The sequence below is a fragment of the Urtica dioica genome, chromosome 4 (assembly GCF_054948205.1).
Source record: "Urtica dioica subsp. dioica isolate 48M chromosome 4, U.dioica_male_clone48M_v1_H2, whole genome shotgun sequence".
Lineage (NCBI taxonomy): Eukaryota > Viridiplantae > Streptophyta > Magnoliopsida > Rosales > Urticaceae > Urtica > Urtica dioica.
Window position 1 is genome coordinate 17,564,337 of NC_142759.1, and position 60,948 is coordinate 17,625,284.

Here is a 60,948-nt window from a genome sequence, read left to right on the forward strand (position 1 = left end):
TTCAATTATGATTTGCTCTCTCTCTCTCTCTCTCTCTCTCTCTCTCTCTCTCTCTCTCTCTCTCTTGAAAACAATGCTGCAATTCCAGAAGATTACGAAGCCCATGCTCGCCGCCGTCGAACAAGATTTTAGTTCCTTTATCTTCACCGTCGGAGCCGCCCCAAGGAGCCGACCGGCGTCCTCCCTCCATGGCGACGTCCAGGCTGTCGCGCGTGCCGACTGGGACTCCAGCGGGCGTCGGATCTGGTGCGTGGGCACCGGAGTCGCGCGGGTCTGCAACGCCAGATGACGACCTCGCCGGACCGCGTCGGATCTGGTCCGCTGGCGTCGGGATTGCTCGGACCGACAGCGCCGGTGGGGGGCGAGGTCTTGGCGAGCGTTGAGGCGGGCTTGTGCGTGCTGGGACCGCTCGGATCTGGGGCGTCCGAACGTGCTAGCTGCGCGCCGGTGGGGGGCGAGGCCTTGGCGAGCGTCGAGGCTGGCTTGCGAGCACGGGGATTGGCCGGATCTGCAGCGTCGGGTGCCTCTCTCGCCCAAGAGGACCAGCTCGCCGCCGTTCATGGTGCTAGACGCTCCATTCTCCTTCGCGCGTCTAGTGGCTTTAATTTCTGTTTTATTTTGGTTTAATCTCTGTTTATTTATGTTAATTTTAGTAAATTTTTTAAATAGAAACGGAGCTGAATTGATCACAAGTCGAGCAACAAAAATGTCAAAGGTTGAGAGATTGATAATGGTGAAGCTTTCATGGCCGGATGCAGTTGATTTTGGATGAATATTAATTCTGTTGAATATCTCTGTTTATTTATGTTAATTTTAGTAAATTTTTTAAATAGAAACGGAGCTGAATTGATCACAAGTCGAGCAACAAAAATGTCAAAGGTTGAGAGATTGATAATGGTGAAGCTTTCATGGCCGGATGCAGTTGATTTTGGATGAATATTAATTCTGTTGAATATTTCTGTTTATTTCTGTTAATTATGGTAAATTTACATATGTGCAGGTAGAGCCGATTTCATTTCATTTCCTTTAATACGCATTTAAATAGATATCTTTTTAAATGCACAAAATTGGATCCGAGATTTACTACCACGGTTGACTTTTGAATTTGGTCTTCTACAAACGTTGGCTACTACTTTTAAAAAGAAAGCACTACAATTACTTAGGGGTATTTCAGTTATTTTGTACCCGTAAATTTCAAAAATTGGCTAGATTTAAAAATTAACCAAACGTTGGCTAGATCTCAAAAATCACGTTTCAATTTGGCTACGTTGCTAGTATGGAACAGTGACCTACCATCCCTTTGATTATTTTTCAGCTTTAGTATTTTCGTAGTAGTGAATATTTAATATAAGTAGCTGTTTAAGCTTTGAACTTATCATAATAAAGTAATAATCTTGTAAGTCATCGTCTTCATGCATGTTGATCATCCAACATCGAAAGATGAAAGAGATTTACTCTTTTCATCGTTCAGAAACATAAAATGAAAAAAAAAAATGTCAATGGTCAAGTTATATGATATAATTGTAGATTCTGCATTTATATAACATCATCCGTGATAATGGTGCCTAAAAAGCGTCTTAACAAATTTGTCATATTTACACTTTTTAATTGTTATTTAGATAATCTTTAATAAATATTTGGTAAATAGCCAACTTTTCTTATGGTACAACTTACAACTATTTATATTATTATTTACAATTATTTATACAAAAATTGACTATTTACTAAATATTTATTAAAAATTGACTAATAGCAAACCATACATGTACTGGATCCAGTGACGGATCTAGGTGGGGGCCAGGGTGGGCCAATGCCCCCCCTCAATTTTTGAAAATTATTTTTTTAACCCTAAATTTTTATATTTTTTATAATTTTACCCCTAAATTTTATTAATAATTATGTTTTTGACCCAAATTTGTAAGTTTTTTTTCAATAATGCCCCTCCTAAAAAATATTTCTCAAATTTGCCCCCCCTTGATTGAAATCATGGATCCGTCACTGACTGGACCCTAATTATAATCCAAGGCCAGTTAAAAGATATCTTGTAGTAGTGATTTGAATGTCATAATAATTAGAAAGAAGAAAAAAACAACACACACCAATATATATATATATATATATATATATCTATATCTATATATATATATATATATATCTATATATATATATATATATATATCTATATATATATATATATATATATATATATATATATAGACCATTACTGTATTGAAGATGCTATAATTAAGCCTTTATAACATCAATTACCTGTTAATATATCTTTAAAGTAATATTTTAAATTTCTTATCTTTTTTAGAGAATTACACAGGATCTATATTTTGAATAAGACTTTGTATAATTATTATTAAAATATATAATTTGATAACAAAAAAAAAACAATAAATGACGTGTATTTTTAACAACAGAGATTATGATGAAAATGATGACAAGAGATGGGTCGATAACTCTACATTAAGAAAGATCATTAATTTTCAGCGGACCTTTCGATAAAAGAGCAACAAATTACATATTGAATTACTTACCAAAATTTGAGGAGCTACTTACAAAACGAAAAAATATCGGAGCCAGCCGGATTGTTTTGTTTTCACTTGCCACGTTATTAAATTGATAAATTTGCAATTATTAACCATATATTGGCTAAAATTAAATTGACAAGTTTCATGTAATTTAATTAGTCATAATTTCTGTTTTTTGGTACTGCGTTATTTGTGTTTTGAGGCTTATTATTGCGACACCTTGAACGAGTATCAGAATTAAAGACTTTTGTGCCAACAAATCGTGTCTTCGATGCAATCTCAATGCCTGTTTGATTATTTTCCGATCGAATCGTGGGTACTATGGGGCTTGATCATTCGTGTTTTTATCAGCAATTTAACGCCACAATTGGTCTATTACATCTGAAAGATAAGCAAAATCTTAACTCGGCAAAATTGATATGAAAAGAGAGACCCATTTCTCAGTTTACAACTTACAAGACTTCACTATAATGTAAAGATCTAACCCTCAACGACGGAAAAGATAGAGGATATAAAAAAATAATAATTGTTAGAGTTAGAGCGAGAGAGTGTTTGGGATCAAATGAGTAACAAAGATCTCATTGATAATGAATACCGTACAAAGGGATCAGTATTTATAGCTACCGATCTAGAGAGTAAACAAGAGACAACAACTAGTACTAGAGCTAAAACGACACATAACATAAAATGAGTAAAGAAACTACAAGTCATTTCTGTACTTAACACTAACAGCCCCCCCGCAAGCCGGGCGTGGAGAGCGACTCAACGCGAAGCTTGGAGCGCAAGACAGGAAAATGAAGGCTGGAGATGGGCTTGGTGAGGACATCAGCCGTCTGATCGATGGCAAGAACATGGCGCACATCAACTTGGCGATGCAGGACCTTTTCCCTAACGAAATAGAGATCAATTTTGATATGTGTTTGTCCGGGCATGGAGGACTGGGTTTGCAGCGATCTGCTAAGGTTGTCACACCAGAGGATCGACCGGCGATGAGGTATGTGGCCCAGCTCGTGGAGAAGGGATTGAACCCATGTGACCTCTGAGACAAGGTAGCCAGGCTGCGAAACTCTGCTTCAGCCGTAGAGCGAGAGATGGTGTGTTGTTTGTGTGATGACCAAGCAACCAAATTTGCACCCAGAAATACGCAGAAACCTGATGTAGATTTACGATCATCACAATCAGAGGCCCAGTCGGCGTCACTAAACCCGGATAAGGACATGTCAGAGACCGATTGACGCCGAATCAGAAGACCGAAGTCAACAGTGCCAGCAATGTAACGAAGAATTCGCTTGACAGCCTTCCAGTGAGAGATGAGAGGCCTTTGCATAAATTGGCAAACTTTGTTGACATCGAATGAGATTTCGGGCCGCGAGATAGTCAAGTATTGGAGTGCACCTACAACACTACTATACAGAGAGGGAGAATCGAATTCATCATGACCATATGCAGTGAGATTGACCCCAGACGCCATAGGAGAGGCCATGCCTTTTGTTGTGTGCATGTTTACCCTGGTCAATAGATCTGTGGCATACTTCTTTTGGGAAAGAAGCAGGACAGTCGACACAGCGTGGTCTTGAATGCCAAAGAAGTAGTCCAATGCACCTAAGTCTTTGAGAGCAAATTGAGCATGTAGGTGATGGACTAGAGCCTCAAGAGCTGAGTTGCAGCTGCTCACGACCAGGATATCATCCACATACACAAGAACGTATTTGGTGAGGTGTGAAGAGACCTTGATGAAGAAGGACTGATCGCTTTTGGCTGACTTGAACCCAGCTCGGAGCAAGACGTGGTGCAGCTTCTCGAACCAGGCACGAGGTGCCTGTTTGAGGCCGTACAAGGATTTGTGAAGCCGACACACAAGATTAGGAGATGAAGTATCAGTGAAACCCTTTGGCTGTTTGAGATAGACATCCTCTTTCAGGTCACCATTTAAAAACGCGTTGTTAACGTCCAATTGGCGTATGGACCAACCTTTTGCCAAGGCCAGAGTGAGAACAACCCGTTAGTGGTCTATTTAACCACAGGACTAAAGGTTTCATGGAAGTCAAACCCGGCAACTTGTTTGAAGCCTTTTGCCACAAACTTGGCCTTGTGTTTGTTTAGTGTGCCATCAGAATTTTGTTTCAGCTTGAACGCCCACTTGCTGCCAATGGCCTTTCGAATCTCTGGGAGAGGGACAAGGCTCCATGTATGGTTTCTGAGTAACGCTAGGTACTCTTCAGTCATGGCTTGTTTCCATGCTTCAGACGATAAGGCTTCTGAAACCGACTCAGGCTCTTTAGTAGCGAGTAATGTCTTAGGTTTGAAAATACCATTCTTCCCATGAGTAAGCATAGGGTGAGTGGAGTGTGGGACTGAAGAGGGATTGGTAGACGGAGAGGGTAGTGGGGAAATAGGTGGGGATGGTGATGATGATGAGGTTGGAGGTGATGAGTCTGATGATGAAGATTCTGAGGCAGGTGAGTTTGAAGATGTATGAGGGGTAGTTGAGGAGTTGGATGTGGACGGTGTGGCTGGTGGGTTCTCAGTGGGTTCAGTAGAGTTTAGGACCAGGAGTGAGGGAATGGTTGTGGTTGGGAGTGGGGGAAGTGAGGGTGATGGTGTGGGAAATAGTGTGGAGTATGGGAATGATGTCTCATTAAAGATGACATCACGGGATATGAAGATTCTATTTGTGGAGTCAAGACACTTGTATCCCTTGTGATTGAGGCTATACCCCAGAGAAACACATGGTTTGGATCGAAAGTCTAATTTGTGGTTATTGTAGGTTCGAGTGTTTGGGAAGCATTCACAGCAAAAAAATTTCGGCTGAATATAGGTTGGTTTGATGTGAAACAAGGTCTCAAGAGGAGTGGACATTTAAAGTAGCGGTGTTGCCAGTCGGTTTATCAGAAAAACAGCAGTTCTAAAGGCTTCATCTCAGAACTTGATCGGCATTGCTGCTTGAGCCAAGAGTGTGAGCCCTATTTCCACAATCTACTGATGCTTCCTTTCAGCAAGTCCGTTCTGTTGGTGGGAATGTGGACATGAGTTCCTGTGAAATATACCTTGGGAGTGAAGAAAGCCAGTGAATGGCCTATACTCGCCACCCCAATCCGATTGAACAGCTAGGATCTTGTGTCCAAGTTGTAGTTCTACATGCTTTTGAAACATCTTGAACGTGGTGAGTGCTTCAGATTTCTGTCTCAGCAAGTACACCCGTGTATAGCTAGAGTAGGCGTCAATGAAGTGTATATAGTACTTGTAGCCACTTGCAGAATGGCATGGTGAGGGTCCCCATAGGTCTGTGTGAATGAGTTCAAGAGGTTTTGTGTATTTTGTTTCTGACGACAAATAAGGATTTTTGTGAATTTTCCCTAAGCAGCATGCTGAACAAAATGAATCTGTATTGACATAAGGCACTTTACATTGTTGTAAGACAGTTTGAACAATTTTCTTAGAAGGATGAGCTAGACGTTTATGCCAGATATTAAAAGAGTTATTACAAGTAGGTTTGAAGCTAGACACATTTATATTGAGTGGTCGTTCCTGAGCTGACGTAAGATGGCTTGAGGAAGTGTTAGGCATGACGGAGACACTTGACTCTTGCTTGGCTAGAGGACTTGACTTAACTTGACTTGACTTGACTTGGTGAGAGGTAATTGACTTTTATCAAACATATAGAGTCCATTGTGGAGATGACCTTGCATCAGTACACTTTTAGTAACCTGATCCTTCACAAGACAAAAGTTTGAATGGAATTCAAAAAATGCATTATTGTCTGCACAGAACTTAGACACGCTAAGAAGATTTTTAGTGATTTGAGGAACATGAAGGAGTTGATCTAGGATAAGAGATTTTCTGTGATCATGTGTGGAAAAGGATGAACAACCTATGTGAGAGATTTGGAGACCCATACCGTTGCCAAGAAGTACTTTCTCGAAGCCTGTGAATCTTGCTTCATTGTTAGGTTATCTTCAACGGAAGTTATGTGGTTGGTGGCACCAGAGTCGCGATACCAGTTGTAGTCATAGGACGTGGACGGTGTCGCGAGCATTGCTGCTGGTGAGAAGTCACTCTGAGGGAGTTCATAGCTGTCATCGGAGCCAAGGTTGTACTGAGGCTCTATGAAAACTTCTTCACCGAACTCAGCAAGGTGTCCTTGAGCATCATGACTATCTTGTAATTGGCCTGGACTAGAGAAGTTCTGATCGAACCTGTAGAAGCACGAGGTTACCAGATGTCCAGTTTTTCCACACATTGGCACTGAATTCGTCCACGACCAAACGACCCACGACCACGAGGAGCAAATGAGCGTCCAGTGGTGAATGATGCTTGAGCATTGTTGTAGCCACCACGATGAAGGTTCTGACCTCCACGCTGAGAGTAGTGACCTCCTCGATTAGGCTTACCTCCATTGTGGTATTGACCACGCCTAGATTCTGAACCACGACCTCTGTTCCATTTGGAATTGAGGTTGTATTGAGCTACATTTGCCATTGGAGAATCAGATTGGCCTACATTTTGTTATTTTTTCTCAATTCTACTTTCCTGAGTGAGTAGAAGAGATTCAACATCTACGACTGAGATCGGCTCAATTCTGGTGTCCATATTCATAACAAAATTCTCATATTCTTCAGGTAAACCATTGAAGATTGCTTCAATGTGATCCTTGGCTTTGAACTCTTCTCCAACCATGGCGAGTAAATCCACTAGATTGCGAATCTTGAGCAGATACTCATTGATGGATAGAGATCCTTTCTTCATACCGTTCAATTGAGACTTGAACTGTGAGATTTTCGCTCTCACTTGTGATGCGAAGTACGTCTTCAAGGTACTCCAGATTTGACCTGAGCTTTCACACGAGATCACGTGCGATAGAAGACTTTCACTCATCGACGCCATGAGCCACGAAATTATGAGCTGATCTTGCAGATCCCAAGCAACAAACGCTGGATTCACAATTCCGAGTTCTCGATTACGCTCAGTGGTGAATTCTGGTGGTGTAGTTACTTCAACAAGCAGAAATCTTTGCAAATTGTGGCCTCGCAAAGTAGCTAAGACCTGTTTTCTCCAGATAATGTAGTTGTTTGCGTCTAATTTAGATGCAACTGGATGCGCGAAGGTAACAAATTGCGTAGCGTTGTTTTCCATCTCGGAGACAAAAAGGAAGAAAATGAAGATGAAGATCAGAGGACGACGATCGAGGAAGATGAAGATTAGAGGACGACGATCGAGGAAGACGAAGATCAACGATCAGGCGTCAAATGAGGTTAGCTCTGATACCATGTTAGAGTTAGAGCGAGAGAGTGTTTGAGATCAAATGAGTAACAAAGATCTCATTGGTAATGAATACCATACAAAGGGATCAGTATTTATAGCTACCGATCTAGAGAGTAAACAAATGACAACAACTAGTACTAGAGCTAAAACGACACATAACAGAAGATGAGTAAAGAAACTACAAATCGTTTCTGTACTTAACACTAACAATAATAATAAATAAAAAAGAATGAACTAAATGTAAAAATTCATTTGGTAAATTTGTTCACCACTATACTTATTTTCTTTGAATATATGACAGAAAGAGAATGAACGTACACTAATCTTAAAAGTCATTAAAAAGATTTATTTAGTAAATTTGTTCACCACTATACTTATTTTCTTTGAATATTTGACGGAAAGAGAATGAACGTACACTAATCTTAAAAGCCGTTAATTTGTTGATAAAATAAATGGAATAAAATTTGGCAGAAAGAGAATGAACGTAAATGTTGATACGATTAGAAGTTGAGTAATAATTTGTTGATCAAATAAACTTTAGCGAGAATTTATGTTATTAATTCTATAAGATAATAAGATAAGATATGCTGATTAAAACATGATTATCCGCTAAACTACACCACGGAGATAAATATTTTCGTCCTTATTGTGTGTTTCGTTGCATGCTAAAGACTAAAGACACGTACATCGGATCTGTCTCAAAATCCATTCTTTAGAGAGAGAGAGAGAGAGAGAGAGAGAGAGAGAGAGAGAGAGACGCATCAATTTTCAACACAATAAATAAACTCACATATATCCAGAAATCAACGCCAAGACCCATCAATAAAATCGCTCCCATCATATCGGCTCTAACATCATCAAATTAACGCCGCGACCACCAAATTAAGTATCTAATCTCATAACTTAAGACTCACAATACATCAAAACATAATTATGGATAAAAAGACAAGCAGATAAGATAGTACTGATTAAGACACAAATCCGAACCATTTATTAGCTGATAATAATATTAATCTGGTGCAAAACGACCAAATAAATAGAAAGAATGAAGACACGTACATTGGATGTGTGTGTAATCCACTTCCATTGCATGCAAAGACTCAAGACACGTACATTGGATCTTTTTCAAACCCCATTCTTTATAAGTGGAGGAACACAATATAGTTATAATATTAAAACCCCGTATATTATATATCATGACAATCCAAACAATTATCTCTCCCAATATTGTCCATCTCGACTCCAACAACATCCCCGAGACGCTCCCGGATTCCCACGCCTGGGATGACGTCACCACCGCAGACCTCCGATCCGAGTCGTCGGGCATTCCGGTGATCGATCTCGCCGGCCCGAACGCCGCGGCCGAGATCCGGCGAGCGTGCGAGTGGTGGGGGTCGTTTCAGGTGATCAACCACGGCGTCTCCGGCGAGCTTTTGCAGAAGATGGAGGGGCAAATGAGGCGGCTTTTTGGGCTTCCGGCGGAGAGGAAGCTGAGGGTTGCGAGGCCGGCGGAGGGAGGGCTGGGCTACGGAGTTCCGGTGGTCTCCGGAAACTTCTCGAAGATGACGTGGGCGGAGGGGTTCCTCATGATGGACTCTCCGGCGGACCATGCTCGCTTGCTTTGGCCCGATGCCGTTGTCGATGATTTCACGTACGTCTCAAATTAACTCCCTTACATTTTTTGCATGCATAGTTTCGATTATATTATTATTATATATTTTTTTCTTGGCATCAATTTATATTATTATTTGAGAACTTCATTGATTTACAGAATCGTGGACGGTTCTAGCACCCGCTCCAATTTTTTTTTTTTATTACTATTTTTTTTTCTTCATTTTATTTGACTTCAATAGTTTACAAATTAGCCATCATATTAACCCCCTCTAATGTTAAAGTCTTGCTCCTATCTAGCACAAAATAAGAACATGTTCATGAGTAAAACTTTTTTCTTTTTGTTAATTTAGACATAGGGTGAACTAGGATGTGAATTTTAATCCCGTATTTAAATATCCGCGAAGACCTTACCTTATTATCAGTACGATGTTAATCAAATAGATAACGGATAGAGAATGAGTCTATTAAAAATTATATGGGTTCTTTTCATTTAATACATAGGAATAGTTGTTAAACATATATATATATATATATATATATATATATATCCAATGATACACCCTAATATATAAAAAAAAATAGAAAAAATCCCAAAACCATAGTCAATGATATAAATATAAGACAACTTTTATTGACCATCTAAAAATGCATCAAATATTTAGGCAATTAACCAGTTTAGACGTTTGCTCTTTTATTGAAATAAATTGGTGATGTATTTACGTAAATTTAAGCGTGTATATACGTGAATATGACTATTTATCAAACGTTGGCTAAATAGTAATTTCAAAATGTAAATATGGTTATATATACTTAATAGTAATTCGGTAACTACTCATATTTATACTTTCACATTGCTATATAGTCATCCTTTCGTAAAAACTAGATAAATGATCACAAACATGACGTGGTATTCTTGGTTTGCCATTTCATAGAAATAAAATGATAAAGTTTTTACATTAATTTACGCATGTAAATACATGGACGTGATCATTTACATAGTGTTTACGAAAAATTCGTTATATAGCAGTGTAAATGTGTGTGTGTGTGTGTTTTTTTTTTTTCTTTTTATTGTTAATATGGTATTTTTAACAAGTAGCATTACGTATATAAACTCTCATCTTGAGTAGTGTTGCAATATATATTTATATATACATACATACTCATATATAATAATTGTGTTACATTTTACTTGTTTATATATTGCAGCAATATAATGGTGACGTGCCAAAACGAGGTTAATCAAGTGTCAAAAAAGATAATAAGCATGATAATCGAGTCGCTTGATCTAGTCATAGAGGGCAAAAAATGGGGGAAACCAAAAGCCAATATATTAACAAATCCGAAGTCGTTCGTTCAATTGAACTCATACCCTGTTTCCCCGGATCCAACAAGGACAATGGGAATGGTTCCACACACAGACTCATCCATGATCACGCTGTTGTACCAATCCAACGATGCAGATGGACTCCAAATCCAATTCAAAGAGGAGGAAGGCAATAGGTGGGTGACAGTACACCCAATCGATGGTGCGCTCGTCGTCTTTGTCGCTGACTTGATGCAAATTTTATCCAACGGTCGATTCAAGAGCGCTTTACATCGAGTGGTTCCAAGTGCGACGCATCACCGATTTTCCGCTGCTTTCTTTCATGTCCCGCCAGATGATGCTGAGGTGTCACCGTTGACTCAGCTCACCGACGTCAACAACCCTCCGCTCTATCACTCCGTTATGGTGAGCACGTGGCGTAGCTTCAAGAAAAATCATATGTACCATGTATTTGAAGCGATCAAGATTAAACCTAGGAGGACAAGGAAATCGGGGGGAGAAATGAAAATGTATATGGGCTAAGTTGTGGAGAATTATTTAGAGATACATAAATAAAAGAGGAAATGGCGAAAAAAATACTCAAATTTTTACGGTGGATACATTTAACTACTCATTTTTTTTCCGACAAGTAAAATATATAATGTTAGTTTTTTGTTCCACCGTTACTACATACTTCGAATCAACAACTAAGATTTAACAGTCATTTTTTTAATTATCTGATGATAAAAAATAATTCAAAATTAAAATTAAAAACTCTCTTCTCTCGTTCCTTGCTTCACTACTACAAAAATAGGATTCTACAACGCTTAAAAACAGTTGTAGAATGATTCTACAACGCTTCTTAAGCGTTGTAGAATCCTGCGTTGTAGAAGCTTCTACAACGCTTAAAAATCCGTTGTAGAATCCAACAGCTTTCTACAACGCTTAATTATCCGTTGTAGAAACTAAGCTTCTACAACGGATTCTTAAGCGTTGTAGAAGCTTCTACAACGGTTTGAATCCATTGTGTAATTTTTAAACATTTTCAAACATCTCGCCGCGGCGACGTATAATTCGCGCCGCGGCGACATATTCTACAACGGATCTTCAATCCGTTGTAGAAGCACGTCGCCGTGGCGAGAAATATACGTCGCCGTAGCGAGTTATTTGCCGCGGCGAGGTACGTTCCACGCCGCGGCGAGAACATTCTACAACGGATAATAATCCGTTGTAGAATCAACTCGCCGCGGCGAATAATACACTTCGCCACGGCGAGAAATTCGCCGCGGCGACGTCAAATCTTAGCCGCGGCGAGATTATTCTACAACGGATTATTATGCGTTGTAGGAAGGTGATGAATTTTTTTTTAAAAACTCGCCGCGGTGAAGAAAAAATCTCGCCGCGGCGAGACTAAGATTTCTAATTTGCCTGCTCTCGGTATCTTGTCTCGCCGCGGCGAATAATATTTCCCGCCGCGGCTCGAATTACTTGCCGCGGCGAGAAAAAAAGTTCGCCGCGGCGAGAATCATTTATTTTCAATCCAGAATCTGTTTTTTACACGATACTAGCACCTGAAAATAATCTTCAATACAAAAAATATATAATATATACATTCATCTTCAAATATCCTCATCTTCAAAACATTCAAAATCTAATATATACATCTTCAAAAAAACTAGCTAATCATCACAGTTAATAAATGTTTGTACATAAGTTACCCATTCTTCTCTAACTCTCTCTAAATCCTCTTTCGTATAGGATTTCTTATTTTCTAATTTTCCTACACCTCCTACGACTATATCACGCATATAAGAAATGACAAAATACCCGCATTCCGTGTTTCCCGTTTGTCTCGGAGCGTCCCAAGCCTTGATGTACGTTGATTGCCCGTTACTATTGGTGTTTTGATGCTCGAGCTTGAAATCAACAAGAACCCTATATAACACGGAGATTATAAGAGAAAAAACATCTAGAACTGTTTATAATAAAAATTATTTAAGAAATCAAAATATTACCTTTTTATCAATCGATTTAAATCGGTTGGGATTTTATTTCTCAACGGGTCAAAGAACATAGCGCTATTTCTCCAAAGGTCGAGGACAACGAGCATCCAATGCGCACCTTTGTTATACGGCATCAAAACTAATTCACCAAATTTGCAATCTCGTACCACGTTTCCAACGTCCTTGACTCGTTTTGACAAATAAGCCTCCTCGTCGTCATTTTCGATATACGAACTTAAGCTCGGATTTATAAAACAAAAATTTCGAGTCTTCTTCGCCTTTTCTAGCCTCGAGCGTAGATAGCTATGACAAACAAATATTTAGTTGATCAAAACACTAAATATTGAATATTGATATTAAAAAACGCATATAAAGAAAACTTACTCCATATAAACCGTTATGCTCCCCGCGCCAATTTCCAAGTATTGCAAAAAATCGGAAATGTCTTCAAATGACACCGGAATCGGGATAGCCGCGAGACTTGGACTAACATTGACCATAATCACATCCCCTTCCGGTAACATTACTTTGTTGGCATGTTGAGCGAGCAATCGATACTTGGGATCAATCACCTTGTACGGAATCTTCTTAGCATCATCGATGCTAGCTTCACTCTCAAAACCGAGCTTTGAGAGTTGTTTGACAACCGGACCGCGACTCTCTATTCCCGAGTCCATTTCCATGAGTCTCTTCGGCCACGAGACAAACCCGCCTATAGCATCTTCAACGGTTTGAGCTTCTTCGGTGGGAATTGGCAATTTTGCTTTTTTAATCAAAACCCCCAAAACGGCCATGCGTAAATTTCCTTCCTCCAAAGGTGAGAAATGAACTACGCCTCCATTCATGTACGCTCTCCCATTTGCAACATGAATTGTGCCTCCGAACTCGGTGTCATCAATGAAAAGAAGACACTCGACGCTTTCATCCGAACTCGGTGTCACCGGCGTGGTTGGATTCAAAGAGCAACTAGCACGAACACTATTGGGTTTTTCCACAACAATAGGATCGATCTTCGGACGATCATCAACAATGATAGGATCGATCTTCGGACGATCATCAACATCGTCGTGTTCTAAGCGAATCAAGAATTTTATCAATAACTTAATACCAAAACATTTATCTTTAATAAATAGATAAAAAAAAAAATTAAACATACCTAAAGAGACCGCTTCATTGACGTGTTCTTCAACATTTGCCATCTCTTTATCATCAACAACATTCGCGTTGAGATTCTCTTTCACTTGCTCGACACTAGGCGACTCGACATTAATGCTACCATTTCCACCGAATGCCTTCATCACCAAAGACTTCAACTCGCTCATTTCCCGACGCATCTTCATTACTTCTTCGTTGGGCGTTGGAGGAACAAAGTACTTAAAACGCGACGTGTGTTTGGATTGACCGCAAACTCGCGACGTTCCCAAAGCTTCTTGCAAAACACTCTTTCCCGATTCCGGCAACCATGTCCCTTGCGATGCTTGTTGTGATAACGTTTTCTACACATAAAATTATTTGAAAATAAAATTACAAGGTTAATTGTTATAACAAAGGTAAAGAACTTACGATTTTTTCTCCCATCAATTTGTCTTTCTCATCCTTGTAGTTATCTACGTCTTTCATTCGCGAGTCAATCCAAAGTTCCTCTTTCGTAGGCCATTCCCCCGTTTCGTCATGCTAGTAAGAAGTAATTATATAATAAATTAAAAAATAATTGCAACATTTGAAATAACTAAAAGAAAAAAATGAATCTAACATTTTCTTGATCAAGCTTTCGATATCCATTTCGGCCCGTTCGAGATTTGTACACACTTTTTCCGATATTTGATTTCCCATGTTCCGATGTTTGTTTGAACATTTCGGTTCATCTATACTCAACAAATGCTATCCAATCTTCTTCGGTGATACTTGTATAGTATTTCAAAATACAAGCCGGTCTCTTTAAGGCGATTGGTTCGTTGATTATGTCTTTGAGTAGATCGTTGTATATCTCATGACGAAATAACCTTGCGGCTTCTCCGACTCTCATAAGGCAATCGTGTTTTTGTTCGATAGGAATCGTAAATCCTTCTTGCATTTCGTTCCAAATCCGTTCTTTAATTTGGGCGTTGTCTTTACATCTCCAATCACGCATCGAAAGTGGAACGTGTTCTCTTGCTAACACGCCAAAGTAACTCGACAACTCATCACCCTCTTTATCGATTGGTTGCCCTTTATCATCAAATTGTACCGGGATTTTTTTACCAAGTGTTTTAGCCTTATTAACCCGACCCATAAGAGTGTTTCTTCGTTTTCCTTGTTCATCGGAGTTAAGCGCTAGTTGTCTTCTAATTTTTCTTTTACCACTACCGCTAGAAGTAGTAGTAGTGGACGACATTGAATCTAATAAACAAAATTCAAATCATAATTTCAATTTTCAACTCAAATGTTATCAAAATTTCAACTCAAATGTAACAAAAATCAAATATAAACTCAACTCCAATCACAATATAAACTCAAATCCAATCCGATTCTAAACAAAAACACAATTTCAATCCCAATTCAATCTACTATCAAATATATTTCTCTAATCAAATCAATATCAAACTTCAATTCAATAAACTCAAATCCAATACAATATCTCCTAATTTCAAATCAATATCGAATTCACACTAAATAAGTTCATGTAAAAATGTTCAAAAACATTACCCGGAGTTGGACGAGCACAAGGGCGGAGAAGAGAAGGTGGTGAGGCGAGGTGAGGGCGCGCGGCGAGGGTGGGCACGAGCAAGGTGAGACCGGAGGGCGGCGTGGGCGCACGGCGAGGTGAGGGAGGGGGCTCAGCGAGAGGGCGGCGTGGGCGCGGCGCACGGCGAGGAGAGGGAGGTGAGGGTCGGAGAGAGGGAGAGAACGCGCGGGGCGAGGGCGCGGTAGTTCAGCGAAGTGAGGGACGGAGAGCGAGAGAGGGGCCGAGAGAGAGAGAGTGGCGGAGAGAGAGAGGGACGGGCGGCAAGAGAGTGGCGAAGAGAGAGAGGGACGGGCGGAGAGAGAGAGGGACGAGAGAGATGAGTAGTGGAGATGAGAAGAAAATGAGAATGAGAAATGAGGGAAAAAAACGCTAAGTATAGATATGAAAGGGCGGGTAGTTAAAAAAATTTGAAATTTTCAGATTTTAAGACGCTCCTACAACGCTTATAAGCGTTGTAGGAGCTCGCCGCGGCGAAGTGTATTTATCGCCGCGGCGAGATGATTCTACAACGCTTAGAATAAGCGTTGTAGGATACTCGCCGCGGCGAAACCAAATTCTCGCTGCGGCGAGAGTTACCCAGAAACTTCTCGCCGCGGCGAAAATGTGCCATTGCCGCGGCGAGGAAACCCTAGATGTCCTCGCCACGGCAGTATACAATTTCCGCCGCGGCGAGACCTTTCTACAACGCTTAAATAAGCATTGTAGAAGCCTCGCCGCGGCGAAGGCTAATTCCCGCCGCGGCGAGGAATACATTCGCCGTGGCGTAAAATGTATGATGCCGCGGCGAGAGTATATGTCTGGAACATGGTGCTCTCGGTAAGATTTTTGCCGCGGTGACGACGTGTTCCCGCCGCGGCGCAGGACCCCTGCCGCGGCGGGATTTGTACCTCGCCGCGGCGGGATTTGTCGCCGCGGCGAACGCATATTTTTGCCGCGGCGAGACATTCTACAACGCTTAACATAAGCGTTGTAGAATGTCTCGCCGCGGCGGAGTAGAAATCCCGCCGCGGCGAGTGACACGAGACTGGTGATATAAATTATCATTTCTGGTCTTTTTCAATTTGAACTCTCTCATAACCTCACTCGAAAAAATTAGGGTAACCTCATTCTAGAGCGTCCTCGTTTACTAGTCTCATCTACACATCGAAATCTTGTAAGTTCTTCTTTAACTTGTTCTAATTGTTTTTCTCTTGATAGTTTACTAATTAGAATTGGGAATTTTTTGTATAATTAGGGTGTTTCTATGAAAATGAGAAAGTGGATGTGGGAGAATAGATTGAATGAGATATATCGAAAAGGTGTAGATGAGTTTTTTGATTTTGCTAGAGAGAACATGGTAGATTTGAAATCTATTCGTTGTCCTTGTATTAAATGTGGAAATCATAGACATTTTTCGATTGATGTTGTTCGGGCCCATTTGTTTGCATATGGAATAATGACCTCGTATCAAAGATGGTTCTACCATGGTGAGGTTTTTCGTTCTACGGCAAATGAGGATGATGTTGAAGATGATATTGATGATATGTGCGGAATGATGAATGATTTGGAGGACGATTTTGTTGAGCGACCGGAATTGTTTGAGTCCATGATGAATGATGCGGAGACACCATTATATGAAGGGTGTACAAGCTATTCGAAGTTGTCATTTTTAGTTACATTATTTCATTTGAAGGCGTCGGGGGGTTGGACTAACACTAGTTTTACTCTATTGTTGGAAACACTGAAAGAAGCATTTCCGAAAGACAATAAAGTACCTTTAAGTATGTATGAAGCAAGGAAGACTTTGGGTACATTAGGCATGAAGTACGAGAAATTCCATGCGTGCCCAAATGATTGTGTTTTATATAGACACGAGTATGAAGATCTAGATGAATGTCCGACGTGCAAAGAGTCACGGTGGAAGAAGGGTAAAATTCCATGTAACGGGGTTAAATGAGTTCCAGTTAAGGTACGTACATTTTCATCACTTGATTAGGAAATACATGTAGCTCATATTCATTATTTATTACTGATTTTCGTTAAATATATTTCAATCGTTATGGTACATTCCTCCCATGCCGCGCTTTCGTCGAATGTTTAATAGTGTCAAACACGCGAAGAACATGGTTTGGCACTCCGAAAAGCGTATCGATGATGGTATGTTGAGACATCCTGCTGATGCTGCACAGTGGAAATCATTCGATTTAGAGTATAAGGATTTCAGTGTTGATACTCGAAATTTGCGCCTTGGTCTAGCTTCTGATGGAATGAACCCGTTCAGCATGATGAGCAGTAAATACAGTGTTTGGCCGGTTATACTTGTGAACTACAATCTCCCTCCAAAGCTATGTATGAAGAGAAAGTTCTTGATGTTAACGCTTTTGATTTCAGGACCGAATCAACCAGGAAATGATATTGATGTCTATTTGGCACCGTTGGTCGATGATTTGAAGATGTTATGGGAGAAAGGGATGGAAGTTAAAGACGCTTACCGTGGAGATTCGTTCAACTTAAGGGCAATGTTAATGTGGACTATTAACGATTTTCCGGCCTATGGAAACTTGTCAGGATACTCTGTGAAATGCTCGATTGGTTGTCCGATTTGCATGAAAGACACATCTTCCATCCGTTTGAAGCATGGTAAGAAAACTGTTTTTCTGGGTCATAGAAGATTCTTACCAAGAGATCACTCGTATAGAAGATTGAAACAAGCGTTTGATGGAAATTCAGAAGAACGACCCCCTCCTAGAATTTTGTCTGGTGAAGATGTCTATGAGATGGTTAAAAACGTCAATGAAGTGCTTGGGAAAAGAAAGCGGAGTGCTAGTACTAAAGAATCGTTCAAAGAGAATCCTTGGAAGAAGAAATCGATTTTCTACGACCTTCCTTATTGGAAGACACACTACGTCCGGCATTGTCTGGATGTTATGCACATCGAGAAAAATGTTTGCGAATCGCTTATTGGTACACTTCTTGATGATCCAAATAAATCGAAAGACGGAATACAATCTCGATTGGATCTCAAAGGGATGAATATTAGAAGCATTTTGCATCCCGAGGAGGGGGGTGGGAAAACAACAAAATTACCACCGGCAAAGTACACTCTAGATCGAAAGGAGAAAAAGAAATTGTGTAACTGGTTTGCTTCTATTAAAGTCCCCGAAGGTCATTCGTCAAACTATAAGAGGTTCGTGTCTTTGAAAGATTTGAGACTTACTGGAATGAAGACGCACGACTGTCATGTGCTGCTACAACAAATGTTGCCTCTTGCTTTGCAAGGAATTGTGCCAAAAGATGTGAGGTTTGCAATATCAAAGATATGTGTATTCTTTAACTCGATTTGCTCGAAGGTCATCGATCCAACTCGATTGGATTTAATGCAGTCAGAATTGGTGAAAACTCTGTGCTTGCTCGAAAAGATCTTTCCACCTTCGTTTTTCGACATAATGATCCACTTAACCGTCCACTTGGTACGTGAAGTGAAATTAGGAGGGCCCGTGTTTTTACGGTGGATGTATCCAATCGAACGTTATATGAAAGTGTTGAAAAGCTACGTGAAGAACTACAATAGGCCGGAAGGAAGCATAGTTGAAAATTACATAGCAGAAGAGTCGGTTGAGTTTTGTTCTGAGTATTTAGCTAAAACAGACGAAATTGGGTTACCCAAGAATACCAATTTTGATTCAAAAGCTCTATCTAAAGGTATTTTTTTAACACTTTATTTGTTTATTTAAATTATATATGAACATTATTTTTAAGTATTTGTTTCATTATAGGTACTTATTCGATCGTCAACCGAAAAGAATGGGAGCAAGCAAGTCTCCATGTGCTACACAACGTTTCCGAGGTCAAGCCATTTGTGGATATTCATTTGAATGAGTTGAGAGTGAATAATCCAAAGAAGGGTAGAAATGAAAAATGGTTGCAAGAAGAGCACAACCGTTTGTTTCAAAACTGGCTTGGAAAACGCATATTTATAGAGGCAGGACATTCATCTACGTTGAGTAAACTATCTGGCGGGCCGTCCTCAATGGTTACAAGGTACACTGCTTGGTCTGTTAATGGTTTTACATTTTACACAAGGGAACGAGACAACAAGTATCCCGTACAAAATAGCGGTGTTACATTGTTTGCTGAAGCTTTACATGTTTCGTCGGCAAAAGATAAGAATCCAAAACATGCTTTTATGAAGTATTACGGATACATTGAAGATATTTGGGAACTTGATTATTGCGGGTTGCGAGTCGCATTATTCAAGTGCAAATGGGCAGACAATAATCATGTTAAAGTTGATAATGAAGGAGTTACAATTGTCGACTTTAGACGGATTGGCTACGAGAATGATTCATTTATTTTGGCTTCGCAAGCAAGTCAAGTGTTTTATGTTTCGGATCCAGCAAATCCTGAGTTATCGTTAGTGGTTCATATGAAAGCGAGAAACGGTAACGAAGAAGAAGACGAAGACATGTCTAGCATTCCTCCGTTCACATCAGGATTACCGCCAATTGATCAAGAGGTGGATGATTTTAATGATGACGATGTGTCACATCTACTTCGTAAGGATATAGATCCTATTTTTGTTTGATATTGAACATTTAGATAATGTATTTTCATTTTGGATTTTATGTTATTTTCCTGTGGACAACGTTATTTTTCATTCAAAATTTCTCTATACAATGTCATTAATTTACATTTCTCCAACATCGCCGCGGCTGAGTACAACTCTCGCTGTGGCAGGATAATCTCGCCGCGACGAAATACAAATCCTGCCACGGCGAGGGACCTTCTACAACGCTTAAAAAAGCGTTGTAGAAACCTCGCCGCGGTAACGTATAGTCCATGCCGCGGCGAGGTCATTACGCTGCGGCGGGAATATCAACTCGCCGCGGCGAGATAAGTTCTTAAAAAACACAGACTGTCGGTATAAAAAAATCAAACTCTCGCCGCGGCGAAATACAAATCCTGCCGCGGCGAGGACTCTTCTACAACGCTTAAATAAAGCGTTGTAGAAACCTCGCCGCGGCAACGTATATTCCATGCCACGGCGAGGTCATTACGCCGCGGTGGGAATATCAACTCGCCGCGGCGAGACAAGTTCTTAAAAAACACTGACTCTCGGTATAAAAAAATCAATTTCTCGCCGCGGCGAAATACAAATCCTGCCGCGGCGAGGACACTTCTACAACGCTTAAAAAAAGCGTTGTAGAAACCTCGCCGCGGCAACGTATATTCCATGCCGCGGCGAGGTCATTACGCCGCGGCGGGAATATCAACTCGCCGCGGCGAGACAAGTTCTTAAAAAATACAGACTCTCGGTATAAAAAAATCAATTTCTCGCCGCGGCGAAATATAAATCCTGCCGCGGCGAGGACACTTATACAACGCTTAAAAAAAGCGTTGTAGAAACCTCGCCGCGGCAACGTATATTCCATGCCGCGGCGAGGTCATTACGCCGCGGCGGGAATATCAACTCGCCGCGGCGAGACAAGTTCTTAAAAAATACAGACTCTCGGTATAAAAAAAATCAAACTCTCGCCGCGGCGAGGTAATATTTTAGCCGCGGCGTAGATCACTCGCCGCGGCGGAAAATATACTGTGCCGCGGCGAGAATAGTCACGCCGCGGCGAGAAAGGTACCTAGCCGCGGCGAAGAAGCACTCTACCAGGTACTCATTCACTTTTTTGCAATATTTAACCAATTCTCCAACTAAAAATGATCATTCAATTAAAATTTCTACAATAAATAAAACAAACCAAACGAGTCTCAAACACACAAATAAAACACACCAAACGAGTCTCAAACAAAGACTGAAGTCTCAAACACACAAATAAAACACAGTAATCTAGTCATAAACATAAACAAACCAAGCGAGTCTTAAACTGAAACTTAAATTTAAAAAGAGTTTGAAATTTATATGGAAGAGTTGGTGTTGTTGGTTCTTGAAATTTACTCGTTATTCGGTGGTGGTGGTGGTGGGTTCGCCGGATATTGAGGAGGTGCCATATGCGGTGGCCACTGTGGTGGTGCGTACGGATAGTCGAAGTACTGAGGATATGGAGGGAATAACACCTGATTCTCTTGGTTGATGTCCCACCGAGAGTAGAGATCGTTCAACTGATTGATGTGAGAGGCGCCATACTCCGCTTGTTGGTGCATGTACTGTTGCGTGTGTTGGAACCCGCCGACGAGATAGTTGGAGCAATGAGCAATGTAGTCGATGGTGGCGGGGTCGATTACCGGAGGCGCTGGTAAGCGCAATAGGGGCTCCGCTTCCCCCTCTTCACCCTCTTCCTCCGCTTCTTCCTCTTCCTCCGCTTGTGGATCCTCCCTAATCTTGTACCGCTCGATAATGGAATCCGTAATAGGCCCCATTGAACTGTGTATCGTATCCCTTTTCGAGCGTGGTACCCCCGCATTTGTACAAAGGCCGGTAATGATCGCCGGATATGGCAAACCGTGTCGTTCATTAGTATAGTCGAGTTTCTTCATCCAATTATAGATGAATCGACCGACGTTAATGGAAAGGCCTTTAACAATGCAGAACAACACCTGGATACGATCCTCGTCGAGAGTGGTGAAGTGCTTGATTGGATAGAGACGAGCGCAAACAAAGTAAATCCACGCTTTAGCGATCCTGGTGAGTTGGTCACGCTTGAGTACCCTTTTTCCTTTTTCAGTGACCCAATCCTCTCCCGGAATGCACAACACCCGTGACATCTCCTCATGGCTGCAACTTCTTAGCCATTCTCGATAGCCCTCGTTCTCGAAAGGCACATCTGGGGTCCCAAGAAGATCGTTGATAGCTTCGATACTCATATCGACCCGTTTCCCACGGACCGTCACAACATCACCTTGGGAGTCCGGCAAGTTTGCGTAGAATTCGTACACGAAGTTGACGTTCGAATCGAACTCGGGTACATCACAATACCTCCCCCAATCATGACCAACTATGCTGTTGCGGATTTGCTTTCCTATATCCGACGTATTGCTTACATTGAATCCTCTCTCATGGATAATGTTACGCGGCAAGATTTTGTCGTAGCGTTCATCTGCGACCTTGCTAGTAAAGATACTCGAGTTGTATTCCTCTTCGGGAGACTGTTGACGAGGTCGCTTGCTTTTTACTTTACTCTGACCTCTGGAAGAGCTCGGAGCCTTGGAGGCCGTGTTTTTAGTTCGAGGCATTTTCAAGCTCCTACAAAACATAATCATAAACAATTCTACAATTAACATATAACAAATTATATATCAATTCCAAGAATATATATTTAAGTACATGACAAATTAAAACAATTCCAACAATCACAAATAATTCATAAACAATTCGACCAATCACAAATTCATGAACAATTCGATCAATCACAAATTCATAAACAATTCAATCTCAACATTAATATACATAACCATTTTAACCACTAACCTATGTAACAATATGTCAAACACAATCCGGACATTTCAATTTAACTCAAATTCTCATTCAAATTCACTCATTCAAATTCCACTAACCTAAATTCACTCATTCAAATTCCACTAACCCAAACCCTAATTTCTTGTTCTAATAAGAGAAAATCAAACAAAACCCTAAATTTGTGAATTCAAAAAATCAAACTATATGCAATTCGGGTAAACAACAAGAAATCCATATCAACAACACCAAATTAAATCAATATACACCTTAAAAAACTTTTAAAATCATACCTTACAATGATGCGGCAAGAGAGAGAGAGAGAGAGAGGCGCGATAGGAAGCACGGCGAGGACTCGGCGAGAGAAAAGTGACGGCGAGGACAAGGCGAGAGAGAGTTGGCGGCGAGGACAAGGCGACGGCGAGATTTTGGGGCGGCGAGGACGTGGCGAGGGATTTTGAAAGAAAAAAACTGGAGAGAAGCGGCCGAAAATGGTTGTCTCGTGTGTGGGTATTGGAAAAAATGAGAAAAAAACTGAAAACGGCCTTTTATAGTGAAAACCTAAAAAACCTCGCCGCGGCGAAAATATGTCTTCGCCGCGGCGAGACGTTCCTACAACGGTTATAATATCCGTTGTAGGAACGGGTCGCCGCGGCAAGATTCCTCACTCGCCGCGGCGAGACAGTTTCTTAAAAAACTGCTTGGCCACGGTATCCACCTCGCCGCGGCGGAGGATATTTCTAGCCGCGGCGAAATTATCTGGCCGCGGCGAGAAATAGTTATCGCCGCGGCGACATGAATCTACAACGCTTGTAACAAGCGTTGTAGAAAGAGTCGCCGCGGCGATGTTTAAATTGTGCCGCGGCGAGACCCATCCTTCTACAACGCTTTTACAAAGCGTTGTAGAAAGTTCTCACCGAGGCATAAATCACGTGGTGCCGCGGCGAGGATTCTACAACGGATAGTGTAAACGTTGTGGAAAATCTGAAATTTATGTACTTCTACAACGCTTAGCTTTAAGCGTTGTAGAAACTATCATATCCTACAACGCTTATCCCTAAGCGTTGTAGAAACACCGAGATTCTACAACGCTTAGCCATAAGCGTTGTAGAAACTATGTTTCTACAACGCTTATGTTAAGCGTTGTAGAATCCCTAGTTTCTACAACGCTTATGTTAAGCGTTGTAGAAAGTGGGTTGTATAATCCAACATTTGTAGTAGTGCTTCTTCTTCTTCTTCTACGAATTTGTTTCACGGAAGCAATGTTGGTCATATTGCACTCACTTCATGTATGCACATACGCACCCATACACACTGTGTGAAAGGTGCCGCTGTGGAGGCCGACCATGGACGCAGAAGTTTGACATCAGCGAGGCTGTCCAAGTTTAGCTCCGCCGTCCATGTGGCAAACTTCTTCGGCTTCTTCATGAGCTTCATCTCCACCAGCTCCCTTAAGTTCTCGCGCGCGCTCAGGCTAAACTCGCCTAGATTCTCGCCGGAGATGGCAATGGGACTCGCTCGCCAAGCATTGCGTTGGTATGGAGGTTCAGCGAGCGAGGGTTGGTTCGGAAGTGGTGGCAAGTGTTGGGGACTCCACAGGAGAAGCCCATGTGCCATTGAAGTTTTGGGTTGGTGGAGAAATTGTTTAAATATTATGGGTGTTTAGGAAAAATGTTTGGAAATTTGAAAGTTTGGATAAAAACAAGAGAGGTAGGAAAATATTTTGTAGAAATGAGAACTTTTTATTTGGCTTTATTCCAAAATGTAGGATTACATCTTTATTTATACTAGTATATGAAAATCTCTAGATACAATATTTTCTAAAGAATTCTCCTAATTAATTACTATCTTAGAAATTACAAGATTATTCTAAAATTTATTCTCTCTAAGCATCCTAGACATGTCATGAATATTCTAAATAATATGAGAACTAAAATAGGCCCAAACTACAACTAGAAATTATTAGGCCCAAATACTATAACTCAAATCAAGTTTAATTATTCAACACCATCTTCAGTTGGATAAAACTGGAAAAAAAAATGTTAGAACCTTCGACTTCCATTTTTTTTTTCTTTTTCTTTCTATTTTTTTTTCGTTTTGATTGTTATTACTTAATTTTTTAATGGTTTTTTTGTATGCTTAATTATTTTATTTGATATTTATTTTAAAATTATAAAATCACAGGATTAAGTTTTAACCGTCAACGTAGTAACAGTGGAACCAAAAACTGACATTAGATATTTTACCCGCAAAAAAAAAAGAATGAATAGTTAATTGTATTCAGCGTAAAATTTTGGTTATTTTTGCCGTCATCTCCTCTAAACAAAATAAAAGAGAGAGAGAGAGAGAGAGAGAGAGAGAGAGAGAGAGAGAGAGAGAGAGCTACATAAGTACAAATAAAGAGAGTGAGAGATAGATCCTAGAAAATTCAAGTAGTTTCTTTCTATTTCGAGAAAATGACTAATATACTACTATTTCATAACTCAATTCTCAGTTTACACCAAAATCATAATTTGAACAAAAATACTAATAAAGGAGGAGAGAAAATATTTTTTTTTTATCCATTTTACCATTTTATTTATTTATTTTTTACTTTTTTTTGTCCACGAAATTTTTTTTTTTAAATCTGGGTTTGTTTGACGATTTGTTAACACATATATGTCAACAATTGACACAATTTGTTGACATATATATGTCAACAAATGACAACATTGGAAAATTTATTGATTTGTTGACAAAATTTGTTGATATGTGTGTGTGTGTGTGTGTGTGTGTGTGTGTGTCTGTGTGTGTGTCAACAATAATATGATTTGTTGACATATATATGTCAACGAATGACATTTGTTGATTTGTTGACATAGATGTCAACAAATGACATAATCTGTTGACATAGATGTTAACAATCGACACAATTTGTTGGCATGTATGTCAACAATCGACATGAATTGTTGACATAATTGTCAACAATAAGCATGATTTGTTGACATAGAGAACACAATTTCTTCACTGTTTATGCACAAAAAAAAAAAAAAAAAAATCAAAGGTGAAAAATCAAATGGTTCAAGAATTTCATCAAACACCGAATATATAATATAAATTAATTTCATCATCCGCAATGCATTGATCATACAACTAATCCACAATTGTTTCTTTATCTTTCACATGAATAACATGAACACTTGTAAAGATCATATTCATAATTTATAAATATAATCAAATCAAACTAAATATTCACATGATTTTATTCACATGATTTTGAACTAAAAAAATGATATCACATGGTTTCGGAGCTTAACTCGTTTCGGTCGAAGTTAGTCTTTCTGATAAATTTTCCGCAAACAGCGCTAAATTATTGATCTCGTTTCCGAGCTTCCACGATCACGAAGAAAACTAAAGTATGATAAGTGTTTGATTCGATTTTGATTTAAATGTAAATAAAAAAAAAGACTTTGCATAGGAAACGAATATTAATTATATGATAATAAATATGAGAATAATACGAAGAAATAATTGACTTTATTTATGATTCGATCTTGAGTACACTGGTCGAGCTCGTTCAAATAAGACACAAATGACGAGCTCGAAAAATGCAAGTATAGAGAGATAGGGTATACAATAATAATAAACTAACGTGCAAATTTTCTCTGAAGGAAGGAATTTATATTGTGACGAGATGCGAAATCCTTGGAGATACGTGTTGGCGACCTCGTGCTTCATTGCCTCGCCTGTTGCCACGTCGCATTCTCGTTTGAATGAGCTTAGAAGAAATCGTCAACGCTCCGAGTTTATAGGCGAGATTACATCTCCCACGTTGACTCCGACTTCGTCATGATTCATTATGGAGGTGAGCTGAGCTCGTTAGATCATTTGGGCAGAGCCCAAATGATTTCTTTATTTTATTCAGTAGTAATTAAATACATTCGATAATTACGTATCTATAATTAATTATTTACTTTATTTTCTATTAAATGGGTCTTCTGATATTGGATTAGGTGGCTCAATATCCGATTTGTGGGCCCAATATCTGAAAAATTCATCCCTGCTTGTGGGTATACAAATTCACCACTATTTTGCTAACTTAAAAATATTGGAATATTCAAATTTGGAAGGACTGAGCAATTTATTTGAAACAAATAGTAGTTTTCTAATAGGTTTTTGTTTTTTGTTTTTTTTGTTTTGTTTTTTTTATATACATACACAAATTACTCTGCCTCCGTACATGGGTATATGGTTTGATGACGCCTAAAACACCCTTTCGGATCAACTTAGTCCTCGACCATGGGCCCTATATCATAACGACTAGATAGGCCCAAATATTTTGTCGAAGGATTTCCAAAACTTAATGGGAAATGGCCACAAGTACAACTTTGATACTTTGGATCAAAATAAATCAAGCAATATTTTTGAACACTTCTACTAGTAATTATAGACATGAAAGTATACAATTGTCATAAGTTATAGACTTATAAGTCTACAAATAACAACAATTGTAGATATATAGGTCTATAATTACTAGTAGAAGTGTCAAAAAACATAATTTAGCTTAGTTTGGTCCAAAGTATCAAATATGCTACTAGTTGATGCCATTTCTCAAACTTAATTGACCAAGCATGGAGTGGAAATTGCATGTCATTATTAACTAGAGAAAATGACTAATATACTATATTTTCATAACCCAATTCTCAATTTGCACCAAAATTGATTTGTTGACATATAGATGTCAACAAATGACATGATTTGTTGACATATAGATGTCAACAAATGACATGATTTGTTGACATATATATGTCAACAAATGACAACACTGAAAAATTTGTTGATTTGTTAACATAGATGTCGATAAATGATATGAATTGTTGACATAAATGTCAACAAATAATATGAATTGTTGACATAATTGTCAACAATCGATATGAGTCGTTGACATAGAAGACATTATATCTTCACTATTTATGCTTATTCTTAAATTGACCCATTTTATTCAGAGTATCGTAGCTATTTTGTTGGAAATCACTTCACATTAATAGAGAAATCCGGTGGAGAATCGCCGGAGATGTTGCCAGACCGATTGGGGATGGAAAGCGAGAAAAGCATTTGTGCCGTCTTTTCCGGTGAGGCTGAGAAGAGGAAGCTCGCAGCCGGGATGGTCCAGCGACCAGGATGAGACATTGTAGATCTCGTTTTCGATGGAGATCCAAAGATTGCCGGGGATTTTGTGAAGCCTGAGGTCTTCGCCGGAAAAATTGCTGACGATCAAAGCAACGAAGACGACTTTGGCGACGAGGAATGAAAGGAAGAGCGCGAGAGAAGCCTTGAGGAAAAGCTACCGTTTTGGGTTGTTTGTGTGGCTGAAACAACACAAACGCGGGAATGAATGAATGAGTAAGGGAAGAAAGAGAGAAGAAATGAGAGAAAGAAAGAAAAATTAAAGAAGTGTAAAAACGTATTTACTTGTTGAGCTTATTAATATTTTTATCTAAATTATGATTTTGATGCAAAATAAGAATCGGGTTATGAAATGATAGTATATTAATCATTTTCTCTCGCATGGTTGTTTTGTTTGATGAGGCTCAAACAATCAGGGCGGACCCAGGTGCTAGTCTCAAGAGGCTGCCCCCCAAGCAAAAAAATTCAGGCTTAAAAAAAAAATCTGCCACTGCAAAAAACCCCTACGGATCAACTCAATCCTCGATCATGGGCCCTTATATCGACCAATCCTTAAGTAGAAACTGCATGCGATTACTCATAACTACTTTTGTCTTTGTAAAAAAAAATGATTATCTACTTTTGTACGAGTACCAGAAGTGAACAAAGACAAAAGAGAGAAGAAAAGAGACAGATCTCTGTTCTCCGTTTTTGAAGAAAGCTTGGCCGATCAAAGATGAGTGACGTTCCCCAGTTTTTCTCGGTTATCAAAAGAAAAGCTCTGCTGAGAAATAAAATTGTGAGCATTCTTCGTATTGTAGACTCTTTACATTTTGAAGTTTTAGCATTTATTTTATATTTAGAAACCCATTTATTTATGTCATGTTATGATGCAATTCTATACAGGCATACCATCTTAGGGAATCTTTCATCATTAATTCTTCCTATACAGTATATATATGGCAAAAAAAAAAAACCTATTATATATCGATGTTATAACTCATGGATTTATGATGTTTGTGCCCTCTTTTATTCTTGTCTTGAAATCCAGAAATGTTTGCTAGGAACTTTCGATGTTTAAGAAATGAGGGGTTAGTGAAGCGCTTCCAGATAACTTGAAGGAGAAGCTAACTCAGTGATAATGACAAAGTTCCATATCAAAATACATAATTTTATTTGGTAGCGGGGATTTGATAATATTTTTTTGTCTTTAGAAAGTCCTAAATCTTATATTTTTTTACGCACTTGGGAATAATTCAAGGATCTTATATATATATATATATATATATATATATATATATATATATATATTTAATTTTATTATGGTAAGGTATATTTCTACAATGGGCGACGAGAAGGGAGGGTGGTGATACAAAGACTCTCGGCCAGATGAATGATTTCAGAATAGCTTTAGAGAATTGTTGTTTATTTGATTAGGGATTCTCTGGATAACGCTTTACCTGAGTGAATAAACGCTTCAAAGGAGGTTTTATACAATAAAGACTTGATTGTTATCGCGGAAATTCAATATGGGTGGAGATGTTCCCGCAAGACTCGGTTAATAATCTGGATTGTTATTCTTCAGATCACAGGCCGGTACAGGTATGTCTAGACCAAATCAGTAAGGAAAACACACCCGAAGGATGTCGAGACCAATTCCCTACTCCATTCGAAGGTGGAACCATTCTACGATAGCCCTCGTCCCCCAAGTCAACTCGGCAAAAAAGGTCACTGATTGATTATAGACCGATTGCCCTCTGCAATGTGGTCTACAAAATCATTGCAAAGACATTGGCAAATCGGCTGAACCCGATTCTTGATGGGATCGTTGACGAAAATCGGAGTGCTTTTCATTGCCGGGAGACAAATCAACGACAACACGATACTCGGATTTGAATGCAACCACTGGTTAAGGTCAAGGAGAAGAGGCATGAAAGGTAATTGTGCTTGAAAACTCTACATGAGTAAAGCATACGGCCGTGTTGAGTGGACGTATGAAGATGAACGTAGATGCAGCTCTGAACGTAGATGATCGGTTGCAGAGCTCTTGGCGATCAGAGAAGGACTTGGACTTGCAATTAGATTAGGTATCACAAATTGTGACATCGTAGCTGGGAGTCTCGTGGATGATATTATTAGTATATCACAGTTCAATTCCCTTTTATTTCTGTTATACAAGTCATTCGTGTAATTCTGTAGCTCACAATTTGACTGCATTAGAAAAGTTAGAGAGAAGAGAAATACGGTTCCACGTACCACCCACTTGTATCCTGGACGTTGTTGAGACTGAGAAATCTTCTCCCAGTCATAGTTAAATATAAGCCCTTTGCTTTCCCCCTAAAAAAAATTTGTGTAAGAGTTTTATTATCGAAGTATTATGGTGCACTATGCAATACAGTTTAATCTTTATATATAATCTCATATTAAAATCTATTTAATTTTGGCATTGAAATGTGCCAGCTAATACCCGCGGAAATTGTGATGAAATGTGGAGATAGTTCAACAGAGCAAGCTTGCTTTAGGCTTCCATGCGATTTGGATTGGAAGATCGGTTTGACCAAGTCAAGTGACGGCAAGGTGTGGATTGACAAAGGCTGGCCTGAATTCTCAAAGCACTATTCCATAGCTTTTGGCCACCTTTTGGTTTTTAGGTATCAAGGGAATTCCCGATTTCAAGTGGCCATATTTGATCAGACTACAGTAGAGATTAACTATGATACCTTCGGCCAAGAAGTGAAAGAACGGCCTAAAGATGATGAAAATATGGACACCTGTCCAAGCCTTTGTCCTTTGAAAGAAATAGAGAGAAATCAATCTCTGCCGAAAATGAGAACTCCGTTCAATGGTCACCCTAGTTCACACCAATCTCGTGGTACTCATTTTGTTACACTTGATGAAGTTATAATACCACAGTTTATTTTCTTTGTGTGGTTAGAGTGACAGTTTCAAATATGATTTGCAGGGATGTTAAGCGCCAAAGAAAAGTATGAGGCTCTAAAGAGGATTAGCGGTTTTAAATTTAATGACCCTTTTTTTATCCGTCATATTCAACCATCCAATGTCAAAGCTGCACCTTTCTTAGTAAACAAATTCATGTGAATAATTTTTTTCTTTTAAAAATATCTTTGTCCTGATTTCATGATTTTTTTTTTCTTTCATGAAGGCTGTCCCAATCTATTTTGCCAAATATTATATCGGGACTGGTATTAAGCACATGATCCTCAAAGTCGTAGATGGAAAAAATAAGTCTTGGCCTGTGACGTACACTTTCTATGAGGGCAGCGATAGACCAAGGGTTTGGGCTGGTTGGAAGGTCTTTGCTCAAAACAATGCTCTAAAAAGAGGTGATCTTTGTGTCTTTGCGATGACTAAGACCATAGAATCGATCATATTTGATGTTTCCATTTACCGAGAAAACGGAAGCGCCGATTCTACTTCTGTACCAGGTAAGCATTGTAGCCAACTTTTATTGGTTTTCTTTTCCTGAAGAATTAAAATATTTAATCCCAATTGGAATAATAATATTTTCTTTAGGGCTCGAATCGAAAAAAGCTAAGCCTGTCTGCACGGACAGAAATAAGAGGAGTAGAAAAACTTTAATGCCGTTACTGACGAAACCAATCGATGAGGAAGACCCTGAGGGAGTTTTAGGCAAAAAGAATGGTAGTTAACTGGGTATAATATGAATCAACTTTCTCTAATTTATTGCAAGATGAAAAAGTATTAAATTGCATTTCATATGGTTGAATCTGAAGAGTTCAATTGGAGCAGCAAAGCCTCTGAAGCGGCCAACAAATTCTGCTCTAGACATCCATTATTTCAAGTAGATTTTCCGTCGAGTAGCCTTGTAATGTCTACATTGGTAAGTAAACTAAAATAAATGAATCATAAAAATTTCTATTTGGTTCATTACTATCTTATATGTTATGCTGGATTGGGTAGAGTGTTCCGGTTTGGTTTGCAAGGAGTTATTTAGAGGCAAAGGAACAAGGTGTGACTCTTCAGGTGGGTGAGAGGTTTTGGGATGTTAGGATGGAATATCATCTTTCAAAAGGATATTCTTTACCACAATTCCATCGAGGTTGGTTTTTGTTTGTGAATGACAACTCTCTAGGCGCGAGAGATTCGTGTATCTTCGAGCTGATTCAGAGAGACCGAGCTGTGTTTAAGGTCTCCATATTTAGGGACCAAGTTTGAGTTGTTTTTAACTCAACAAAAACATAGGGGATACTTTTGTGCTATTTTTTTTATGTCAATTTTAGTGAATTGTGAAGACTCCTATACTTAAATTGCTTATTTGTATGGCTTAGCTTTAGTATGAACTACCTTGTTTGCACTCCGGAGTAACAATTATATTCTATTCACAGAGAACATGCGAGATGGCGATATCTAGTGCGGAAGCGAGATGTAAACTCCCAATTATTTTAAACAGAAAAATGGTCAAATGTATTAATTTCAAGCCCAACTGTAATTCCTTGATTACTCCCAACGAGATTTACTGCAGTGAATAACGTTCACCCCTATATTTATAATGTATTGATTTTTTTTTTGTTTTTTTCTCAGCCGATGTGAGACTTTTGAAACGAAGTTTCCAAACTTTCCATTAGGGGTGTTCACCGAACAACCCGATCACCCAAACCAAACCGCACTCTTTCTTAAACCGTCTCATCAAAATCCGATGAAGTTTGGGTTGTAACCAACCCAAACTGCAATTGTTCGGGGTTGGTTTAATTTTTTATAGTTGTTAGATTGGGTTGAACCAAACCAATCCAATGGTAATAATCCTTTAATTTTTTTTTTAAGATTGTAAATATTTTATATGTAGTATTGTTAAAAAATATCATTTTTTTAATAATATTATAATTTAATAACAAATACTCGGTATTATACTTTATTATTTTAAAATACATGAAGATTTGGTAATTAAAAATATGTGTAATTTTTATTTTAATATGTAAACTTTCTAAAGATAAGTAAAATTTTGATTTTATTTGACATAAAGTATTAGATAAAATATACATATATGATTTCCATTCGAGTTATAAAGTCATTTGTCGAGAATTATAATCCGAAAAAACCAATACAAACCAACACGATTATTTTTTGGTTGATTTGGTTTGGTTTTAAATTTCAATCGAGTTAGTTTGGGTTTTAAAACTAAAAAATTAGTTGTAGCGGTTTAGGTTGATAGCACATGAAAAAACCGACTAACCCAACCCGATTACACCCTTACTTTAAATCACTATAGTCTGTAACATGTGATGAGGTGATGTTGCGTTGTACAATAATATACATATTTATTTCTTAATAAATTCATGATATGAACATTTATTACTTGTTTCTATTTGTTTTTTTTTTAATTAAATTACATTGTTGCAAGGCTGTATCTGCATGTAGCTTGGTGTGTACATGTACAAAGCCATATTATTTAGTATTATTATTATTCAACACTAATAAGATAATAATAATAAATTTGATTATTATAACTTTTAAATTCATCACCTAAATAACTAACAATATCACAATTATTCAACAAACATAAAACTATATCATATGATAATAACATGTAATTATACTATGTTACACATTAATAGTTTTTGTTTAACTTAATATTATTATTAATATGTATAGATACTATATAGAGATTAATTATTAATTTAATTCTTAGATCTTAATATTAATTATATATATCAATGTCTAATAAGTTATAAAAAATTATTATAGTTTAGTATATGTATGAAAACTACTTTTTTTAAAATTTATTTGTTGTTCAAATATCTCGCGGGATATCTTACTTTCTGCGGTATACCTCGCGGAATGCGATTTACCACACGATACGAGATATCCCGAACGTTCGTCAAATACCGCGGAATACCTTGGTACGAGATGAGATACCCTCAAAATCAGAGATGCGGTATGACTACGAGATGCGAGATTTCAATCATTGGTTCATAGTCACATGCTACTTTTGTTCGATAAACCTTGTGAACCTGGCAATTATGTTGCCAATGAGAAATGTGAACTTGTTCTCGATCATGACAACATGGATCAATTTGGAGAACTAAGATAAATGAGACTCTGGTTTGGGTTTTGAGGAATACTAAAACAACTAGCTTAGGAATTAATAATATAATATTGATGAGAAAATTTCGGTTAAAAGTTCATTCGTGCATAGTTGTTAACTAGTCGTTACATAATGGGTTATTTCAAAACTATAATTAATTGGAAGACTTTTTTTTCCATTATTTATTAAAAATACTTTATTCCACTTTTATTGCAACAAATTTTATGAAAAAAATGTATTTAATGACAAGTATGTCATGAAAAGCTGTTTTAATTGAGTTGTTTGGTCTAATCGAAGAGGACACAAAACGGGGGAACCCAAAATCAAATGGATTATCAAATCCAAAGACAGTTCGTCCAATCGTACTCATACCCCGTTTGCCCGGATCCAGCAAGGGTAATTGGAATGGTCCCATGCATCGACTCATCTATGATATCGTTGTCGTACCAATCCAACGGTGCAGATGGACTCTAAATCCATTCCAAAGAGGAGGAAGGCAATAGAGGTTGGTCCTCCTGATGGTCTAGATGACGTCCGTTTCAATGAAACATGATATTGAGAGTATTATAATCTGTGTTGTTATAAGCATTTTATTTTTGGGCTGCAAAGAATGTATATTTAGTTGCTTGTTAATTACTTATGGTCGGCAATGAGATGGTTTAAGGTTAAAATGGGACTATGTTGAACTTGGTGATATATGGTATTGAGATGCTTGTGGGTTTTGTAGGTAATGAAATTCTTTATGGGGTTATGATGAACATGAACAAAGGTTTTGACAATTTTCATTGAATAAAAAAAAAAAAAAATATAGGGTTATCTAATTAATGGGTATTATAGGCATTATAGATTTTTGATAAATACATAGTCAACAAAATTTTAGATTATGAAATAATCTTAATACATAAATAAATTTAAGTTATACTTAAATAATAAACATGAATTGAATGTATAATCGTGATATTTCTAGAAATCTATAATATAGTCGTGACATTTCAATTAAACACAAGTAGTATATGCAATTTTTTTCCCTTAAATATATATACTTCATAAAAAAAAAAAAAATACAAGTGTTTTATGAAATTAAATGTATGAGTTCATGATGATTTTTAGTTTTTTTTTTTAAAGATTTATTGATATTTATGTCAACAATTTTCTAGAAGTCTATAAATCTATGTAGAATCTCAATTTAACAGTTAAAAATTATAAGAAGATGTGAAATTTATCAATTTAACATCTCGATTTTACATTGCATATATAGTAAAAGTGAGCGGGAGAGTAGAGAATAAATGAAATGAGGGAAAGACAAAATAAAGGTGGAAAGACAAAATAAAGGTACAAACGTAATTACACAGCCATAATTTTGAAATAAAAAAAATAGTAATATATTTCGGTAAAAACTTTCTCAAATTGTCATAGTTTTGTAATAATTACCAAATAAATCACAACGACTAGTAAGGCCCAAATGTTTCTCCAAGGATTTCCCGAACTTATCGGCCAAGACTAGTCGTAGTTTCGGAAATTGCATGTCATTACTGATTACTACTTTTGTACGAACACAAAAGAGAGAAGAAAAGACCTCTGTTCTCCATTTTTGTAACAAGCTTGGCCGATCAAAGATGAGTGACGTTCCCCAGTTTTTCTCAGTTATCAAAAGAAAAGTTCTACTGAGAAACAAAGTTGTAAGCATTCATATTGTAGTCTCTTTATATTCTGAACTTTTAGCATTTATTCTATATTTAGATACCCATTTGCATATTTCGATTTATGTAATTACTTGTTGATATATGCTGGTTGTGCCCTCTTTTTGTTCTCGTCTTGAATTGTGCCAGAAAATCCTAGAAATGTTTGCAAGGAAATGTGGATGTTATTTAAGAAATGTGCCAGATAACTTGAAGGAGAAGCTAACTCAGTGATGATGACAGAGTTCTGTATCAAAATACGTCCTTTTAGAAAGTCCCAAATCTAAAAAAATTTCACGCACTTGGGAATAATTCAAGGATATTATTTACGGTGAAGTATACTTCTACGTTAGATTAAGCTGCATAAGAGTTTTATTATCAAGAGTTATTTTTAATTTTTTTATTTATTTATTTTTTTATTTCTGGTTAAGTATATTTACTTTGGTGTTAAAATGTGGTAGAAAATACCAAACGAGATTGTGAGGAAATGTGGAGATAGTTTAACAAAGCAAGCTTGCTTTAGGCTTCCATGTGGTTTGGATTGGAAGATCGGTTTGACCAAATCAAGCGACGGAAAGGTTTGGATTGACAAAGGCTGGCCTGAATTCTCAAAGCACTATTCCATTGCTTTTGGCCACCTTTTGGTTTTCGGGTATCAAGGGAATTCCCGATTTCAAGTGGCCATATTTGATCAAACTACCGTAGAGATTAACTACGATACCTTCGGCCAAGAAGTGAAAGGAGGGCCTAAAGACTATGAAAATATGGACACCTGTCCAAGCCCTTGTCCTTCGAAAACAACAAAGAGAGATCGATCGCCACCGCCGAGAACGAGAACGAGTCTGTTCAGAAGTCAACCTAGTTCACACCAATCTTGTGGTACTCATTTTCTTACACGTTATGAAGTTATATTACCATATTTTATTTTCTTGGTATGGTTAATGTGACATTTTCAAATATGATTTGCAGGGAGGTTAAGCCCCAAAGAAAAGTATGAGGCTCTAAAGAGGATTAGCGGTTTTAAATTTAAGGACCCTTTTTTTATCCTTCATATTCAACCATCCCATGTGAAAGCCAAACCTTTCTTGGTAAGCGAATTCAGGTGTATAGTTCTTTTCGTACATAAATATCTTTGGACTGATTTCATGTTTTTATTTTTATTTTCATGAAGACTGTCCCGATTAATTTTGCGAAATCTTATATCGGGGCTGGTATTAAGCGCTTGATCCTCAAAGTCGGAGATGGAAAAAACGAGTCTTGGCCTGTGACGTACAGTTTCAAAGAGGGCATGGATAGACCATGGGTTTATACTGCTGGTTGGAAGGCCTTTGCTCAAGACAATGCTCTAAAAAGAGGCGATCTTTGTGTCTTTTCGATGACTAAGACCATAGAATCGATCATATTTGATGTTTCCATTTACCGAGAAAACGGAAGCGCCGATTCTACTTCAGTACCCGGTAAGCATTGTAGCCAACTTTTATTGGTTTACTTTTCCTGAAGAAACTTTTTAATCCTAATTCGAATAATAATATTTTCTTTAGGGGTCGAATCGAAAAAAGCTAAGCTTGTCTGTGAAGAGAGAAATAAGAGAAGCAGAAAAACTTCAATGGCTTTACTGATGAAATCAACCGCTGTGGGAGAGCCTAAGGGAGTTTTAGCCGAAAAGGATGGTAATTAAGTGTGTGTGTGTATATATATATATACAAGTATAATACGGATCAAATCTCTTTAATTCATTGCAAGCTAAAAAAATTATTATATTGCATTTTTTGTGATTGAATCTGAAGAGTTCAGTTGGAGCAGCAAAGCCGCTGAAGCGGCTGACAAATTCTGTTCAAAACATCCATTATTTCAAGTAGACTTTCCGTCGAGTAGCCTTGAGATGTCTACATTGGTAAGTAAGCTAAAATAAATGAAATATAAAATTTTGTATCAGGAGCACGAGTATGTTATGTGTTTTGCTCAATCTGGCAGAGTGTACCAATTTGGTTTGCAAGGAGTTATTTGGAGGCAAAGGAACAAGGTGTGAGTCTTCAGGTGGGTGAGAGATCTTGGGATGTGAGGTTGGAATATCATCTTTCAAATGGATATTCTTTACCACAATTCCGTCGAGGTTGGTTTGTGTTTGTGAATGACAACTCTTTGGGTGCGAGAGATTCGTGTGTCTTCGAGCTGATCCAGAGTGACCCAGCGTTGTTTAAGGTCTCCATATTCAGGGACCAAGTTTGAGCTTTTCTTTACTCAATAGAAGCATAGAATCCTTTTGTGCTGTTTTTTTAGGTCCATTTTAGTGAATTGTGAAGACTCGTATTAAATTGCTTATTTGTATACCTTAGCTTTCATGTTATGCGTAAATCTTGTTGAGTAGAATATAATTGTTACTCCGAAGTGAAAACAAGGTGGTTCATATAATCACATGCTAAACATATGAACCTGATGATTCTGTTGTACACATGACACCGGAAATGTGAACTTGTTGAGTAGAAATGTGAACTTGTTCTCGATCATGAAACCAGGGATCAATTTGGAGATGATTTTAATGTTGTACACATTTAACTTGGTTTTGGTAAAACTAGGATAAAATAAATGAAACTGGGGTTTTGGTTTTGGGAATACTAAAATAACTAGCATAGAAATTAATAAGATAATGTCGATGAGAAAAAATCAGGTTACAGGTTCATACGCGATGCTAATTAAATAGTTAACTAGTTGTTACACATAAAGCATGATTCCAAATTATGTAACTAGCCCACTTAGACGTTTGTGATTGTTATCCAATGTTTGCTAAGTATTTGGTGAATAGCCACAAACATGACATGGTATCATATGCTATTTTTTCGTGTTCCTGGATTGGGCTTTCATTAAAATTTCGTATTTGAATATTTTTTGCGTTTGAAAATTAAAAAATAACAGCAGATATTACGGTTATTGTGGGGGTTAAAAACTACCACTCAATTAAACCTTTATTGGGCCTCGCAAAGCCCAACATCGATGAGAAGTCGCTCTCAATTCATTCGACCCGACACGCATTAATTAACATACCATTTGGGCTCAGCCCAAGTGAGGTTACTTCACCTCGTCAAGCCCATTCCAACCAACTCGTAATGAAGTCGTAGTCAACATGCAAACCTCGTCACAAATATCGGATATTGGATATGACTTCAAACAGAGCTCGTTCAAACAATTAGGCGACGTATCACGAGGCGGGCGAAGTCTTCACCACATGTCTCCAAGAGTTCCGCATCTCGCCTAGTCTATAAGTTCTATACTTCAAAAGAGAATTGACAATTTTCCTTACGCGTAAATCTTTGTATTTTTACTCCGCAAATTACGTTCAGGTTGTAATCTTGAGTTCGTTGAGTACTTTCTCGCTTGGCGACCTCATTCAAAATAAAAGTTCAATCGATACAGTGCTTCTTTTCTTCTTGCTATTTACGTTTAGTTCAGTTTCATTTACGACGTCTTTTGAGATCCCATTAAATATAAATCGAATAAATACTTTAATATATAGTTTTCTTCATGATTGTTGAGAGCTCGGTTTCTGACACCAACAGTTCTTATTTTCAAATCATCAGTTCTTATTTTCAAATCATTTCCTACTACTTAGAAATCAGTTATGGGATTTTTGTAGGGATTTAATTGTTCAAATATGCGATTATATGTGTATTCTTTCCATCAAAATTTTAGGTTGCCATTCTTATCTTATCGTAGGTATGTTGATGAGGACATCTCTAGCATCGGACCACCAACGGAACAAGAGGACCAAACGCGGCACATTATCGGACCAGCAACACGAGGGAAAACTAAGTATCAACATAGAGAAGTAGTTCCAAGATATTTCATCAAAGATCTGGCCTTGTTGCTTCAAGAAATATACAACATTAATGGTTCTGTAACGGCCATAGAATATTACACCATAGCTGCCGTAACGACGCGGAATTGAGTGCCAACCGAAACAAGAATTGAAGCCATCTTTATTGGGTGCTTTTATTTTGTCTTTATTGGGTTTTACGTTTGGAGTCTTGTTGGTGAGTATAGAGAGTTGTAACTCCCATATTCGTTTGGAGGACAGACGACAGACGGGGGGTCAGTCAAGAATAACGAGGTTAGAGTAGAGAAAGTTGACTACGTACGGGGATAAGAACAATATTAATGCCGAAAAACTACATGGCATTGCTTTAGAAAGAATGGTTTTTATTTGGATGTTATAATTAGGAGTTATGTTTTTGTATTCAATTCCTGGTCTTAAACCATTGAATAGAGGTCAGTTTTATTTTCTTAGAAGACACTATATATAGTGGTTGTATTGCTCTTTGTTTTGGCAACTAAAAAGATATATAACATCGAGTGTGTTGTGTGATTTGAGAGGTATTCTCTTAGCTCTAGAACTTATCAAGAATTTGTGCTCGAAATTCTTGTGGCGTTCGTCTGATTTATCGACGGGTATTCCGCAACCCCTCGTGGCATCAATCGATCCATTTTTAATTCGAAGATTTCTCGCACGAAAGCTTCGTCTATATCCAAACCTTCCGATAGACGGTCCGCTCAAATTTGAACTCCGACGAATTTCTCCGACGAATTCACATCATACGTCCTTTTTTATTTACTTATTTCTTATTTACTATTTTAGTTTTTGCAGATTCAAAATGGCTAGTTTTTCTCTTATGGAATCAGGTTTGTATTTTTTGTTCTTTATTATTAACGGTTTCATTATCTTCTTCCTTGTATTAAATTATTACTAAAAAAAATTAAGCTTTTTCAAAAAATAAGCTTTTTCATAAAAAAAAACATGGACGTTGGATCTCCGGTCCAAACGAAGCTGCGTCAATCTATCCAATTGCATTTGGGAGCTTAGATTTTTCATCAGGTTCCTTTTGGGTCCAATTTTTTGCGTCAAACTACGAGAAGTCCAAACTGTCTGATTTTTTTTTTATCTGTGTGTGTGTGTTTATGGCTACAATAATGAGGAAGCTGAGACTATTTCTCTATCTGACGTGGCATTATTTTAATTAACTTATTTTTAATTATCATCGGATGCGACTAGTTGTTTCCTTTTGATATTCGGATGCGACTTTTCGTATCGGTGTTGACTAAAGGATGCGTCTAGTCGTATCCGATTGTTAGATTATTTTTCTTCTTAAAGTTGCTTCTTCCTCGTCTCTCTCTATTTCGCCAAAAACCCCCAATACCGACCAGAAACCGAGTACAACACCGCCTCAGCTCCTTCTCCGACCCACCACACCATCGCCTTCACGCATTCTCTCTTTATTTCTCAATTTCCACCTCTCACCTCTCTGAGCCACCACAAACCCTCATCGGTTTTCTCTCTCTCCGCCACTGCTTAAATCTGATCACTACCACAAACCCAGAGCCTTCTCTCAGAGCACCACCACCTCCCTTATATCTCTCCGACCACATCCTCTCAGTCCTCCTCCGCCGTCGACAACGTCTAGAGCACCACCACAGCCACCAGGCGTCCACCACCAGCACCACCTCCTCACTTTCACCGCTCTCTTCTCTTCTCTTCTTTGTCGCGCTTCACCCAGCCAGATCAGACGTCCACAGATCCAAGCGTTCACAGAGCACCACTTTCTCTATCTCTCTCTCTCTCTCTCTCTCTCTCTCTCTCTCTCTCTCTCTCTCTCTCTCTCCACCAGGCGAGTACCACCACCGAAAAAATCCTAAAATTTCAGGTTTTCTATCTCTCTCACTTTCTCACTCACGTTCTCTATCTCTCTGACTCAAGCTCTTTCTCTTCTCTTCTACACGTTGCTCAGACTCTCCGACCACCACCACAGCCTCGCCGATCTCTTCAAGCGACCACCACTGAGCCATGTGCGCCAAGGTCCTTTACAGTCGTCGACGCTGACCCTCACTCACCTAATTTTAAATTGGTTAACCATATCTCTCTCTTTGTCTGACTCTCTCAATCTCACTTTGTCTCGCTCTCAATCTCGCTCTGTCCTTGAACTCACCACCGAGACAGCCCACCTTCGCTCCTTCCCGTGAGACAAACAACCTCTCTCACTTTTAGGTACACAATCTATCTCTTTGATCTCTCTCTCTCTCTCTCTCTCTCTCTCTCTCTCTCTCTCTCTCTTTGTCTCTCTAATCTCTCTCTCTCACGGTTGTCCTCCTCCGTCGCTACCGCTGCAAGTCGCTGAGCCCCAACATTTTAGTCTTGCAATTCGTTGCAAGTCATATTCCAGCCCCGACACGTTGTTGCAAGTCCCCAACACGTCTCAGCCCCGACACATTGTTGAGCTTTGTTACAGCCTCGTCGGTGATCATCAAGACCGCTGCAAGTCACAGCCTTGTTGCTGCCTGGGTTCTAAGGCAGAGGTTAGTTTTTTTTTTTTAAAAATGTTATGTGTACATATATTAGTTTATAAGTAATTGTAGTGATAGGAATTGTATATGTAACATGATAATTTGTAGTGTTTAAGTGTGAATGTTATTGTAATAGGTAAATAAGTTTGCAATTGTAATTGATTTAGTTTAGGTGTCAATGTAATTGTAATATAGATAAATAAAATTTGGCGGAATAGTTACGGATGTGACAAGTCGCATCCAAACTTTCGCATCCACGGTCAACACATGCGGACTATTGTATGCGATCCGTTTTGACAAATTTGACCATTCACTACTACAAATGTTGGATTACACAACGGATATTTCACAACGAAACACAGTACCGTTGTGGAATCTATATGCTTCCACAACGGTACAGTGACCCGTTGTTGGATCTCGCCGCGGCCAAGGCATCAACTTGCCGCGGCCAAACACTTCCACAACGGTATAGTGTACCGTTGTGGGAGATCTGTAAAACCAAACATTTCGCCGCGGCGAGCTTAAGCCTTGGCCGCGGCGAAATGTTTCCACAACGGTACAATAACCCGTTGTGGAAACATTTCGCCGCGGCCACGTATATATTTGGCCGCGGCGACATGTCACAGACTGGAACTTAAAAACTTCCCTCTCGATTTTTTTTTCAAAAATTTCAGAAATTTCATTCTCTTCTTCTTCTTCTCTCTCTCTCTCCCCGACCAAAACCCACTATCTCTCTCTCTCTCTCTCCAACCCACGCCCACTCGCCGCCCCTCCTTCTTCCTCCGCCGCCGTCGCCGCCCTCTCTCTCTCTCTCTCTCTCTCTCTCTCTCTCTCTCTCTCTCTCTTCTCTCTTCTTCTTCTCCGCCCTTCTCTCTTCTTCCTCCGCCCTTCTCTTCTTCTCACCTTTTTGTCTTCCCCGCCCTTCTTCTTCCCCGCAACCCTCTCCTTCTTCTCCACCCTTCTTCTTCTTCCCCGCCCTCCTTTTTCTTCTCCGCCCCTTTCTTCTCCGCCCTCCTTCTTTTTCTCCGCCTCTCCTTCTTCCAAACCCACCAAACCCACTCTTCACAAACCCACCAAACATTCCGACCCACCCCCACACAAACCCACAAACCTTGCCTCCGACCACAACCCACATCTCCGACAACTTCATTGACTCACCACGCCCCATGTAATTTGTATTTTTATGTTGAAATTAGGTTAGAATTGTTTATTTGTGTCTAAATTATATAGATATTGAATATTGAATTTGATATTTATGTAGAAAATGAGTGCGGAATTGAATTTTGGTTTTAGTTTATGTTGGATTTGAGTTAGAATATTTGATTACCTTGAGTTTGAGTTGGAATTGAGTTAGAATATTAGATTGAATTTCGGTTTTAGTTTGTGTTGAAATTGTTTTGAATTGAAATTGAATTTCGGTTTAAGTTTATAGCGGAATTAGTTTGAATTGAAATTGAATTTCGGTTTGAGTTTGCATTGGAATTGGTTTGAATTGAGATTATGTTTAATTTTATTTTTTCATAGATTATATCTACTACAACCAAGGAAGTGGATAAAAAGGTAAATTAATTACATGTTATTTGAAGTATTTCATTTACACGAATATTTGGTTTTTTATTGTTGTAGTAGACAATAACAAAAACCTTGCCTCCGACCACAACCCACATCTCTGACAACTTCATTGACTCAGCACGCACCATGCTCGCCGTCTTCACTCCGGGTAAGTATTTTTTTATTTAATTTGTATTTGTATGTTGAAATTAGGTTAGAATTGTTTATTTGTGTGTGTAAATTATGTAGATATTGAATATTGAATTCGATATTTATGTAGAAAATGAGTGTGGAATTGAATTTTGGTTTGAGTTTATGTTGGATTTGAGTTAGAAATTTGATTACCTTGAGTTTGAGTTGGAATTGAGTTAGAATATTAGATTGAATTTCGGTTTTAGTTTGTGTTGGAATTGTTTTGAATTGAAATTGAATTTCGGTTTAAGTTTATGTCGGAATTAGTTTGAATTGAAATTGAATTTCGTTTTGAGTTTGTATTGGAATTGGTTTGAATTGAGATTATATTTAATTTTGTTTTTTCATAGATTATGTCTACTACAACCAAGGAAGTAGATAAAAAAAGGTAAATTAATTACATGTTATTTGAAGTATTGAATTTACACGAATATTTGTTTTCTAATGTTTTTTGTTGTTGTGCGTATAAGGATTTTTTTTCGGATTTCAAGCTTGACAACCAAGGAGCCCGAAGTAACAGTCAATCAAAGTTTACGTACAATTGAAGAAGTCATATACACCGGATAACTTAGAAAAAGTTCGAGAAGAGTGGGTATTTTACGTACAAACTTTTATAGAATGTGAATATAAGTTTGATTTTGGATGATATAGATATTTGTTTTGGATGTTTTTTTTATATATATTTGGTTTTGGACGTTATGAATATTTTGTTTTGGATATATAATTTCATTTCAGGTTTTTTAATTAGAAAACTACAAAAATAGCTATCAGGTACAATTTCGCCGCGGCAACGTGTATAGTTCGCCGCGGCGAATCTTTCCACAACGGTACAATTGTACCGTTGTGGAAAGATTCGCCGCGGCGAACTATACACGTTGCCGCGGCGAGATGTTTAAATCAGTTAAATTTTTCCACAACGGTACTGTACCGTTGTGGAATCATTACACAGCGGAGGATTACACAACGGTACAGAACCGTTGTGGAATCATTCCACAACGGTACTGTACCGTTGTGGAATCCCCTGTTTGTAGTAGTGATTGGATGCGATTTTTGGACTTTTGGATGCTACAATTAATTGTTTGTCCTAGTGGCTGCCATCACCAAGAACAAGAATTTCCACCGTCGTCGTTGTTATGCATTATCAATATTATTCATCTTCCCCTTTAAAATTCACAGCCTCAACGACTCTAAGTCGATGGCCACCATTCGATTGTCGTTCCACCGCTACCATCCCCGATCTCTCGATCTGGTGGTTGTGGAATCGACGTTGTTACCATCTTTAACCAATCGCTTCTCTATCGCAGGAACCACAAAACCTAAGCTATTCCGCTCCTCCCTCTCCAGACTCTACTCCACCACCCATTACTATTCACCTTGTTGTCGATTTTCAAATTAGGTTTTTAAAATTTGTTTTTTGATTCAATCAATCTATTTCATATTCCTTTTCACATGAGCATGAATACTATTTCTAAGTCATGTTAATAGGTCTTAATGGAGAAAAATTCAATCTGAAATTAATGCCTTCTGGGTTTTATTTTTCATAGGACTTTTCGTTTAGTAGTATTTTAATGGCCTCTGTCCCGAAATATGGGTGTTTTAGTCATTTTCAAACTTATTCCATTATGCCTAAGAAGACACCGAATTTTAAAGATACATTTGAAAGTTTTCAATTTTCATTAATATATTTTATTTATATTGATAAAAAATGAAAATATCTTAAGTGATTAAATAATGTTTAAAAAATTGAATAAAAAACGCTAAATAAAAATGCAAGGGAAAAATAAAAAGATAAGTATTTTTTCCGAATTAAAATGACTAAGAAGGTATTCCTCGAATTAAAGGTACGAAGTGAGTACCATAGCTAATTTAGGGTTCCTGGTGTCCATAATACGAATTTTGTCAACGGAAATGCTGAACAACAGCGCCTTGTGGCATTTAATAATAAGCAGATTTTCACATCGTGGGACCCACATATCGTTAAAAAACTAGTAATCCTGTACGCTGTTAAAACAGAAAAAAAGAAAAAGAAAAAGGAAAGTGAATAAATTATATTATTTTTAATAAACAAAATAATCCTAGTCGAAGTCGAACTTGTAGATTTAAAGTAGGAAAAGGAAAAGTACAGGGTATTTTTACCTATACAATTCCTTTGACATTCTAAGATAAGACGTGAAGAAAAGTAAAACTGAGGGCAATCCCATAAATCAAAATCAGGTATGTTTCAATAAACTATTTTACTTTGGCGAGTCTTCAAATTAGGATACAAACATATATAGTTGTTCAAAATTAAATACTGGGTCTCTGTCTCTGTTGACAGATTTTTGTAATAAAAGAAAGGCAATAGAGAACGATAGGTGGGTACGGCGGTGATGGTCGAGGTGAAGAAAATCACCGAAAGGGGAGCGTGCGTGTCGCTTCTGGAGTAGAATAACATGGAGGGACTGCTGTTGATCTCAGAGCGTGCGTGTGAGCAGTCTCGTCAAGGTTGGTCACATCGAGCCGCTCATGGTCCTCCGCGTCGACCACCACAACGGATGCGTCCACCTCAGCAGGCGACGCCTCTCCCAGGACGATATCCAAAGTTGCAACCAGCGCTACAACCTATCCACTCAATCATTCACTCATCTTGAATATTATTCAAATTTTATATTTTGGATATTAATTTCGTTTATTTCATCATTCTCACATCTTCTAGTTTATATTTATTATATGTTTTCTTTTGTACCCATTATTTATATATTTGTCATTCATTTCTTGTACATGTTTATTTTAGTTCATATTCTCTTAAATTTTGTAAAAATCATTCTCACATCTACTGTTCAAGTCTCTATGTATCGGTAAATTTTCTTTTATACTCGCTAATTACTCTTTGTTTGTTTGTTTTTTTTTTTTAATATGTATTTTGCATGTTTATTTTCGTTTATTTATGTGTAAATAAACAGACACCTTTTTTAGAAATACTAGACCAAGTTGCTGTTTGGGGAATCCAGCCTGTCATGGGCCTCTCACCGATACCTTTATTTCATTCTCTCATAGGTCACTCATTGTATTCTTTGGGTTGTTTGTTGTCTGGTTTCAAAAGAAAAAGATTTGAACTATATGATTCTGTATAATATGATTTTACCAACTCATGTTTCTACTGTATTAGACCCATTATATAGAACTCGATCATGATAGATCTCTTGCACTTATGCTTGCTTGAAAGTAAAGAAAAAATAGACACATCTTAACAAATTAGATGCTAGAAGAATACGATAGCAACATGAACAAACTATTTCTTATTATAAATATAGAGGAAACTACATCAAATAGCTGAATGACTACCCTAAATTAAAATTATAATCTAATTATTCAAATATTTATAATATAACTCACCTTATGTTATATCTCACATAGTATGGCGCATGTGACTTTTTCTAGTTTGGGTTATTTTCAAAATTATTAGATAATAAAACTATAATTTATCGTAGGGGGTTATAGTGGTCATATGCATAACTCTCCCTTATTTAAAATAATAATTAAAAGGTTTTATGATAAATCAAAGAAATTATAAATTAAAAAAATCATTATAAGCGCGATCCGATAACAAAAGTTTGATTATTAATAGCTGAGGATGAATATGACAGCGCGGCTCTCATGGTGCCATATCAAGATCCGAGCGAGGAATGGGTTCCTAACTCAGGGTGCTCATATCACATGACACCAAACAGACTGTGGCTTCAAGATTTTCAATGCATAGGAGGCTGTTGGAAGGAAATTTTGGATAGGTTAAGAAAGTGTTTAAATATTTTGGGTGTTTAGAGAAGAGGTTTCGAAATTTGGAAGCTTATGTATAAAGTAGAGATATAGAGAATTTTTTTGTAGAAATGAGAACTTTTTATTTGGCTTGATTTCAAAGTGTAGGAATACATCTCTATTTATACTAGTCTATGCAATTCTTTAGATACAATATTTTATAGAGAATTCTCCTAATTAATGACACTCTAGGAAAATACAAGATTATTTTAGAATTTTTTTACACTTTAAAGACTCTACACACATCAAGAGTATTCTAGAAACATGATAACTTATCTAGGCCCAAATACTATAACCCAAATCAAGTTTAGCTATTCAACACTCCCCCTTAAACTTGATTTTGTTACTCCAAGTAAAGTTCTTAACTTGACAAAGTCTTCTCGCTTGAGGGGCTTGGTGAAGATATCAGCTACTTGGTCATTTGTCTTCACGTACTCCAATTGCACCTTCTTTTTAGTAACACATTCTCTAATGTAGTAATAGCATGGGTCAATGTGCTTACTTCGATCATGGAAGACTGGGTTCTTCGCCAAAGCTATTGCTGACTTGTTGTCCACAAAGTTCTTAGTTGGCTCCTCTTGTGGCAAACTCAATTCCTTCAATAAACTTCGTAGCCAAATTGCGTGACAGACACATGAAGTGGCAGCTACGTACTTCGCCTCGCAAGTGGAAAGAGTGAAAATTGGTTGCTTCTTCGACATCCATGTGAAAGCTGTATCTCCAATGTAGAACACGAAACCACTTGTGCTTTTTTTATCATCTATGTCTCCACCTCAGTCATTATCGCTATATCCAAGAAGCTTGTAATCGTTAGAAACAGAGTAGTACAAGCAAAGTTTATTGTACCTTTGATATAGCGAAGAATCCTCTTTGCCGCACTACTACAAATGTTGGATTATACAACCCACTTTCTACAACGCTTATGACAAGCGTTGTAGAAACTATGGATTCTACAACGCTTATGACAAGCGTTGTAGAAACTTGGTGTTTCTACAACGCTTATGGATAAGCGTTGTAGAAACACCAAGTTTCTACAACGCATATGGTTAAGCGTTGTAGAAACTTGGAGATTCTACAACGCATATAGTTAAGCGTTGTAGAAACCTGGTGTTTCAGATTTCCCACAACGCTTCAACAATCCGTTGTAGAATCCCCGCCACGGCGCCATGTATTTTATGCCGCGGCGAGAACTTACTACAACGCACAGTAAAAGCGTTGTTAAAAAATGTAATCCGCCGCGGCGAAATTCCTCTCTCGCCGCGGCGGGTGGTTTCTACAACACTAAACAAAGGCGTTGTAGAAACTACCCGCCGCGGCGAAGTATATATCTCGCCGCGGCAAAGATATCTCGCCGCGGCTAGAAATATTATCCGCCGCGGCGAGTTGGATACCGTGGCCAGCAGTTTTTTAAGAAACTGTCTCGCCGCGGCGAGTGAGGAATCTCGCCGCGGCGAGACCTTCATACAACGGTTATTATAACCGTTGTAGGAACGTCGGTTTTTTAGGTTTTCACTATAAAAGGCCGTTTTCAGTTTTTTTCTCATTTTTTCCAATACCCACACACGAGACAACCATTTTCGGCCGCATCTTTCCAGTTTTTCTCTTCCAAAATCCCTCGCCACGTCTTCGCGCCCAAAAATCTCGCCGTCGCCTTGTCCTCGCCGCCAACTCTCTCTCGCCTTGTCCTCGCCGCCATTTTTCTCTCGCCGACTCCTCGCCGTGCTTCCTCTCGCGCCTCTCTCTCTCTCTCTCTCTCTTTCTTGCCGCCTCATTGTAAGGTATGATTTTAAAAGTTTTTTAAGGTGGTTTATTGATTTAATTTCATGTTGTTGATATGGATTTCTTGTTGTTTACCCGAATTGCATATAGTTTGATTTTTTTAATTCACAAATTTAGGGTTTTGTTTGATTTTCTCTTTTTAGAACAAGAAAGTAGGGTTTAGGTTAGTGGAATTTGAATGAGTGAATTTAGGTTAGTGGAATTTGAATGAGTGAATTTAGTGAAATTATGGTTTTGTTGATATGAATGAATTTGTATGAGAATTTGAGTTAAATTGAAATGTCCGGATTGTGTTTGACATATTGTTACATAGGTTAGTGGTTAAAATGGTTATGTATATTAATGTTGAGATTGAATTGTTTATGAATTTGTGATTGATCGAATTGTTCATGAATTTGTGATTGGTCGAATTGTTTATGAATTATTTGTGATTGTTGGAATTGTTTTAATTTGTCATGTTTAAATATATATTCTTGGAATTGATATATAATTTGTTATATGTTAATTGTAGAATTGTTTATGATTATGTTTTGTAGGAGCTTGAAAATGCGTCGAACTAAAAACACGGCGGGCTCCAAGGCTCCGAGCTCTTCCAGAGGTCAGAGTAAAGGAAAAGGCAAGCGACCTCGTCAACAGTCTCCCGAAGAGGAATACAACTCGAGTATCTTTACTAGCAAGGTCGCGGAGGAACGCTACGACAAAATCTTGCCGCGTAACATTATCCATGAGAGAGGATTCAATGTAAGCAATACGTCGGATATAGGAAAGCAAATCCGCAACAGCATAGTTGGTCATGATTGGTAGAGGTACTGTGCTGTACCCGAGTTCGATTCGAACGTCAACTTCGTGTACGAATTCTACGCAAACTTGCCGGACTCCCAAGGTGATGTTGTGACGGTCCGTGGGAAACCGGTCGATATGAGTATCGAAGCTATCAACGATCTTCTTGGGACCCCAGATGTGCCTTTCGAGAACGAGGGCTATCGAGAATGGCTAAGAAGTTACAGCCATCAGGAGATGTCGCGGGTGTTGTGCATTCCGGGAGAGGATTGGGTCACTAAAAAAGGAAAAAGGGTACTCAAGCGTGACCAACTCACCAGGATCGCTAAAGCGTGGATTTACTTTGTTTGCGCTCGTCTCTATCCGATCAAGCACTTCACCACTCTCGACGAGGATCGTATCCAGGTGTTGTTCTGCATTGTTAAAGGCCTTTCCATTAACGTCGATCGATTCATCTATAATTGGATGAAGAAACTCGACTATACTAATGAACGACACGGTTTGCCATATCCGTCGATCATTACCGGCCTTTGTACAAATGCGGGGGTACCACGCTCGAAAAGGGATACGATCAACAGTCCAATGGGGCCTATTACGGATTCCATTATCGAGCGGTACAAGATTAGGGAGGATCCACAAGCGGAGGAAGCGGAGGAAGCGGAGGAAGAGGGGGAAGCGGAGCCACTATTGCGCTTACCAGCACCTCCGGTAATCGACCCCGCCACCATCGACTACGTTGCTCATTGCTCCAACTATCTCGTCGGCGGGTTCCAACACACGTAACAGTACATGCACCAACAAGCGGAGTATGTCGCCTCTCACATCAACCAATTGAACGATCTCTACTCTCGGTGGGACATCAACCAAGAGAATCAGGTGTTATTTCCTCCATATCCTCAGTACTCCGACTATCCGTACCCACCACCACAGTGGCCACCGCATATGGCACCTCCTCAATATCCGGCGAACCCACCACCACCACCACCGAATGACGAGTAAATTTCAAGAACCAACAACACCGACTCTTCCATATAAATTTCAAACTCTTTTTAAATTTAAGTTTCAGTTTAAGACTCGCTTGGTTTGTTTATGTTTATGACTAGATTACTGTGTTTTATTTGTGTGTTTTTAGACTTCAGTCATTGTTTGAGACTCGTTTGGTGTGTTTTATTTCATATATGTTTGAAACTTGATGTTATATGTTTAAGACTAGTTTGGTTTGTTTTATTGATTGTAGAAATTTTAATTGAATGATCATTTGTAGTTGGAGAACATGTAAAATATTGGAAAAAAAAGTGAATGATTAGGTGGTAGAGTGCTTCTTCGCCGCGGCTAGGTACATTTCTCGCCGCGGCGTGACTATTCTCGCCGCGGCACCGTATAGTCCCCGCCGCGGCGAGTGCTCTACGCCGCGGCTAAAATATTACTTCGCCACGGCGAGGTTTTGATTTTTTTAATACCGAGAGTCTGTGTTTTTTAAGAACTTGTCTCGCCGCGGCGAGTTCATATTCACGCCGCGGCAAACTAACCTCGCCGCGGCATGGATTATACGTTGCCGCGGCGAGGTTTCTACAACGCTTGTTTAAGCGTTGTAGAAAGCCTCTCGCCGCGGCAGGATTTGTATACTGCCGCGGCGAGAATTTGTTTTTTTTATACCGAGACTCTGGGGTTTTTAAGAAGTTGTCTCGCCGCGGCGAGGTGATATTCCCGCCGCGGCGAACTAACCTCGCCGTGGCATGGACTATACTATGCCGCGGCGAGGTTTCTACAACGCTTGTTTAAGCGTTGTAGAAAGCCTTTCGCCGCGGCAGGATTTGTATATTGCCGCGGCGAGAATTTGTTTTTTTTATACCGAGACTCTGGGGTTTTTAAGAAGTTGTCTCGCCGCGGCGAGGTGATATTCCCGCCGCGGCGAACTAACCTCGCCGCGGCATGGACTATACTATGCCGCGGCGAGGTTTCTACAACGCTTGTTTAAGCGTTGTAGAAAGCTTCTCGCCGCGGCAGGATTTGTATACTGCCGCGGCGAGAATTTGTTTTTTTTATACCGAGAGTCTGGGGTTTTAAAGAAGTTGTCTCGCCACGGCGAGGTGATATTCCCGCCGCGGCGAACTAACCTCGCCGCGGCATGGACTATACGATGCTGCGGCGAGGTTTCTACAACGCTTGTTTAAGCGTTGTAGAAAGCTTCTCGCCGCGGCAGGATTTGTATACTGCCGCGGCAAGAATTTGTTTTTTTTATACCGAGACTCTGGGGTTTTTAAGAAGTTGTCTCGCCGCGGCGAGGTGATATTCCCGCCGCGGCGAACTAACCTCGCCGCGGCATGGACTATACTATGCCGCGGCGAGGTTTCTACAACGCTTGTTTAAGCGTTGTAGAAAGCTTCTCGCCGCGGCAGGATTTGTATACTGCCGCGGCGAGAATTTGTTTTTTTTATACCGAGAGTCTGGGGTTTTAAAGAAGTTGTCTCGCCACGGCGAGGTGATATTCCCGCCGCGGCGAACTAACCTCGCCGCGGCATGGACTATACGATGCTGCGGCGAGGTTTCTACAACGCTTGTTTAAGCGTTGTAGAAAGCTTCTCGCCGCGGCAGGATTTGTATACTGCCGCGGCAAGAATTTGTTTTTTTTATACCGAGAGTCTGGGGTTTTTAAGAAGTTGTCTCGCCGCGGCGAGGTGATATTCCCGCCGCGGCGAACTAACCTCGCCGCGGCATGGACTATACAATGCCGCGGCGAGGTTTCTACAACGCTTGTTTAAGCGTTGTAGAAAGCTTCTCGCCGCGGCAAGATTTGTATACTGCCACGGCGAGATTATCCCGCCGCGGCGAGAGTTATACTCAGCCGCGGCGATGTCGGAGAAATGTAATTTTAATGTAAATGACATTGTATAGAGAAATTTTGAATGAAAAATAACGTTGTCCACAGGAGAATAACATAAAATCCAAAATGAAAATACATTATCTAAATGTTCAATATCAAACAAAATTAGGATCTATATCCTTACGAAGTAGATGTGAAACATCGTCATCATCAAAATCATCCATCTCTTGATCAATTGGCGGTAATCCTGATGTGAACGGAGGAATGCTAGACATGTCTTCGTCTTCTTCTTCGTTACCGTTTCTCGCTTTCATATGAACCACTAACGATAACTCAGGATTTGCTGGATCCGAAACATAAAACACTTGACTTGCTTGCGAAGCCAAAATAAATGAATCATTCTCGTAGCCAATCCGTCTAAAGTCGACAATTGTAACTCCTTCATTATCAACTTTAAGGTGATTATTGTCTGCCCATTTGCACTTGAATAATGTGACTCGCAACCCGCAATAATCAAGTTCCCAAATATCTTCAATGTATCCGTAATACTTCATAAAAGCATGTTTTGGATTCTTATCTTTTGCCGACGAAACATGTAAAGCTTCGGCAAACAATGTAACACCACTATTTTGTACGGGATGCTTGTTGTCTCGTTCTCTTGTGTAAAATGTAAAACCATTAACAGACCAAGCAATGTACCTTGTAACCATTGAGGAAAGCCCGCCAGATAGTTTACTCAACGTAGATGAATGTCCTGCCTCTTTAAATAAGCGTTTTCCAAGCCAGTTTTGAAACAAACGGTTGTGCTCTTCTTGCAACCATTTTTCATTTCTACCCTTCTTTGGATTATTGTTGGAATCGATCTAGGGTTTGAGAAAATAATTAAACGCTTCGGGAAGCGGCGGAATTTTAAAAATTTTCTTTTACAAGTAAAACAGTTTTTACTAACCTAGACAAGTGCAAGTACATGTAATTAAAAACCAATATGAGCTAGAAGTTTACTAACCTTTCTTGAAGCTTGAACTTTGAAGAAGCTTGTGGAAAGTTTGCAACGCTCGTCTCCCCTCGCAGCACGTCTCTCTTTCTTTCCTCGGCACCTCGAGCAACCACGAAAGTTTCTATCACTAAATCACTCGAAAAGAAGGAATCAGTGAGTGGGCACTTTTAAACACTACGACTTAAGAACAAGTCTCGAAGTCGCAGAGCTAAACACTAGGTCGAGTGAGGACCTAGGTGCCAAGACAAGAAAAAATCGAAAATAAACTAGAGAGAGAGAGAGAGGATTTTCGGCCAAGTTCTAGAGAGAGAGTCTCTCAAATCTCTTAAACTTTGGATGAATCAATTGTGAGGAAATGAGGCTCCTATTTATAGGAGAGGTCTCACCTTCAATAAGGTAGTTTCCTCTTCTATAGAATATCACATATTCATGAGCTAATTTCCCTAATTCCTACTTGAGACACACGGCCAAAACAAGTCTTCTAGAAGCCTTGATTTGTTTCCTATTTTGTTCAAGGCTTGCCTTTTCTCTCATGTGGCCGATTCCTTATGCATCCCATATGCAAAATTTGTTTCCTCTTTTTCTTTTGGCAAGTATCTAAATACATTTATGCACAAAATAAACTCTTTCTCTTGGGTATTTTGGGCGCCCATCTCTCATCTAGAAGGAGCTTCTAGAAGCTTCTTGATTTGTTCATGACAACGTGAGAAAAGCCCATTAAGAATTTTCAATAAAATTGTTATGAAATGAAATTAATTCACAAGGCCCAATAATCAAGTCATGGCCGAGTGACATTAAGTCATCAAATGAACTTGTCAAAAAATTTATTGACATTCATTTCTTCCTATGTCTCAAAAGACAAAAATACCCTTTTGACTATTTTCGTTCTTGTTTTGACTTAGCTTCCAGTTTAACTATTCCTATCGATGTGATTCGTGACAGTGACCTCATGGACCCAAATGAACAAAGCTTGAGCTAAACACTTGGACTCAAAAGTTCACAAACCTTTTCCAAGTTTAGCTTAATGCCAACTGACTCCACTAAAGAGCTGACACTGAAAATCTCTCGGTTCAAATGAATTTGTTTTCTACTCAAGAATTCGACCTAATTATGATGAGCGGATCCACTGAATATTATCTATGTTTACCCTTCATGAATGTCATCAGCTAGTCGGGATTTACTAAATTACCATTTTACCCTTCTAGCTGTTATTTCCTCAACTCCTTTGTCGCTTGTGAATAAGTTAGAAACAATGTATTGACGAGGAGCTAACAAGTCACATTGTTTCATCCAAAAGAGTCAGGACTCAATTTGGACACTGGCCAGTTCATTTATTCACACTACAAGGAACAAAGCATGAGGTGACATACATTGCATTTCAGCAATCTTGTACATGAATTCCATATCTATGAGAACTTCACAAAGTTACTCATGACAGACTCACAACTTAGTACTTCACCAATAGGCCTTGTTCGGAATCACATAGTGAGTCCGAAATTTGACTTTCTCAAATGAGAATACTAAGGTGTGAAATGGCATGTCTCATTTCAGGATTAAGGTAAGCATGATGCAATTCATACATAGTGACTTCGAGACATAAGAGGTTAAATGGTTTGTTCTTATCTTGTCTCTAGAAGTGCACTGGTCAATTCTGTACCTTCGGAAGATACCTAGAAGAACTATAGAGTCCCCAACTCTCAATGCCTCATAACCAGACATCATAGATTCTTCTAACAATCATACAGAGGTCAATAGTCCTTTGACCCTAAGATTGCGAATATATCGTTTTAAGCAAACTACGAAGAGTTTGTTCATGCAAATCTACATTTGTCTCTTCGTAAGTTGTTAAGTTTGTTTATGGACTAAAATACTAAGGTTTTATCATATAGCTTCAAACAAAGAAGATTGAATGAACGTTTCAACTTTTTATTAATGAATAAGCAATTACAAGCAAGAGTCTTCGTAAGACTATATGACATCAAATGTACATAAATAGACACTACTACTCTTCTTGTGGGCACCATTGACAACAAACTCCCACTTGACTCAAAGAAGATGCGAGTAGTCCTACATGCCTAATCCCTCTCGATGTTGGTCGAAGACCATGTTCGCTAGGGCCTTGGTGAATGGATCTTCCAGAGATCTACTTCACCTCCACGTCTCCGCGTTGCGCGATCTCTCGAATCAAATGGTATTTCCTCTCAATATGTTTAGAGCGCTTATGGCTTCTACGTTCCTTTGAGTTAGCGACAGCCCCACTATTATCATAATAAAGGGTCATGGGCTCGTCGACGTTTGGAACAACTTCCAAATACTTAAGGAATTTTCTAAGCCATACAGCCTCTTTGGATGCTTCACAAGCAGCCACATATTCTGCTTCCATTGTGGAGTCAGCAATGCAAGATTGCTTAATACTTCTCCACACAACAGCTCCACCATTAAGGATGAACACAGATCCCGAAGTGGATTTCCTGGAATCCTTATCCGCTTGAAAATCGGAGTCGGTATATCCCGTCATAGTCAGGTCAGTACCTGAGTATGTAAGCATCAAGTTCCTAGTTCTTCGAAGATACTTAAGAACATGTTTAACAGCAATCCAGTGCTCGGGTCCAGGGTTGGATTGGAAACGGCTAACTACGCCAACGGCGAAACAGATGTCAGGTCTAGTGCAAAGCATAGCATACATGAGGCTTCCTACGGCAGAGACGTAAGGAATTTTCCTCATGTCTTCAATCTCTTGTGCAGTCTTGGGAGACTGGTCCTTAGAGAGTGAAACTCCATGCCTAAAGGGTGTTTGACCCCTCTTGCAGTCTTGCATCGAGAAGCGATCCATCACCTTATCAATATAAGATGCTTGAGAGAGTGACAGAGTCCGGTTTTTCCTATCTCGAAAGATTTGGATCCCCAGAATGTACGCGGCTTCTCCTAGATCCTTCATATCGAATTGCTTTGCTAGCCAGACCTTAACCTCAGATAACTTACCCACGTCATTACCAATGAGTAGTATATCATCGACATATAGTACCAGAAACACAACTTTACCTTCGTGTATTAACTTGTAAACACAAGGCTCATCTATTGACTGTTCAAAGCCAAAGCTCTTTACAGTTTCATCGAATCTAATATTCCATGACCTAGATGCTTGCTTTAGTCCATAAATGGATTTAAGCAACTCACAAACCTTGGTCTCTTGACCTTTATCCACGAAACCGTCTGGTTGAGCCATGTAAATGCGCTCGTCAAGATTGCCATTCAGAAAGGCTATCTTGACATCCATTTGCCAGATCTCATAGTCGAGAGCTGCAGCTATGGATAGGAGTATGCGGATGGATTTAAGCATCGCGACTGGCGAGAAGGTTTCTTCATAGTCAATCCCTTCTTGTTGGGTATAACCCTTAGCCACAAGTCGTGCTTTGAACATCTCAACGTTCCCATCAGGACCCCTTTTCTTCTTGTATATCCACTTACACCCTACGGGTTTAATCCCTTCAGGAAGGTCTACAAGTTTCCAGACATTGTTGACATACATCGAGTGCATTTCAACTTTCATGGCGTCAAGCCAAAGGTTTGATTCAGAACAAGCCATCGCTTGGCTATAGGAAACAATGTCATCCATGTCGGAGACGGCTACAAGAGAGTCTCCATAAGACATGTACCTGTCAGGCTTTTGAGTAGCCCTCCCACTACGTCTAAGTACTACTTGACGAGATTCTGATGAGTTAGGTTGTGTTTCAGTTGGGGTAAGAACAGTTCTTACAGATGAGGTAGAAGCTTCCTCACCCAACTTTTCTTCAAGCACAATTTTGCTTCTAGGTTTTGCATCTTTCATAAAGTCCTCCTCGAGGAAACGAGCATTCGTGCTAACGAAAGTCTTATCGTCCTCGGGACTATAGAATGTAAAACCTTTGGTTTCCTTTGGATATCCCACAAACAGGCACAATTCTGACCTACTAGCCAACTTGCTAGTCTTTTGCCTTAGCACGTGTGCAGGGCAACCCCAAATTCGGATGCGGCCAAGATTCACTTTACGGCCAGTCCATCATTCATAAGGAGTACCAGGAACCGTTTTGGACGGAACTTGGTTCAGAATATAGGCGGCTGTTTCAAGGGCATATCCCCAAAAGGAAAGCGGGAGTGATGAGTAACTCATCATTGATCTAACCATCTCCATAAGAGTTCGGTTTCTTCTCTCTGACACTCCGTTTTGTTGAGCTGTGCCAGGTGCGGTAAGCTGAGAAGCGATACCTTCTTCTTTAAGAAAGTCATCGAACTCTCCAGACATATACTCACCACCTCGATCAGATCGAAGGGTTTTGATCACTTTGCCAGTTTGCTTTTCCACTAAAGCCCTAAAGACCTTAAATACGTTAAAGGTCTCGGATTTGTGTTTAAGCAAATAGACAAACCCATATCTTGAGTAATCATCAGTGAAGGTAACGAAGTATTCGTATCCTCCACGTGCCTGTTGGTTGAGCGGACCACATACATCAGAATGTATTAGTTCCAGCAACTCAGTGGCTCTTCGACCCTTATCGGAGAAAGGTCGCTTAGTCATTTTTCCTTCTATACAGGATTCACAAGTAGGTAGTGAACCTATTGCAGAGGCTTGGAGTGGACCATCCCTCACAAGTCTCTTAATCCTATCTAGACTGATATGACCAAGTCTTAAGTGCCAGATGTATGTTGATTATGTTAGATCGGAGGATTCAGAAAGTTTGATCCTCTTTGGCTCCCTAATTTGATCGTTATCTATTTCGGTGTCTAAAAGAGAAGGTTGAGTGGGATAGATGTAAAAAAGACCATTCTTCATACATGCATCAGTGACAAAAGAATTAGAAAAAGAAATACGAATTCCATTCTTTATAAACTTTAAATAATAATCTTGCTCGAAAAGTTGAGCAACAGATACTAGGTTTTTCCCAAAGGAAGGAACATAATAAACATTATTCAAATTTAAAGTTCGATCTTCAAAAGATAGCGTCACGGATCCCACAGCCTTCGCAGACACCACGCTCTCATCACCCCACTTAAAGCAGAAGTCGCCATCCTCTAAGCTTTTGCTTTTCCTAAAACCAGTCAAGGAGCAGCAAATATGGTTAGTAGCAGCGGAGTCAATAATCCACGATGATACATTATCAGCTACTAAACAGGCTTCAGTAACAAGTACAATACCTTTTGCTTTGGTTTTGAGGTAGGCAGGACAGTTCCTACGCCAGTGACCAGGCTCGTTGCAGTGGTGGCACTTGTCGTTAGACTTGTCCACCTTCGGAGCCTTTGGCGCCTTCTTCTTCGTTTGAACCTTAGGTTGGTTCTTCTTCTCGGCATTGCGAGGTCTCTTCTTAGATCCAGAGGTGGAGGTAGTAGCATGTACTTCTCCTTGAGCCCTCTTTTTCTTAGTGAGTGCCTCAGCGGTTTGAAGTTCCTTCATGAGCTCGGTAACAGTGTACTCCAGCTTGTTCATGGAATAATTCAACTTGAAGGTATCAAAGGTTTCGGGGAGAGTTTCCAAGATCATATCTATTTTAGTCTCCCCATCAATCTCAGATCCAAGAATCTCCATTTCGTTTAGATAGCTAATGATCAGCATCATATGATCTCTAACGGGAGTTCCAGCCTTCATACGACAGTTCATGAATTGTCGGACCGCTTGTTGCCTAGCTTGACGTCCTTGCCCTCCAAACATCTCATGGAGATTGTAGAGCATATCGGTGGCAGTTTCATAATCACGATGTTGTTGTTGCAACACATTGTTCATCGATGCCAAAACATAGCATCTCGCAATCTCATCGGATCGAAGCCAGGCCGCCAGGGCGTCTTTCTCCTCTTGCGTCGAATCTTCATTCGTTTGAGGACAGGGGGTGGTGAGAACCCATTTGTGCTTGTCGACAGTAAGGACTATGTCGAGGTTACGTTTCCAGTCGACGTAATTGTCGCCTTCGAGTTTATTCGAGGAAAGAATTGTAGAGAGAGGGTTGAGAGACATATTGCCTATAAAAGTTGAAACAAGTTTATGATTAGTCTTTGGTTTAGGATTTAAGTTTTATTAAGACTTTTGTAAAATCCAAAGGTGTTATAAACCAAACGATAATTTACTCCCTCAAGAGAAGGCCGCAAAAAATCTCCATTTATAAGTAAATGACACATCATTAATGCTAAGCCAAGATGTCAATACATCTATTTTGACTAGCCACCTTTTAAATTGGTTTGATCACTCACATCCTTTCGCAGAGCCTCAAGGGAGGATTACTAGGGATTGAGCCTAAGTGTGTAACCAACCACTTAGTCCAAAAGATCAGCTTTGAAAAACAATCCCCCAAGGGGAGGCCTTGTCATCATTGCATCACTCTCGGACGTAGCTCATTGAGCAATGATCGAAGCAATAACGCCTTGGAGTACTCACATTTAAGTGAGGGTCGCAAGAGCGGCTCTTAGTCCCACGTTATTGCATCTTTCACTAGTGTTGGGGATCGTGGGTTACAAACAACGAATATAACCCTCCCACTTAGTTTTTGGAGTTGGTTCATCGACTCTTATAAGTTCGGAAACAAATTTCCTAGTTAGAGAGCGACAGAGCGGACAACTAGAAGAGAATCCTAGATCGACATGTTCAGAGCAGTATTAGTGCATAAAGGCACAAGGTACATACTCGATCTTTTCCTATTTTCTATTTCGGGAAAGTGCGTGAGGGAAGTGTGAACTTCAACTCACTCGAACACTTGAAAGTTTGAGATTACACATCTTTTTATTTTTCGGCTTGTCTACAAGTAGACCTCCCACTCAAATTTTCAAGAGCATATAGATTTTGAACATATGTGATATAGATATAGTTTTGAAAACATTTTGAAAATTTGATTTGGATGACAAAATATTTTTCAAGTTTGAAAGTGAAAACGGTTTTTCAAAATTCAAACTAGTTTTGTAAAAAATTCAATTTCAATTAATCTTTCAAAAATCAAAACTTTTAATCTTACACATCATGTTTAT

General features: G+C 39.0%; 2 protein-coding genes and 1 pseudogene across 2 annotated transcripts; all 3 read left to right on the top strand.

Annotated features, from left to right (window-relative positions):
* Nucleotides 1–8,995: 8,995 nt before the first annotated feature.
* On the top strand, nt 8,996–11,284 carry LOC149400945 (gibberellin 3-beta-dioxygenase 3 pseudogene; annotated as a pseudogene).
* Nucleotides 11,285–30,424: 19,140 nt separating this feature from the next.
* LOC149400946 (B3 domain-containing transcription factor VRN1-like) lies at nt 30,425–32,545 on the top strand. Its single transcript, XM_089610553.1, has 7 exons — nt 30,425–30,845; nt 30,936–31,054; nt 31,137–31,419; nt 31,508–31,636; nt 31,729–31,796; nt 31,916–31,978; nt 32,537–32,545. Exons 1-7 carry the CDS (start codon nt 30,425–30,427, stop codon nt 32,543–32,545), a joined length of 1,092 nt encoding a protein of 363 aa, XP_089466679.1.
* Nucleotides 32,546–35,643: 3,098 nt separating this feature from the next.
* LOC149400947 (B3 domain-containing transcription factor VRN1-like) lies at nt 35,644–38,173 on the top strand. Its single transcript, XM_089613314.1, has 7 exons — nt 35,644–35,716; nt 36,178–36,595; nt 36,686–36,804; nt 36,888–37,173; nt 37,258–37,386; nt 37,504–37,610; nt 37,691–38,173. The coding sequence occupies exons 1-7, from the start codon at nt 35,654–35,656 to the stop codon at nt 37,943–37,945; spliced, it is 1,377 nt and encodes a 458-aa protein (XP_089469440.1). The 5' UTR covers nt 35,644–35,653; the 3' UTR covers nt 37,946–38,173.
* Nucleotides 38,174–60,948: the final 22,775 nt, after the last annotated feature.

What these genes read in the sequence shown, in the direction of transcription:
- LOC149400947 (XM_089613314.1), top strand. Translation starts at nt 35,654, where the DNA reads ATGAGTGACGTTCCCCAGTTTTTCTCAGTTATCAAAAGAAAAGTTCTA. An exon ending in TGAAAGCCAAACCTTTCTTG is followed by an intron (nt 36,805 to 36,887) that starts GTAAGCGAATTC and finishes ATTTTCATGAAG; the next exon opens with ACTGTCCCGATTAATTTTGC. An exon ending in AGTTTTAGCCGAAAAGGATG is followed by an intron (nt 37,387 to 37,503) that starts GTAATTAAGTGT and finishes TTGAATCTGAAG; the next exon opens with AGTTCAGTTGGAGCAGCAAA.
- LOC149400946 (XM_089610553.1), top strand. Translation starts at nt 30,425, where the DNA reads ATGTGCCAGCTAATACCCGCGGAAATTGTGATGAAATGTGGAGATAGT. An exon ending in TCAAAGCTGCACCTTTCTTA is followed by an intron (nt 31,055 to 31,136) that starts GTAAACAAATTC and finishes TCTTTCATGAAG; the next exon opens with GCTGTCCCAATCTATTTTGC. An exon ending in AGTTTTAGGCAAAAAGAATG is followed by an intron (nt 31,637 to 31,728) that starts GTAGTTAACTGG and finishes TTGAATCTGAAG; the next exon opens with AGTTCAATTGGAGCAGCAAA.